This window comes from Phoenix dactylifera, unplaced genomic scaffold (assembly GCF_009389715.1).
Source record: "Phoenix dactylifera cultivar Barhee BC4 unplaced genomic scaffold, palm_55x_up_171113_PBpolish2nd_filt_p 000233F, whole genome shotgun sequence".
Classification (NCBI taxonomy): domain Eukaryota; kingdom Viridiplantae; phylum Streptophyta; class Magnoliopsida; order Arecales; family Arecaceae; genus Phoenix; species Phoenix dactylifera.
Window position 1 is genome coordinate 434,918 of NW_024067734.1, and position 55,138 is coordinate 490,055.

General features: G+C 37.6%; 1 long non-coding RNA gene and 1 other non-coding gene across 2 annotated transcripts; both read left to right on the top strand.

Annotated features, from left to right (window-relative positions):
* Positions 1–18,487: 18,487 nt before the first annotated feature.
* LOC103718371 lies at positions 18,488–30,722 on the top strand. The gene is made up of 2 exons (XR_003387754.2): positions 18,488–19,515; positions 30,249–30,722. It is a non-coding gene; the product is annotated as an uncharacterized LOC103718371 (transcript).
* A 1,021-nt stretch (positions 30,723–31,743) lies between these two features.
* Positions 31,744–32,906, top strand: LOC120105212. The gene is made up of 2 exons (XR_005507577.1): positions 31,744–32,274; positions 32,422–32,906. It is a non-coding gene; the product is annotated as an uncharacterized LOC120105212 (long non-coding RNA).
* Positions 32,907–55,138: the final 22,232 nt, after the last annotated feature.

The following is a 55,138-nucleotide window of genomic DNA, read 5'->3' on the forward strand; positions in this document are numbered from 1 at the left end:
AATTAATTGATCAAATCTAATTAAGTAGTAACTAGATTAGGTCAAGAAAATTCTCGGTCAATTTACAATAGTTGTAGATGGATCAAGTTCATGTCTTTGATTAGACTAAGATAGAACTTGATTTAGGCTCAGAGGTGTAGCCTGAGTCATTTGAGTAATCAAACTGAAATTGATTAACCAGTTGGTGTTTAAGGTAAGTTTGGCAGTTTTGACCAGTGGTTTTTAATTGGAAGCTACTCGCACTGATTCGTCTTTGTTGAGTTAATGGCATATCCCTTCCATCGATCTCACTTACCTGGCCGACATGGTCAATCACATTTTGATTGGATCACTTAATGATTCGAGTTAGCTCATGCCTATAAGGAAAATCAGTTTGACTGATTTAGGTACCTCCTTAACCGGTTTGAGTCTAATCTGATTTGGTGAAGTTAGTGGAAGAAATTAGACTAATCGGACCCTCTAATCTATCCTAATTATGAAATTCTCTAAAATTATTAGGTCCTTAAAATGAAATGGTTATGGGGATAACTAGGTTATAGCCTCCCATTAAGTTGGGTGATAATGGGTCCAATGTTTTGATAATTATTGGAGGCGTGACACGCCTGGTACTTATCAAGCATTGGAATTGTTATTCAATATATGATGAGTTAAGTGTACCTTCAATAGACGGTCAGGTAAACCGAGCCACACTCAGGCTTGGTCGTCTATTAGTTGATTAGACTTAACCCTATCATTTAATAGTTGGACGTGACTAGGGTATTCGGTGGAGGCGCCACATGCCTGCCGAAGAACCTAGGGCAAAATCATCACTAGAAGTTGCTTGGTGAAGCAATTGGTTAAGAACCTACCAATATGTGCATATGGGTTGGCCGAGCCACATTCGGGCCTATATGCGATCTATTGGATTCTAGTGCCTACTAAAGAATTAAGAGTAATTTTTTCGAATTAGAGGTAGAGGCTACCAATTTGTATAAAATAATATGAGTACCTTTAGACTAAAGTCCAAGTCTATTGAGTTTAGTCAATTCATATACTAATAGCCAAATTTTCTTTTTATGTAGAAATGGCCACTAATTTGTCACTTCGCTCATTGTTGGACAATGACAAGTTGATTGGTCCAAATTTCAATAATTGGCATAGGAAACTGAAAATAGTGCTAGAGCATGAGAGGATCCTTTATGTGATAACGGATTCAGCACCTAAGCAGCCCGCTGCTAATGCATCAAGATCGGCCAGAGACACTTATCAGAAGTGGCTCAGTGACCGAATCACTGTTTGATGCATCATATTGGCAGCAATGAGTGATGAGTTTAGTAGGCATTTTGAGAATATGCAGCTGAAAGATATCATTCAAGTGTTGAATGAATCATTCGGCGTTCCAGACGATGTTGAGAGGCACAAAACTAGTTGTGCCATCTTCAGCGCCCGAATGAAAGATGGGACCTCGGTAACTGATCATGTACTGTACATGATTGAGTTAATCGAGAGTCTAAGCTCCCTTGGCTTTCCCCTTCATGATCAATTATGAAAGGATGCCATACTAATCTCATTACCTGAATCATACCGTCCTTTTCTCACTCATTTTCGTATGACGAAACCTGTAGTGAATTATCACCAATTGTTGAGGTTACTACAGATGTTTGAGAATGATCACCAACTTCTTAAGAAGACGGTGAACTTAGTGGGAGGTTCATCCAAGGGTCGCCCCTTTAAGAAATGGAAAAAGAAAAATAAAATTCAAAAGAAACATGTGCACCATGCTCAGCCTAGTCAGAAAAAGAATAAAAAGGCTGATCAGAGCAAGGCAGAGTGCTTCTTCTGCAAGAAGCAAGGATATTGGAAGAGAAACTGTTCTCTTTACATTGCATCCCTCGATCCAAACCGGCCTAAGAAAAGTGGGCAATCAGTTGCCAATCAAGGTACTTATATGATAACACCTTGCAATTTTTCTATTTATGATAATTCGACTTGGGTATTGGATACCGGTAGTCCTTTTAATATTTGCAATTCATTACAGGGGCTACAAGTCAGTGAGAGGTTTGAAGAAGGAGAAAGGTTTCTGAATGTTAGAGATGGAAGATCAGTTACAGTTCTAGTTTTAGAAATTCTTAATCTTAAATTCAGCTCTCATGTAAATGTCCTTAGTGATTGTCACTATTGTCCAAGTTTTTTATTAAATGTCATTTCTGTAGGCCTTTTGGCCAAAAATGGTTATGAAATATCAATAAAAAAGGATTATTGCAATGTCATTTGGAATGGTGTTGTTGTAATGAATGGAATTATGAGTAATGATATTTACATTTTGTCACAGCCTGTTCATGTAATGTATAAATCCAATAAGCGTCCTAGAATAGATAATGTCACGGATATCTACCTTTGGCATCATAGGCTAGGTCATATTAACAAAAACAGGATGAACAGGTTAAGTAAAGAGGGAATCTTCAATGTAAGTAATTGTGAATCATTGTCAATCTGTGAGTCATGTCTTCTTGGAAAATGACAAAGTCATCTTTTACAGTTAAAGATGAATGAGCCAGTGACTTATTGACCCTTGTACATTCTGATGTATGTGGGCCAATGAGCACAGATGCTAGAGGTGGGTATTCATATTTCATTACGTTTACAGACGACCTTTCAAGGTATGGTTATGTCTATTTAATGAGACATAAATCTGAAGCATTTGAAATATTCAAATTATATCGTAATGAAGTAGAAAAACAAACTGAAAAGTGTATTAGAGCTCTTCGATCAGATCGAGGAGGTGAATACCTCACCAGTGAGTTTTTGACATATCTAGGAGAGAATGAGATTATCTCCCAATGGACTCCTCTTGGTACACCACAGTATAATGGTGTATCAGAAAGAAGAAATCAAACTCTGTTAGACATGGTTCGATCCATGATGGGGTTTGCTGATCTGCCCATATTCTTTTGTGGATATGCTCTTGAGTCAGCCTGCTACATTCTAAATAAGGTTCCAAGTAAGTCTGTAAATAAAACACTACATGAGATGTGGACTGGACGTAAGCCGATGCTCTCTCACCTTAGGATTTGGGGGTGTCCGACGTACGTCAAACGTTTGAAGACAGACAAACTTGAACCCAAGTCTGACAAATGTTTCTTTGTTGGTTATCCTAAAGAAACTAAAGGATATTACTTCTACTTTGCTGAAGAACAAAAGTTGTTCGTAAGCAATAGAGCTGTTTTCCTAGAGAAAGAATTCCTTAGTGAAGGAACTAAAAGCTCTAATATTGAGCTTAGGAAAGTTCAACATATAGAAGATCCGACATCATCCACTGAACCAGTTGAGTCGGATTTGATTAAATCAGATTTAGAACCCATCTTAGATGCACCATTAAGGCAATCAGGTAGAGTACCACATCAGCCGGACAGATACTACGGTTTCTTGGTCCGGGATGGGGATCCTATCGAACTTACTGAAAACGATGAGGATCCGATCACATATATGGATGCAATGCAGAGGTATGACTCTGATAAATAGCTTGGAGCCATGCAATCCGAAATGGAATCCATGAAGGTCAATGATGTATGGACATTAGTTGACCCACCCGAAGGGATTAAACCCATGGGGTGTAAGTGGATATTCAAAAGAAAACGTGTTGCAGACGGAAAGGTAGAGACCTATAAAGCCCATCTGGTTGCCAAGGAATATCGTCAACGTTATGGTATTGACTATGACGAGACGTTTTCTCCTGTGGCAATACTCAAGTCCATTCGGATTGTGCTTGCGATAGCAGCACATTTAGACTATGAAATCTAGCAAATGGATGTAAAGACCGCATTTCTAAATGGAGATTTAGAAGAGGAAGTATATATGATACAACCTGAAGGTTTTACATCTGCAGATGAGTCTAAAGTGTGCAAGCTTCAAATATCTATTTATGGATTAAAGCAAGCTTCTCGGAGTTGGAACATACGCTTTGATAAGGTAATCAAAACGTATGGCTCATTAAAAGAAAAAAAACCCTGCATTTATAAATGGGTCAATGGTTCAGTAATCATATTTCTAGTTTTGTATGTGAATGACATTCTTTTAATCGAAAATGACATTCCTGCATTACAAGGAATAAAGATTTGCCTATCATCTCAATTTGTCATGAAGGATTTGGAAGAAGCATCTTACATCCTAGGGATGAAGATCTAAAGAGGTAGATCTAGAAAATTGCTTTCATTATCCCAATCTACATACATTGATACTATACTAAAGAGGTTCAGTATGATTAATTCTAAGAAAGGCTATCTTCTGATGGGCCATGGAATTAACCTCTCTAGGAATGATTGTCCGACAACCCCTCAAGAAAGAGAGAGTATGGATAGAATTCCATATGCTTCGGCAGTGGGATCTATAATGTATGCCATGACATGTACTAGATCAGACGTGGCATACTCACTAGGAGTAGTGAGCAGATACCAGTCTGATCCAGGTAGCAACCACTGGAAGGTTGTGAAAACTATTCTTAAGTATTTGAGAAATACTAAAGACCAGTGGCTTGTCTATGGTGATTCTGACTTTAAACTTGAGGGATATACCGATTCAAATTTTCAGTCAGATCAAGATGATAGCAAGAGCGTGTCGGGATATATCTTTACTCTTAAGGGTGGGTTCATCTACTGGAAGAGTTTCAAGCAGCATACAGTGGCAGCTTTTATATGTGAAGCAGAATACATTGCAACATCTGATGCAGCCAAGGAAGCTGTATGGTTGCGCAAGTTCATCATCGAGCTGGGGGAAGGAAAGATTTGTTTGATCAATCGCCTGAACCTGCCTTTCTTTCTTTGCTAGGAGGGGTGGCCCAATCACTAATAGATCTCTTAATGAGAGCACCTTCTATTGATGGTCCAGTTCCTATATTTTGTGATAACACTGGAGCCATAGCTCAAGCAAAGGAACCTAAAGCATATCAGCGAACCAAGCATATTCTGCGACGCTATCACCTGGTTCGAGAGATTATAGAACGAGATAATATTGATCTTCAGAAGATTGACACAAAAGAAAATATGGCTGACCCATTTACCAAAGTCCTCGGCATCAAAGAGTTCAACGAACACAAGTCGAAGATGGGTATTAGATACTGTGCCGATTTGCTTTAGGCTAAGTGGGAGTTGTTGGAAATTGTATCCTAAATGACAATCGTCAGTATGTTGATGATTGAATATTGTAAATGAATTGACAAATCAATAAAGTATTTTTTGGCATTATTCATCATTTTACATCTTTAAATGAACTCTTATATGATGAAGTCCTTAAAGCTTATTAATGATAAAGGAGGATTTATCTTCGAGTTCTTAAACTAGTTTGCGACCAAATGATATATTGTTACAAGGACGACAACATTATCAAGATTAGGTCGTTGTGTGACATATACGTTGGTTGTCCTCTCAACCAAGGAGTGTGGAGAGACTGGTATGCCACATAGGTGAAGTGTAGGAGTAAATTTCACTAAACATGACCAATTTCGAAATGCTCTACTGTCAAGAGATGTTCCGAGCGAATATGGGTATAAGTTTAGCCTTATGACCTAACACCGCAATTTGTGACTAGCAAGCAACTCATTGTACTTTGGTACCGGACTACCTGAATTTCTAATTCAGTGACGGAAGGTCACTGGGTGCAGTCAAGTACTTGCGTAGTCAGTTGTGAGTCGAGATAGAATTGACCCCTCCTGAAAACAGGAGATAATGTCTTGTGATTAATTTAGCAAAACCTTAGCCAGGGTAATCCCAGTGAGGAGTCACGGGATATCTAAAGTTAATCACATAATGGATGTACTAATTATAGGGTTGACAGTGAGCTCTAAGTCATCCTGGCATTAGGAGTCAAAGAGATTGAATTATACAGTAGCCATAGTCCAGGGTTTCAGAATATTTGCTTCGCATATATTTAGCCTATCCGGACGTCGGATACCATTGCTAGATGGTCACATCGATTAGTGTAGGAAGTCGTTCCTATACTATCGGCTTAGGTTCGAACCTATGAGGTCACACACATAGAAGATTCCTGATTGATCAAGAAAACTGATGAATGATTAAGAATCATTCAGGGATAATTTGGTCAATTTGATTGGCAAATTATCCTATAAAATAATTAAAGTAATTATTGGAGGATTAATTAGTAATTGGATTACTAATAAACTCAATTTGATTGAGTAAATGGATTTAGTATGAGCCAAATTAAATTGGATTCAATCAGAGTTTTTGACCTGATTGGAGTCGACTCTAGTTTCCTAGGAGTCGACTCGAGAAGAGGGGTCGACTCTCTCAGAGAATTCAGAGACGACCTCTTCTATTTTTCCAAGGTGGAGTCGACTCGAGTTTTCTTGGGGTCGACTCGAGGCGACTTGGAGTCGACTTGAGCTATGATGGGGTCGACTCGCTGGGCGTTTCAGAGAAAATGTTCTCTGTCAAAGTCGACCCGTGAAGCTTTAGAGTCGACTCGAGGGGGAAGGAGTTGACTCGAGGCGACTTGGAGTCGACTCGAAGATCGGGAAGGTCGACTCCTTCCAGAAAATCTGGAGCTCACGGACATTTTGAACTTTCAGGATTCGATCCAGAAGTTGTTTTTCAACGAAATCTGATGGGATTTGGGTCGTGGAACATGTGGAAAAATGGCTAGATGATGATGGAAGATCATCACCATCCATTTCGATTCTATCTCACCCGCGTGAACCAAATATTGTTTGGATTTTGAATTCAAACAAAGATAAGATCTATCTTGTTGCAACTATCCCCTTCATGCGCTAACAAATACCAGATTTGCATTTGAATTTGGAATTCAAATGATCAGATGGCGTGCCTATAAAAAGGGGTCAAGATGGGCGCCGGTGAGAGTATCCAATGCAGCCTACTTCCTCACACGCCTCCTCTTTCTCTTCTTCTCCATTTTAGCTAGGTTTTTCAGGATGGATATCTAGAAGATTCAAGATTAGATCTGAGTCCTCTACTTTTCTTACAAACTTCATCTCCATCTGCTTCAAGACGATTGATTAAGAGTTGATTGAACCCCTAAGAGCAGATTTCAGCCTTCAAAGTGTTCTGCAGCTGCTAGCACTATTGCAGAAGAAGATCCTTCAGAACTTCGCGTGTACTTCTCATAGAGGCCATTCGTGTGTGTGGCTGCGAAGTCAAGGATTAGATTTGTTCGTCCGATTCCTGTTTACCTAAAAATATGCTAAACAGATCGTTGTTAGAACCGACAAACAAAGTTTAATTTAATTTTACTCTTACCTTTCCTACTCAAAGAATAGCGGTTGTAAGAGGTCGATGCACAGGGAGGCGATTGGAGTTGCTTAAAAATAAAAACGTTCACTCGGATTCAAAAGCGATTTTTGAATAACAAAAGAAAAACATTATGTCGGGGGATGTTGATATGATTTTCTAATTGAAACTAACTAAAAGAAAGGTACTCAGATTCGAAAAGCATTTATTTAATTAATCAAAGAAGAGTTTTGGCATGGATGAAAACAGTGTTTAGGAAGATTGAAACTTGGAACATAGATTGCAAAAAAAATAAATTTATGGATTGCATAAAAAAAATAGAAATTAAACTGAACCTAAAACAAGGATTGCATGAAAGAGAATTGATGGATTTCATAAAAAGAAAAACTGATTACAAATAAAATGGAGATTAGAGGCCTAATACTCCTTCTATTTTGCAAATAAAATAAAGAAAAGAAAACAAAAACAAATTACTTCTCTTTTCCCTCTCTCTCCCACAGTGGAAGTTCAACATAAAATACTATATCTCTTTTTTTTATTCCTTTCTTCTTCCAAAGAACATAGCAATGCTCTGTTTTTCTTCTCAACCGAGCTCACCTCCTCCTCCTTGGACCCACCAGCCACCACCACTGCCCAGCTCCCCCTGGTTTCTTTGGCCAAACCGACAGCACTCTCCTCTGTTTCTTGGCCTCCACCGAGCACACCATTGCCTGCCTTCTTCCCCTCTTCTTATAGCCCTTGGAGACGCGGTGACTATGGAAGGTTTTTACCGCGTGAAGAATGCGATTGCTGGGACGAGGAGGAGAACGCGGAGGACGCCATTCACAGACGCGGTGCTAGCACGGAAGCGGAAGGTGGGGACGCGCAAGAGGCGGACGGGCGCGGGATTCCCTCTTCTCCCCTGTTCTTCGCACGGGGTGACTTGGAGGGCGCCGTGGAAGATGGATACGGGGCGCTGGGATCACGGAGGAGGGGCTGGCCGCTGGGATTTTGATCGCATAAGGAAGGAGATCACGGCTTGATGGGCGTTGGGAGATCGCTGGAACGTGAAGAGGGCAGACGCGCATGGGATCACGGACGGTGAGCAGCTGGGGCACTGCGGATTGGGAAGAGTGGAACGCATGCAGAAGGTGGGGACGCGGATCCGGGCGCTGGGAGGAGCCGATCACGGATGCGTTGCTCGGGGGTTGTTGAAAATCCGCTGCTGTGGCCGGAAGAGGGGGAGATGGGGATGCTGCTTGGATCACGGCTTGCATCACGGGAAGCTTGGATTTCGGGAGATGGATTCGGATGCTGGGATTCCGGGAGAGGCTGATCTGGATGCTTTGTGCTGTGATTCCGCTGAGGACGGACGGCTGCAAGGCGGGGATGATGCGGACGGCTGGCTGGACACGCTGGGATGAAGCTTGGAAAGATGTGGCCGCGGGATGGTGCTCTGATTGCTGAGATGGGGGAAACGTGCCATGCATGACATGCTGGCTGGCACGGGGATGACGCTGGCTTGTGCCATGCATGGGTTAAGTTGGTGCCACACCAGAATCAATGATATACTGATGCGCGCGATTGGGAGCTGGAATCAAACTTGGGCTGAGACAACAGTGGGATGGCAACCGGTAGTGACTCGACTCCATCAGGGTGATGGCCATGGGAATTAAGAGAAGTCGGATGTAGTTGGGCTCGGTTGAACCTGGACATGGAATATGGGATGCTTGCACAAATAAAACATTAATTAGTTAATTTTATTTTAAAGGATTAGCTAAAATACTAATTAAAATGGCCTGACGATTGCACTTTTGTGCTCTCATCAAGATTCACAATTTTCATCCATCGTAAAAGATATTAATCTAGCATTAATCATTTATTATGATGTCAAGGTCTAGATCCGATTCTGGAGGGTTTACCCTCTTTTGGGGCTCCTCACGGAGATATTTTCAGAATCCATTCAATGGATATTCGAAAATTAATTGGAATAGAGTTTTTAAGTTTCAGATCTGATAGCTAATCATGCATAAAAGTTTTAGCATAATGGTTTAAACGATTCTGGTATAATCTTATGTGTTCTTACAGTGCTGATTTCTAGATTTGATCTTATAAGCATGCACGAATTAAAATTGTTTGATTCTATTTTTTGCTGTATTTTTAAAACTTAAAAGAACTACGTGTGGCTTGATCCCCCTTGTGAAGGGGTACGTAGGCAATCCGATCAGGTTCAGCAATGGTTTTCAAAAAAAAAAATCAGTATGCTTAACACCAAAGAACATAGGATACACTTTTAGGTATAACATAGCTCAAGGAAAGACCAGATAAGATAGAATACACGATCAAATGAGAGCTAGCTAAAGCATCTCACTAAAGATTCAATATCGTAATGGTTGAATGAAGGTTGTTGTGGAGTAGGCCGAATGGAGATATGGCAAAAAATTTGGCCGATCAAATGTTGTTATCAGTATAATAGTTGGTGCAGAATGACCATACAAAGGATATACTTAGTGGATTACAACTAGCAATAGTCACCAGAACTGCCAGTCATGGAAACAAATATACAACCATCAAGAGTAGACACTTACTATGTACTAGTATAAATATTATACTATGTGAAAGGATCCTTTGACAATCAATCCTATTATTTTACTTTTATCTTTATATTTACCTTATTTTTTTATCCGAGAAGTAGGTGTAATTTAGATTATCTACTATAGCCCAGCACTACACTCATTTACCATAACCCAATGTTACACCCTTCTACAGTAGTCTAGTCCTATATTTCCATCCATTTCCATCTGCTTTGAACGGTGGTGTGATGATGGCGAAAGTTCTTGAAAATCAAGGCACCTGGACCCACACTACTCTTTATCCTCCATTCGATCTATATCTTTTTAGCTAGCCCGACATTGGCGGCATGCCCGCGCATGCATTTAGGATTCACCCAACCAAGCTTAGTGGCGCGCCCTCTATCTCTGACCAGCTGAGTTTCTTGGGGATCACGAGTTTCCTGGCTTGCTTGAAGCCGAATGAAAAGAGCGACAATAGACAACAATAAGTGTGGGTTAAGCAATATTGCCCAAAATTTTGCTTGCTAATTTATTCTTTCACAAGCAACCCCTTGTTTTCCTATCATTTATTTGAACGAATTCTATTATGATCAACTTTTGATTATCGACCCCGAGTTGGTGGATCTAATCAATTACTTTTATTGTTAATCCTAGTTCAACTATACCTTCATTCCTTTTACACCCATGCTTGCCATGACCAAAGACTTTATGTGTTGGTGGGACTAATACATATCAAGGGTTTGGTTCAAGTCGGCAATTTCCATTAGGCTTGGACACATGAATCCGAGCCTGAAAGTGAACCATCCTCCTTCACCATTAATCCTTCTGATGATTCTGCTATCTCCTAGCATGTAGGTGTAGTAGCTTTGGTCTTCCCCAAGGGCAAAGGTATACTTGGGTTCTTATGAAAGAGATTAAAACGTATGAAAAGTTTTATAAGATCAAGCTTGTTGGGCCTTTAAAATATGTTAATAGAGAATGAATGAGAGTGGCCAAGCAAGAGATGAGAGTTGAATTTAAAGTAAAATATGTGACCAGGAGATGGTAGTTAGGTCAGCATGTTACTAGTTAGCCTGCGCTAAATAATTCCATGCCTGGTTGGATAGATGTCAACCTGATTATTCCTTAGCCAAATCCGGGATTGGTGACTTAGTAGCTTCTATTGCCTCTACTACGAATGGCTCTGTCACTCTGATCGGGCTATATTATTTTGATTGGGAATGGCCAACTTTTAAGCCACCAATTTTTTTTATTCATTTCTTTACTAACTTGACTCTTTTTCTTCACTCTATAGCTACTCTCTTGGCACTGCCCATTCAGCCTACCCAACCTAAGGTCGAACCTTCATCTTCTCAACACGACCCTCTGGCCTAAAAGCGAAAAAAAATGCTGGCAAACAAATCTTTTGCTTCTCAAAAGCTAAGGTTGTCTACTCTATCTACGCCCAAACAGATGCATATAGGTAGCTCAAGTGGCAAGACACCTTCTGATCCTCTAGTGATTCGAAAGGATGAAGAATTGAAGAGGATACCAATTGATGAATCTCCTATTGCCAATGACCTTGCTAGCATTGATGTCACCTCCATTCAGGCTAGTTTTTCTCTCCAAGATGAATGGACAGCTTCATAAAGTTTGGCCAAACTTTTGGAAGAACCATTGCCCTTGAAGACCTTCTTAATCAACCTCCTCATGACCCTGCCAATCCGCTAGACCAACTTGAGCCCATTGTCCCTCTTAGTTAGCCAACATAGAAAAAGCCTCTATATGATGCTCGGCTAGATCTAAAACTCTTGGTTTGAATGTGATGGCTAGAAACCATGACGCTAGCTAGGCAAATCTCCTATGATTGGTCTATTTCACACCAACCCTAGAGTTCTCTCATCCGAGATCTTCCATGGCTTGTCAAGAAGTGATTGTATGTAACCTTTTTGGTCCTCCTGTTACTTAGTCTTAATTTGATGAGAGACTTTCTTTTTGCAGGTTGGTGGAGATAGTAGTTGTTCAATTCTTAATTTGCTCGCTCAGGTGAAAGCCAAGCAAGCTGCACATACTATCACATCCCCAACAACTCGATCCTCATCGAGTCCTTTAACTTATATCATGCAAGCAAACAAGATCATTTTAGGTGTTACTGGACTAATCCTAATGATTTAGCCAATCCCGAGAAGATGGTGGAGCTTTGAGGTTCAATCGATACCTTGTTGCAGATTGATATACATGTCAGTTGGACAGCAAATCTGACCGATTTGACAAGCTAGCTTTCAAATTTTTTCTAGATACACCATGCTATAGTTACATGAGCCAAAGAATTGGATAGGCTACATCTCATAAATAAAAGTTTGAAATCGACATAGCTATGCTGGAGGACCAAGATATCCTACAGAAAAGCTTTTGTGATCAATTGGAGTCCGAAGTTGCTTTAAGTGAATAGTTGATCACTTTCTTAGAGACTTAACTAATAGATGCTCATACAAGGCTGACAGGATTGAACGTGAATCTTGATAAGGAGAAGATAGCCCATGAAGAAAATTTATAAGCTCTGACCAAAACACATGCTAGACTCTAAGACTGCATGTTCTGATTTCCCACTCTCATGGCGAACATGGCTAAAGCAGGCAATTGCAACATGAATGGGAGCATGTCAAGGATATTGCTAGAACCTTTTAAATCTTTTTTACATTGCAACTTTTCACATAATGATGTACTTGACTTTTAGATAAGAGTAGGGCATTACTTTTCTGTATCGACCTCTTGGTTGAAATTTAGTGGAATGTACTCTCATGATATATCCATATATGTAACATATAATACTATTTTTATCTCTACTTTTAGACCGAATTTATCACTTCTTCAATCCTCTAGCAGATCTTTGTAGAACAATAAGATCCATATTATCCATAATACATATGGGGATCCTTGATCATTCGAATAATCATGCTCTATATTTTGAAAGATCTTTATACAAAAATAAGATGATAATAACCCATGGTATGAAACTTCCATGTGCATGATCTCTAAGTGGGGCTTAACTCTTTTCTTCGATGTGGTTGTCCCTATCCTTTATGACCACAAGACCGTCGTGCTACCATCCATCTACAAAAGGATGGCTGGTTCACTTGACTGAAGCATTTATCTTGGTCCAACGCATTTTTTTTGATGTGATTCCTCTCTAGCTCTTGAAATTGTAAGGCCACCATGCTACCATCTCTCTTCGAGGGGACGACTGATCTTCCTGACCAAAGCATGTATCTTGGTCTACCGCGACCTCTTACACATAGTCTTTTTACCTTAGCTAAGACTTTTAGTGACGCTATATAACTCCTGGCCATGCTTCCTTAGCTAGTTGAGATTAAGTTGTTAGGATTCTCAACATTCTGCTCCAATGCTAGATAGGCCAATTCACCACCTTCGGTTACTTAATCGATCAAGTGTGTCATAGTTTGCATCATAGCATGCTGTGGTTCGGGACTCCAATCTTCCATAATAGAATCAAGTTTGTACACTTGCTTCATTATGAACTCCAAAGTCCTCCTATTCCATTCTTCAAATGGCTTCAACATGACATCCACTTGACTCGAGAGTATCTCAACAAGCTGCGCCTGCGTACCTTTAGATAGATCTGAAGTTGTATGGCAACTTTATGAAGAAGATTTACTAGTAGAGGAGTCATCATCCAGCAAGATTTTATTGTCTCCTTAATGATATGATGAAGCTACATAGTTGTCACACTGGATATGCCAAAAAGCTTGTTGCCATCCTTTCCATCCTATTCTAAGAAACTTAGGCCCTATTTGGGGGAGCTGTTGGCAGTAGAGCTGTTGGAAGTAGAGCTGTTGGAAGTAGAGCTATCTGAAGTAGAGCTGTTATAAAAAGCTGTTTGTTGTTTGGTAACTATATTTTTAAAGTGCTGTGGCACTTTAACATATGTTTGGTAAACAAACTGAGAAAGTACTTTTATATGATAAAATTACCATAAAGGACATTGCATAGTATTATACAATAGAGCATGATAAAACATAACATATATTAATACATAATATACGATATAGTATAATATTACTGTAATATAAAATATTATTATTATAATATAGTAATATGATATTGCATAGCATAGCATAATGGTAATATAATTATTAGTATTAATTAATTTCTCATAATATAACATAATATTAAATTATTTAAAATAACATATTAATGTATTATGATATAAGGTAATATAATATAATATGTATAGTAATACAATAATAAAGGTATAAAATAATATATTATTAGTATAAATTAATTTTTCATAATATAACATAATATTAAATTATTTAACATTACATATTAATGTATTATGATATAATGTAATATAATAATATATTTATAGTATAATACAACAATAAATAACTATTTATCTGTTTAATAGATTATCTTTTTACTTAACTATTTGCAATGGTGACAAATTCACCGTACTTATCAATATCATAAGGATCAGATTATTTGCCACTCACTCATTATTTTTCTTTATATTTATTTATTTATACGTTCATTCGTATATATATTTTTATTTATGCATTTATTTATTTATTATTTTATCCATTGAAATATATTTATTTATTATCTTATTTATTTATTCATTCATTCATTCATTTATATAAATATTTATTTATGCATTTATTTATTTATTTATTTATTCTTTTCTTTTCTTTTCTTTTCTTTTATTTTATTTCCTTTTCTTCTTTTTTTTCCTTTTCTTTTTTTCTTCTCTTCTTCTCCTTCCTTCCTCTGCCCCCTTCTCCGTTCTTCTCCTCCCGCGCACCCGGCAGCACCGGAAGGGGGCCAGGCCACGGCGGCCGCGGGAGGGGGCCGGGCCGTGGCCGGCGGCAGTCTCGGTGGCCGACGGCGCCGGAGGGGGTGCGGCCCTACGGCGGCGGGGGAGAGGGACGGGGTGCAGCGGCGGGGGAGAGGGAGGGGGTGCGGCGGCGGGGGAGAGGGAGGGGGTGCGGCACTGCAGCGGGGAGACACTGCAGCGGCGGGGGAGAGGGAGGGGGTGCGGCGGCGGCGGGGGAGAGGGAGAGGGAGGGGGTGCGGCGGCGGGGCACTGCAGCGGCGGGGGAGAGGGACGGGGTGCGGCGGCGGGGGAGAGGGAGGCACAGCAGCGGCAGCGGCGGCGGTGATGCGGGGGGGAGGGGTGGGGGTGCGGGTGGGTTGGGAGGTGGTTTGGGAGAGGAACAGGGCCGGGGGGAGGGGGGGCGGGTCGGTTGGGAGAGGAACAGGCGGTGAGGAACCTTTTTTGGGGAGGAATTTTTTTTTTTACCTGGGGGTATTTTGGTCAAAAATACAGCTTTCCGAAAAAGCTGAAAACAGCATTTTCGGAAAGCTCCAAATTGGAGCTTCCTTCCAAAAGCTGTTTTCAGCTTCCCGCAAAAGCTGAAATAGCTTTTCAAAAAATTTACCAAACACCATTTTTTAGCTAAAAGTACTTTTGGAGGGCCAGAAAGTACTTTTTGGCCCTCCAAAAGCTCCCCCAAACAGGGCCTTAGTTGGTTGGTGGAGGGTATGCCACAAAGCTTGTTTGGGAAAGAAAGTAGATGCGTGCGTGGGCATGCCATCGGTGTTGAACTAGCTGCAAAGATGTTAATTGAAGGAAGGATAAAGAGTAGCATAGGTTTAGATATATTAACTTTCAAGAACTTTCGCCTCTGTTATACCACCATTTGAAGAAGATGAAATTAGATAAGGATGTAGCATTGGGCTATAGTAGAAAGGTATAGCATTGGGATACGATAAGGGTGTAGCATTGGATTATGGTAGAAAATCTATATTATACCTACTCTTATGATAAAAGATTAAGATAAAGATATAGTAATGCAATTGGATTTGTCAAAGGATCCTCATACAACATAAAAGTCTAATATTTATACTAGTACATAGTAACTGCCCACTCTTAATGGTTGTAATCATATCTACTTCCACATCTGGTGGTTCTCATAACTGTTTCTAGTTGTCTTCATTAAACATTTTCTTTAGCACGATCATTCTACACCAATGATCAGACATATAACAACGTTTGATTGACCAAATTTTTTATTATATCTCTATTTGATCTACTTTACATCAACATTCTTTTAGCCATTCTCACATATTCTGTCTCTAGTGAGATGGTTTTAGTCAACTCCCATCTAGTCGTGCATTTGGTTTTGTCTTTTAGGATCTTTTTCTAAGATGTGTTGTAACCATTCTCTTCTCACTATGTGGCCACTTTGACACATGTCTCCCACATGTCCATCTAAGCTAAGATATGGTGTAAACACTTGCGTAATGCATGAGGTATGATATTTTTTTCTAATTATTCTTGAAATGCAATATAGCGATATTACAAATTATAATAAATAGAAGGTTTCAATAATAAAAAATTATATTACATGTTAAGTAATAACCTTGAATAATAGCTCACATTAACATCAACAACGTTAATTATGACATCCATATGGCAAATAAAAAGCCCTGTACAAGCCAAGCCTTAATTTTAGATAAATACAAGGATAACCTATGCAATACACGCGGTACAATTTTTTTCTTTTTTCAGCTATTCATTAAATATAATATAGAAATATAATAAATAGTAATAAATAAAATACTTCAATAATCAATTTTTTGTTGCACATTACGTAATTAACTTAATGACGACTAAGTAAAAACTTCTATCATTAATACCGACTCTATAAAGTGAATGGAGAACTCTACACAAGCTAAGCCTTCATAAAAAGCTTCCAACATTAATACCAACATCACTAATACTAACCCAGCACGATGTGTAGGATATGGTTTTTTTTTCTTTTAGTCCAATTGTTTTTGAAATGCTTTATAACAACGTAGCAAATTATAATAAATAGAATATTTCAATAGCCAAAATTTGGTAACAAATAAACTTTAACAATGCCAGAGAGGAAACTCTCCTCAAGTATCTAAATTGATATAGTACTCTGAGTTTAGATAAGTATGATACTTATATATTTTAGCTAGTTAATATTCTCAAGTTATACTTATATCACTTATATAAGTATCATTGATGCTTAATATTGAATATAATAAGATATTCTATTATCTATCACTTATTCTCATTTATCATTAAAGAAATAGATAATATAATACTCACTTAGAACATTATCTATTGATAAATAATCATCAAAGGCATATCTTTTTCTTATATCAATTATAAGAGCTCTTCTTATTAACCAAATAAAGAATCGTGTTAGTGACATTATTAATACGAGCATCCATATAGCGAGTTGAGAGCTCAACTTAGTAAATTTTTATTTTGCCTTGCTAAATATTAGGAACTCTCATTCATATTTTTTTCTTTTCTTTCTTAACATGTTTCTCTCACATAGACATAATGATGATAATTTATTTACTAATTTACAAATCTCTAAACCCATAGAATAATTTTTTTTGGGTGACTAAAAATTGTTGATCTTCATATGGATATAGATTGTTTCGATTCAAATGCTCTTTTCTGATGAGAGTACATGCCCTAAAAGCTAGTTGTTTAAGCTAATTTATGTCCATGAAGACTTATAAAACAAAATATACAATATAACTGAAAACTTGTTTAATTCATGTATTATAAATGTGTTAGAATATCAGCCCCACACGATGTGCACGATACAATTTTTTCTCATTTTTTCAACTATTCTTGAAATGCAATATAATAACATAATAAATTATAATATTGATAATAGTAAGATCACTTATATTCACTTATCATTAAGGGAATAAATAATACATACTTACTTATAATATATATATATAAAGTGATCATTGTAGCCCTATCTTCCTTTTGTATCTACTATAAGAGTAAAAAACGACTACTATTTGCTAAAAATTATATTATTTTATAAATTTATTATTTTTTGCTTGTCTAAAAATAAAAAGAACATCTAATAGAGTCTTGATGTCCCAATGGTTGGGTGCATTTAACTACTGTAGATTGGTACCATATTTTGTGGCAAGTTTTCAATATCCCATTGCTCTTTCACCACTTTTTTTTTTCTTTTTGGTTCTGATATGAGGGAGGGGAGGCTTAAGTTATATATTGTTATTATTGTTGTTACAACTTAACAATAATATGTTATATACCGTTATCCATAAGGTAACTTCAATACATGGTCAATGAATCTATAATAGATAGAGTTTAATTATTTGTTCTTTAAAAATAATTTTAGAAATAAATAACCTATTAGTTCATAATATGACTGAGGTGTTTCTTACTTAGCCCCTAATCTCTTTACAATTGCCATTTGTCCCTTGGCTACCAAATATATTTCCTCTTGTTGACTTTTAAACCGATTGCTGCCATCTTCGGACAAGTGTCCTTATGAATATTCTTGGCATCTTAAAGCACCAAGAGTCGGACATTTTTTTGATGAGGTGGGGGCACAGTGAAAACTGCTACATGAGGATGGGCTTGTCCCTTGCTGCCCTTTTTTTTTTTTTGTCAAAATAAAAAAAGAAAAAAGAAAATAAAAGAAGAAGCACCAAGAGACCCTTGCGACCTGTCGATTTGGAAAAGCGGCCATGCATGAGAGGACACACAACATGACGTATGCAGCTTCCTAAATTCCCTCCCTATTCAAGTAATTAATAATAATAATAATAATAAAAAGTATATGAGATTATCTCACCATCCATCTTACCCAATCAAGCTATCAGCATCTCTAGTCTTGTTAGACTTGGAATATATTCTTAACCCAATATCCAAAATATCTGGCAGGGATTCGGGCGTTTCCTGTTTTTGAGATTGGCGGCAAGGCAAGAAAGCTCCTAATATTTGTTGTCGGATTCCTTATTCTCTTCTTTCTTTGTTGAAACCTTCCATTTCCTTTCAACTGTTTCCTTACTATTTCCTTTTTTGGGTGGCATGAAGTTATCCCATCTGAAGCCAAAATCCAGTCATTTGCTTCTCTCTTTGCCAAAATTTGGAATTCTAGGACGGAAAAAGGTTCGTCTAGTGCATTTTGTGCGGTAAAATCCAATCTTTTTTTATTTTTGCCCCGGAAATTTGGGACTCTAGTTCTCGTTTCTAAAGGAAAGACTGCCCCTTTTCGTTCATCTCAGCCGTTACACCATTCAGGCAAAATCAAATCTTTTCCTTTTTTTTCCTGGAATTTTGGCTTTTGGGTTTTCATTTTCTGACGGAAGGTTGCCCCTTTCGGTGAATGCACTGGATTTGAACTGTTTCTGATAAGCGTTTCGCAGCGCTTTGGGAGTTTTTGGTTGAAGAGATTGATGAGGGTTGGGTTGAATTAAAGAGGTTTCCTTCTTTCTATTTAGAGGAGGTTGCTTCTCTTATGTTGCTCTTTTCTGGGTCAGACTTATCTCTTATCTGTTAATCCTCAAGAAATTTTGATGAGGGTTTGCTCCTGCAACTGCCGTTGCCCATTCATCTGCTTCTTTAAGCCATCACAACCTCGCCATTGCTTGACTAGCCCTCCGAAATCGGATGATGCAGGGCATGCTTCCTCGATCCCAATACCGATTTCTGCGGTTTTGGAGGAGAAGTCATTCGATGCGAAGGTTGAGGATGAGCAGACTAGAGAGGATGAGGGAAAAGTTGAGGTCTTTCTCAAGAGCAGTCTAAAGAAGCCGGCGGCTTCTGGTTCGAACAAAGTTGAAAAGGGGAATGTAAAGTGGATGGATCTCTTGGGGAAAGAACTTGACGAGATAAGGGAATTCGAACCTAAGTTGGTTTCTCTTCCTTCTAATTGTTTGTTTGCAGTGTTTATAGATTTCTTTTGGTCCGGTTTTGTTCTTGAAATTTGTTTATGTAAGTAGATAACTAGTGTTTACCATCTTTGCTTTAATGCTCATTGATTTATATAGGCAAGCCAAATTTCCAGGATTTGTGTCGTAGTTGAAATTCTGAAACTAAAGTGCCTCATCTGCATGCAGAATTGCCCCTCAGCCTGTGCTTTTCTTTTATTTTTTATTTTTACGCATCAATATAAGCAGAGGAGGATGCTACAATATGAGAGCCTCGTATTCTTCAAAAAATTCTTGATAACCTTTGAAGTTCAGCATGTTAGGATGTTTTAAATATGATTCTGTATGTTATGTGTTGCCAACCTTCCATTTAGAAAATGCTTGCACAAATTACTCCTTTGCCACTTCTTTTGAGGTGCACCACTCCAAGGGTGATGATATCTCATCGAGTCACTGAGATTGCTGTATCCATTAATATATGCTTGCTGATGTGCTTTTACTTTTACTTCTGCAATTTGCTGGCCACCTGGTCAAAATGAGAGACATGCGCTTATTTTCCTTTTGGAAATACTTTGTAAGTCCTTGCCAATGACCTATTGATGGATGCTTTATAGTTTATTCATGCATATATGCTGAATTTTGGAGACTGACCTTGTTGTTTCATGAAAGATAATGAAGGTTCTCTTTAATCACTTTCACATGTCACAAGAACTTGGGGAGAAATTCAATGCGATAACCGAGTTGTGAATTCTCTTTATTTACTTAAAGAATACTAACACATGCATATCTGTTAATTGAAGTTCCTCGGGGATGGGGCACATGGTTTGAACCCCTTTCTTAACCCTAAGGGTAGAAATTCCCTATTAATACTAATTTGGTTGAGAATTGAGGTAATGACCACTAAGGGCATTTGTTAAGAAGATGAAGTATTCCTGTTGTCATGTTTTGTTGGAAATATAATAATATGGCTAACTGAATTGCTTACGTTGATTTTAGTTTGGCTTAAATGAAAAGTAGATGCAGGGCCATGTTATCTAGACTAAATATCTTAAGTTGCATCCACTTCTATTGATTTTAGCTCATGAAGAATAGAAACACCTTTAGCATGCAGAGTATATTATTTATATACACATAAAATCTAAGTATATTTATAATTTCTTGATTCTTATTAAGGTTCTAAATATTGAAGTAGGAACCCATACTGGTCATGGGCCAGGGCGTGTGTATACATGCATACACACATACATTTGGGCTAGATATGCTAGAATGCTTTTGATAGCATTTGAGCTCAAATTTGTCCCAATGAAAATCAAGGATAGAAAAATCTATACCATTGGTCATGATCTACTTTGTGTAAAATGCCCGAAGAAAAAAAAAGCATTTTTGAAGTAACTTTCCTGTGCATCAGATGGATATAAAATCAATGATTTTAAGGGTGTGATACCACATTTTGGTTTGATCTATAGTATAAAAGCATCCAACTCAGCTGAAAATTAATATGTACATGTTTGAAAGTAATTAGATCAAGATCAATGGTTTGGATTTGTAAATTATACAACCTACGATATATTTTTGCTTATTAGGTATATATGTGTTTGTCTATATAAAAATGTACCAAGCATTGTGCGGTCAATACGCCTTGATAAAATGCAATATTGGGCGGTTTATGCCAATTTGCTAATTATTGAGGCATCCAAGAGTCTGCCAAACCAGTACCTATCTGGTATAATATCGAACAATTGGTTCGGGGCTAGTACACTCGAGCCTTAATACAAATATAATTAAATATTAGTAGGTCACTTGAGCTGGAAATTTGATAATTTCATCTTGAATTTTTCTGGGAAACAAAATAAGTACTTCTTGTGGTATAAAAGGCCAAAATGAGGATGCATGCAAGCACAAAGTTTCTAGGTAGGTAAACATTGTTCATTTGGTGAGGGGTAATCTATCTCCCTCTGCTTGATCTTCATGTTAGATGAAAATAAAGAGATGACTTTATTTGGTACACAGCAAAAGTACTAATGATGGTTGCTTAAGATTGTGATGTAGTCTCAGGACTCCATCATAGTTTATGTTTTTTGTTGTTTTTGTGTCTTCTATCCAAAACAATGTTTAGGCTTGGATTTTCAGTCGAGTCATGTACTAGTACTGCCAAGCAAAAAGGGTCCACCTAGTTGTGATAGAAAATAAAACCTAACTCCAAACCACTACATTTAATTGCTTGAGTCTTAGTCTTTCTTCAATGCCCACAGTCATCACTCATCTTTAGGAACAGAGAAGGATGGATGATAGTCTTAAAAATAGAATTGTGCATGTATGGAAGGAGGAAAGTTAGAAAAGAGAAAAAAATACGCAGAAATCTGCAGAAAACAACACACACAAAAAATATTGTTCACGAAACAGTAACCCGACGCATTACCGTTCATGGAACAGTAACCCGACCCGGTTACTATTCACAGAACAGTAACTCGGCATATAAAAAGAGAGGACAACAGCCAAAAAAAAAGAAGAAGAAACTCTAAAAAGGTGAGTGCCACGATAGGCGAAGCCCTGAGAGACTCTTTTCCTTCCACTTTCATCCTGCTTTTACCAATTTTTTCTTGGAGCCACCTTCTTGACCCCGTCATCCTTCATCTCGATACCTTGGTGGAGCGCAGCCTGAAGATTCTCAATGGATTGGAGGGACCAAACCCGCAGAGGTAATTATTCGACTAGTTCTATCACCATCTTTTGCCCAGCCCTCGTTTCTTAGTCCATCAATCATTATCTCCATCCATCATCATTACAATCGTTGCCATCTATCACATCCTTAGAATCTGAGTCTATTGGTAATATTTTTTTTATTATTCTGTTATGGTTATTTTCAATTTGCTGCAATAATTATATTTCATTGATTAGACTTCATTAATAAGATATCTATCATGTTTTGTTTTGCGTTCATATATCTCTATGATGTTCTTTTGGAATGATGAGTATTTGCTGAAGTGTCTAATCAATTGCACCATAATTGATTATTATGAAATCAATCTGTGCCTGTAGTAATCGATTATAGGTTGCACCAGATTGTTTGTGTGATATGCATGAATGAGTGGTAGATTAACCTTATAATGATGGTTAATAGCTATCACATTTTGGTATCACATTATCTGTTTATTTGGGTTATTGATGTTATCTTGCAAGAAAATTTAGTTGTTCTTAATGTATAGAGATACGGGTGCAAATGGGTTGGGTCGGACTGGGTCATGAATAACACCAACCTAACCCGATTTTTTGTTCGAGTCCTAATGTTGGACACAGACCCAATCTAATAGAAGATTAGGTTTGGTCCATGGCTAAAATTTTTGATCCAATGGGTCATTCAGGTCAGGTCAAGTCCATATACAATCCGATCCCAACCCAAAAAATTCGGATCCGGGTCGGATCCCTGTATTTGTCATTCCCTGTGCTTGGTTTATTTTGTAATGAGCGAAAATTACAGAAAGCAGGATATGCAGGACCATATAAGTGAAAGTGCCTAAGAATCCAGGATTGATGCCATTACAAACTAGCCTAATAATGATAGGCTTAATCTTGTTAGCTACAAAAAAATATTCTGATCATGTATGCAATATTTTTTTTTGAGTAGAAAAGAATTGCATCTATGCTAATTCTTTTTACTTAGCAGTGTATTTTCTGAATTTATTAGAATGCACCTACTACTATTTTTTCTAAACATACTACTAGAAAAGCATACATAGGCCAAGATGAGGAATATAATTTTGATAATGACACATAGCAAAGTTCAACAGCTGCAAATGACTCATCATGAACCCATCTTTTTCCACATAGCAAAATTATACTCTATTTTCCTTTCATTAGTTAGAACTTCCTTCTTAAGAGAATAATGGCAAAATAGTTTCTTCCATTCCTCTCCTCAAACATAAGAAGAGATTAGAGAAATAGAGAGTGAGAGCCCCTTAAGCACCCTTGCGGGCCCTAACGGTGTACCAGGTTCAAGTTGGGTTGGGTTTGGCTAGGTCATAGGGTAGGAAACCCAAAATTGCCCCAAAAATTAAACAGGTCGGTTCGGGTCCAGTCGGGTTGGGTCATAATTTAGTAAACCCAGATCCGACCTGAAAAATAAAATAGGTCTAATTTTAGAACCCGACCCGGTCTCATAGGTGCTTTAAATCGGGTCTACACGGATCGGGCCGGGCCGGGTCATGGGTCAACCCGACCCATTTGCAGCCTTATATAGAGAATGCTCGTATTTTGTTACTAAAGATGGACATTGTCACTAGAAGTAGTTCCTATGGAATTTGTGAGGGGAAAATGAAAATGATTGAGCTGTGCTCCCTAAGTCTCATGTCAAATCCATCTTGTTTTGAATTAGAGTAAGGTAGTTCAGGTGGAGAGGTGCTTTTGTGATGTTCAGTAACAGATATGCACCTTGGCAACTTAAGGGAACATTTTATGAATAAGGCATATAAAATTTAAGGGTTAGATTATTGGCACTTGGCCTGAGTGAACAAAATGAACATTGCAGAAATGAAAATATTGATGCAGATGTGTTATATGTAGTATAATTGTTATACTTAGAATGATGAACAAGTATGTTAGTTCACAAATTCTGTACTAAATGATGTATATCTGCTGGTGAATTAGGAAGTACTTGAAGGCATTCAAATCTGTAGTGATCTGAATTATCTTTTAATCTTCCATCTTCTTTTCTCTGCAACTACTGTAAACAGTGTAATTCTGAATGAGGAGTTGTTGGATAAGAAGCAATGCAGCAAAACAAGACCAGATCTAATTTCTGATCTGGTAATCAGAAATAATCCTGCTGTATAAAGCATATTACAATGAAAGAAGAAGAAAATGAGAGGAGAAAAAGAGAATAAGAAGAAAGGAAAAGGAGGCTTATGGCCTTTCCTTTATTAAACTTCCTGCTTAAAATGCTTCGATCGACAATCCCTTTACTGTCTGCTACAAATGCTTATAATTTGCTTCAGCTAGGCCCTAATCCTGCTTCTATAAGGGCTCACAAAATACAAAATAAAACTGAATTTAGAAGCCACTTGGTTGACTTCTATGAGGACTACTAAAATAAGCAATACATTAACTAGTGACAGCAGAGTGAATCCCAATAAATATGGACTGAGCAGGCATCAATTTGGCTGCCAAAACAACTCCAAAAGTCCCTAGAAAAATAACCCAAAAAAATAATATGAAAATTGCTCGAAAGTTAAACAAAAACAATCATAAAGCTTAAAATGGGCCCGGTCATCTGAGTGTCTAAAATTCGGATGGCATCACGAAATGATGGATAAACCTATTGAGATGGTATGCACATTTACTTGGACTATTGGAGATTTAATAGGCCCTGTTCAGGAGAGGTCTTTAAATCTATGTTGAGGGTTTCCTAAAGAGGAGGGAAGACTTAAGCTAGCTTGGAAGGAATTATATGGATTTGGAAACTTGTTGGTAACATTGGAGGTAGCTCTTAAAATGAACCATTGCTGAACAAGGATTTATAAAGCTGACCTTAAATAGTTGGTTATAGATGATAGTTATGGTTATATTTATCATTTTTTAAATAAAACCAAATAATATCTTGGTGACTAAAAGTAACAAAAAACTAAACCATTTAATCCTATTGTTATGAGTTGCGTAAATAAAGATATAATCATGGATGAGCTAACTTATCTTTTGGCATTGTTTATTTAAGTTGGTGATAGCCGCAAATTAGGTGAGGTGCCTGTTTGATATTGTTGTACCTCTTGGGCTGATAGATTATTATGTAACAGAACCTGCTTTAGAGTTGTTCCACAATGCTTTATATGATGGTTTAGTACATCAATTGCGGTTTGAAGTAAAACCATCTCTTAGCTAGAGGTCGTAGGTTCTTTCTATAAAATCTACCTTCTGTTGCCTTCAAAGTTAGAGGAGCTCATGTTGTCATGTAAACTAGAGCCCTTCGCCCCTCTGTTTTGGTGGGTGGGGTTGAGGAGTTTCATCACATTTCTCTCCATGCATCCTAACATGTCTTGCAATCAATTATAAGGGCTGTGAATGCTTTTACTCAGAGTGAGGTTTGTGAAGATTATGTAGAATATATGAAGTATTTATAATGTTAAATATGTATTTAATGGTCATTTTTCAGCAAAAAAGCTATTCAAAATGGGCTATGTTAGGAACTGTGTCCTTACCATAACTTTGTGCACCTTCTTAAGCATTCTCTGATAGGTTGCATATCATTCTTTGTTGGTCAGTGCCAAGTATTGGCATTATATGTGTATTGTTTCTAGTATTAATAGATAAGTGCTTGATACATGGTACATAATATTGGAGAATTGAAAATAAAGGATATATTCATGCTTAGGAGAGTTATCTTGGTTGCTATTTACATGCTACAAAAACTATTTCATACCTAACTTAGAAGTTTATATGGTGCGTTTGTATAATTAAGAAGGTAGAACAATTTGATACTTTAAGTACATAAAAAACAATTGAATGTTTGTGTTGTAAAGAGTTTTCTTCCTTTGAACAAAAATATTATAGATATTAAAATTGTATACATAGTGTTTAATTATTATTGATCAAACTAGGCCATGTACATTATTCATAACATTTGACAAAAAATACAAATAGAGAATGCACCATTTGGGCTAGTGGAAATAATAGTTTATTATTTCATATATAAAATTTTTAATATTGCATATCAAATTCTAGAGTTATGTGGATGGTGCATTTATGTGGATGTTTCAATGAGTAAAGTAGAATGATTCCTTCTCCAACAAAGAAAAGAATATTGTATCAAAATAAAGTTTATGTGCTATTAATGAGATTTAGTTGTGTAATATCAGGAATGTATTGAAAGTTCATGGTCTAGGAAGCAGCATTACTCTATTTGTGAAGATGACAAGATTGAGAAACTTATGGTCAAGTAGCAAACATAATGTGCGTGCTTGAGTGTCTAGTCAGCTACCTAAGGTGGAAAACCTTATAAGCCTTAAACTATGCATACCTTTAGTGATATACATAAAGGGGAGAATAGAAAAGTGAAGCTATGACCAGATATAGAATAAAAAGAAAAAATAATGAGAAAAATGTAGAAGGGTTGAGAAGGTAATAGATAAAAGAAGACCAGCTGCCATATGAAGAAGAAGATGAAAGAATAAGGAAAAGAAAAATAACTATCTAACAGTTTAGTTATACCTATATCATTATATCTATATCATTAATTATATTAGTTATATCTAATAATTGAAAGAGAGGGGTGCCTTTGGGAATGCGGACACGTGGTGCATGGCTGTCATCAACTCGTGCTGCTAGCTACTATACTGGTTTCCACCAGCCATTGCTTCTAGTTGATCTCATGGTGACCTTCATTTATTGGCTGTTGTCAACACATATCCTTCCCACTTCTTCACCCTCCACCCTTTTCCCCAATCCCGCAATATGACTTTTATGTGACTTAATTATGGAAAGAAATGGAGGAGGAAAAGAGCCCTTAAAGCATAAGGATTTAAGTGCATGGGTAAAGCCAAGATTTTAATGCAAGGGAGGTGAAGTGTTAAGACTTAAGACTTTGTCACATTCATCACATCTTAAATAGAAAAGTAATATCAAAACTTAACTGAAGAAAAGTAGACACGACATCTCATTAAAAAATAAAGAAAATAGATACGTTAACTATAATTGCCTGTGACGAGTCTCCTTATTTTCAGAGTGTCGCATAATCTTCTCCTTGTCAATGCTATTAAAAATGTCTTGATTAAACAATCATTGATCCATCAGTTCCCATTTAATTATGCAACTGGATGTTTACCACAATCATTGTTGAAAAAGTCCTCACAATTGTGGTTGTTGCAACAAGGTCAGAGGTAGCTTTATGAGCTCAAAATCTAATGGACGTAAAATGTGCTTCTCAATCATCTTTTCATCAAGACTTCCTATACCTCTGAATCATGAAAAGTTCATGTCCGAGTTCATACCAAGAATGCAAGTCAAACTGATTTTCAAGTGCTATGACTTCATGTCATGCCCCAAGATCTGGACTTTTTTTGAAACCTGAGGTGTGACCATTATAACTGATCAAAATATCAGAGAAATTTGTTCTGAAAAGAAACCATAAATTCGAACATAGCATCCAAAAAGTTGATCACAGTCCATAACTCTTAGATCGAAATCCACACTCAAACTACAGTCATATCCTTTTATAAACAATACTATATCTTCAAAGACAAGCAACTAATCACAAACTGAGACATCGCTAACACCGCTTAAATGACCACTAGATCCAAATGTCAACCACAAATATCAAGTTCACTTCTTCAAATAAGTACACTAGAGCTCTTGCTAATTACTCCGGATAATCGTATAATAAACAAAATGAGCTACAAAGCTCACTAACTCTACCATGATCAAAGAACTTGAGGATCCTAAAGAAACAAACGATTTTGAAATGAAACACATCATTAAATTATCACTGGCCAGTAGGTACATACAATACCAAGACAAGGTATCAGCCAGTACCCAAGACATTTCTTTTTTTAAATAAGGTCTAAAAACGCTGTAATCTTGATACAATGTGGTACCAAGTAGTGCAGGATCAATTTGGGATTGGTATAGGACAGTTTGGGTCAGTTTGGGCTACTTCACCAAAGCAACCATCCTAAGGGTGCCAGGTTCCCAGCTGCTATGGGCTGGTATGCTTGACATCTGAAACCTTTGTATGGTTCATACTATTTACATTTGTATAGGAAGTATACTTTCAACATATTTCTACATATGATTCATATAGCTTTCATCATCTTTTATGTGGCCAACATAGAAAATTGATATTCTTGTTTAATTATTTATGATTTAAATTCTACTCCATTGGCATTTATCGGCTACACTCTTACACTTATCATCCAGTCTCATGCTATATTTTCAAAGGAGGGAAGTCCCAAAAGAGGAGACATGAAAGAGTAACAGGAGTTATTTTGTGCACATATTTTCTCTTTTCCTGCATGTGTTAATTCACGTATATGTAGTTTCCTTTAGCAACCATGGAAGCAAATGGATCAAATGTACATGCATTTTGCATTTATTCAAATTCCCCATATATTTCAAATATTCAATCAAGTATATTTTTCTCATGCAGATTAGTAATTAAAATTGTTTGCTTAATAACCTCTGTTTTTATAGTACATGTCTGATGTTCAATTAATTCCTACGTGGGTTAAATCTTTGAGTTTTCTCCTTTCTTTCTGCTAAAAAAATGTGTTATTTAACTTGTATACCTTGATGAATCCAAACCATTCTATCAAGGAATTTCCATAAACCAGAATAAAAAATTTGATATTAATGATGCAAATGAGTTTAGAAGGTTAAATTTCTCTGATCCCATCCTAAGTTAATCAATTCATCATGGAAAAGTGAATTACTAATTATGAATACAAACTCGAAACCATGCAAGCCAGTTGTCTAGGTATAGATTACTTGTAACAATAGGCTACCTGATTTGTGGCCGTGTCAAGTATAAATATTTATTCGATGGTCTGGGTCATTCTAGTTAATGCGGTTCTCCAAATGAGCCTTTCTTCAGGTTACTAAACAAGGAAATAATTATAGAATTTGGAATCCTCAAGTTGAAGGATGAACAAGTACCAAAATTGATTTATTTTGAAAATTTAGATTCTTCTAGTGCAGAGAGAAAAGCCTTTTTACATGACATTAAGTCTTAGAGGACTTTGTTTTGGCCATTTCTGATCAAAGATCTGCAGAACTTTTCTAATATAAAAAGCTAGACTGCTGTTCGAATTCTTAATTTCGAAATTTGATGGATACCACTAGTACAAATTGTCACATGTGAAATCTCCAATTATTTTCTTCGTGATCAATCACAATTGTAGTAATTCCTGAGCCTATTTCTGCATTCTCATAGTTGTGATATGCTCAATCATTTGTCGCATGCTTCTTCCTTAACTATGTCTATTTGATTGCTTGCTTAATTTAAATGATTATAATACTTATGAAAATATCATACGAGTAATGACCATATGCTTGGTGGATCAAAGTACTAAGATTTAAACTTGTTGGAGACAATTCCATGTATCTAACATTGGTGCTAGGAAGCTCTCTACAGTACAATTGCAATGGTATCAATGAATTTTGGGTAACTTGAGTTTGATGGACCTATATTTTGGTAGGTCAAGGAATGAGTTATCTTCTTGCTTATGACCACAGATGAATGTATATTTATATCTTGAAGAAATTGTTAGATCTCAATTAAGCCACTCTATGTTTCATGGTGAAAGGAAAAGATGAAGGTAGCTTTATATCCAGGCAGTATTCTACTGCAGCTCTAAAGGAGTATTATTTGATGCCCTTCCAGAGTGACTATATCCCAATTGCTTGCCTCAGGAATCCCCTGAATTGCCTGGTTATATTTATACTATTCTTCTATGATTATAAATAAATATTGATTGGTCACTGTGGTCTAGCCTCCTTTTCAGGTGTTCAGCTGTCAGTAATGTCAATGTTTAGGAAAATGCTGTACACTTTCTTCCACAAATGAACCTTGAACTTGAAGGCCTCATCTGAACATTTTGGTTGATCTTATGATTGATGCTTATGTGATTTTGTACGCTTAAATTCTTCTCTTAAACAATCTTAAATTCTACTCTTAAACAGAGAACCTTATTTTTGTTTGGTGATTTTTAACAATTTACCATTTTATATACAGTGAATCAGGAGAAGAGGATAGTGATAGCAAACCAGCTTATACCTGTGCTATTCAATGAGCCAATGAATTGGAAATTCTTTGGGGAAAAGGCCAAGGAGCCACTCCTATTCAGCAGCTAAGGTGAAAAGAGGAAAAGAGGCCTCAAAAACTTTTAACTTTGTTTGGGGAATCTCCATGTACAGCTCCAACTGAAACTTGTTAAGCTATCGAGCAGCATGTGCCTTTTGTGCTGTGAAATGCTCTGCCTGTCTCAAGTAGATTCCAATGCCATTCTAGCACTTGCTATTGATCACTTGGATATCCAGCTCCAGTTGGGAATCATAAACATTTCATATGTGAAAGTTAGACTATTTAGTTTGGGATTTCTTGCTGATTTTTGCATTAATGATGCTTGTTCTGTCGATTGATTGTGCCATAAGGTTTATTCAATTCTGTACATTATGTTTACATTTATTTGTTTTTTTTATCCCTCTCTCCTTGCTTTATCCAATTCGATACATGGAATCTTTGTCCAAGCCACTTAATCTAATAAGGTGGCAGTTGCAGACTTTTCGAGGTAGAGAAATTCCACTAGTCAATATTGCTCTTGTTCTATTGGTTATTATAGGTAAATTATGATTCATAGGTTAATATGACTTTGAATCACCTAGTAATGAGAGATGCATTATATATTAATTTGGCAATGATTTGTAGTAGGAGCAGCGAATAAACCAGCATGTAGTTGCATCAGTGGATCTTTTCTAGAATTTCTTTAAGCATATATGCTCAGTTTAAGTAATTATTTACAGTATCATATATCTATTGCAACAATCAGGCTTGTGGGGAAGAAGATGGTCGTAGTGATCAGCTCTAGTTTGTTTTGTTATTACCAAATGTAAGTAGTCTCAGAGAATGTCATGAACATCACTATTCTTTGCTATCCCATTTTGCCTGTTTAAGCACAGATTTGGGCAAACTTTTGCTCATTTGAGGTACGGTCGCAGGATTTTGATGCTCCCATTTGATGGTATAGCCATATTTCTGCTTAGAATCTCCTTCTCATAGAGCTTCACCACCATTAAAGAATCTCCAAGTATGGAGTCCTATAAGTTTAGCTGAATCACATGTTGTACTTCATGTAATTTGTGTTTGCATATCACAACTAATCATTCTGTTGGAGAGGTTTAGAGTGAATCTTGATCAACCTAAAATTCCGGTCAAGCTAATGGTTTCAGGTTGAGCTTGGCCGAGCTAAATCTTAAGCGAAGCCTAATTTCGAGCCAGGCAAAACATGAACCTATTAAAAATAGCTCGTTTCCTGGCTGGACATGAGTTCCAACTTGTTTCGAGCTGGAGCTTTAGCTTTAAAGCTTTGTTTAAGTAATGCTAAACCATATGTCATCAATCAAAAGGAATTAAACTCTATACTTATGCAACCCATTTTATTAAACATTATTAACACGTGCAGTGCACATTTTTAACATAATAATAAGTAATTAAATATGAAGATATGTAATGAGTAATTAAATTGTATTAGATTATATATATATATATATATATATATATATATAATAATTTTATTAAGAATTTGGTAATGGAGAAAGACTCTCTTCTTCCAACTTCATCACATTCATACTCGATACACTGAACCAATCAATAAAAGCTCGCTATCTAACCGTGGGTTGATCATTCAAAGCTTGCCACAAAACCTAACCAAAGAACGTGTGGAGAGTCTTATGTATCTCAAACTCTCTTCATAGTTGGCAACAAGTTGGCCGTATTACTAACTATTTCCTAATAAATACAGTATCCGAGCAAATTCCGCTATCAAGATATATTGTTTGTTGCCTTATCAACCAATATATAGCCTCAAACTATTTAGCTAGGAGTTTCAGCCCTCGCCTATATATTGTATTTTCAGGGAGCTTCTAGATAAATTCTCTTTTGACTCTCTTACATTATCTTTCTACTCTTTTCAGGTCTCTTTCTATTCATTGAGAGTTGTGTTTGATTTAGACATCGAAGACCCGCTGCCTGACATATTCAGGTAGATGAACTTTTAGTTTTTGCTCTTTTAGTTTAAAGCCAGCGTCGGAGTGTCATCCAAAGCCGTTTCTCTGCCATTTAACTCAACCAGAGACTCGTCGTGGAGGCATGCCGCGATTCTATCTAATTTCTCTAATCCAAATAGCAGACGAGCTGGAATCTCCAAGGACCACCGCTAACTCGGTGTGTGTGGGTCGGATGGGTTCCCAGCAGCAGCGATACTTATCTCAAAGCAGGAGATGGGCGAGATGCAACGGTTGCCTGCACGAAAGAACATTAGACAAGGCATGCGGTACGGTACTCGGCGGAGCGCGGAAACTATCAGATCAGGGGTCGGCGCCTGAACGCTCCTCCTTGCCGTAATGCTCAGGTTCTTGACAGAGCCAGACCTCAACCTCGTGCGATAGGGCGCATCGCCGCCGTTGGAGCAACATCTTGACGGGTCTGACAAGGGATACGAGAAGTGATATAAGAGCGTGGCTACGGTGAGCATTCACTCGAACTTCTTCGTGTACAGAGCACTACCAGGGCGATGAGGAGGAGTTGAGAAGGATGAGTGATGCATGTAGCTCAGAATTTTCTATGTATTTATTTGGATGTTTATGAAACTTTTGTTCATGCTTACGTTTTTAACGTTTTGGATGCTTATTTACAAATTTTGTTTGAATGCTAAATAAAATTCTTGGCTGCAAGGCTTTTAAGCACTTTCAGGGAATTGCAGCATCGGGAAAACTCACGTACATAATTTGTTTGATAAAATGCCCAGGAGAGGAGGAAGATGACGCGACCTCCAAAGTTATCCAAAATTAGTCGAGAGCCCTCACAAAATCTCACGTGCCTCGTTGATTGCTTTGGCATTCAGCTCCCATGTCGGTCTTTCTCATGGTGAGAGGCTCTTGTTGAGAGATCTTGGAATGCTTAATTAAGTGGAACTTCCACAAGCCAAAGTCGATATGGCTTTGGGATCCCAATCACAATATTTTTCATTTCAGGGACGTTGAGATCACGCCAACCCCTAAAGAGTTCACGGGATCCTAGAGCTTCTTCACCTTGATGTCGTTTTGGACTTTATTTCATGCAACGGGAAGGCCACCGAAAGTCCATGGAGGAGTTCCGCAGGGCTTTGGAAGAGGCTGACTCCTACCAGGCTACGTACGTATATCGGGAGGCGAACAGTGCTACAGATTGGGTTGCTTCCTTCGCGGCTCATCACTCGGAAGGCTTTTTTCTGTATTGACCATGGGGCTATGCCTATGCTTCTGCGCAGCATTTTATTTTTTGATTTTGTTGGCCATCTTCACACTCGTCAGGTGTGAGTCGCCGATGTACCCAAAAAAAAAGTCAATGGGGGAGTTGTTTGGCCTCCAGGGGACTGAGGGCTATGTGTCGGGGTCACACTTCTTCAATTTCACCTACCAAAACCTCAAGCAATCCTAGACCTTCCAATATCGGATCAATGGCTTCACTTTGTGCTTTATGAAGATGGCAAACTTATGTGGGATGACAGAGACTAACAAAACCAAGAGGTTGGTTGTTGCATATAAACTCCTCATGAAGAACATAGGCATTGTTGACATCTAACTGGCCAATTCTTGGAGATAGCAATAGACAGGACAACTCGAATTGTGGTTAGTTTTATAGGGTAATTGTTATTGCTTATGGACCCGAACCTAGGTGATCTATCCATGACCAGAATGAAGCTTGGATGAAACTAAGTGAAGGTCTGAACCGATTGATGTTGAAGAATCAGCAGATAAGTTGTGGTTAGGTGTGAAATGCCACTCGAATCCAGAGCTAGCCGGTTCTCCTCGAAATGCGGCAGGTTTGACCATTGGACTAAAAATTTCAGTGAAGTCCCCACCAAGTTGTTAATTAAAACCAAGATGAGCTTTGTAGCGTTCAATGGTTCCATCACTACGTTTCCTGATGCGAAAGTCCCATTTACACCTGACAACATTCATGTTAGAATGCGAAGGAACAAACGTCCAGGTCTTATTTTGGAGTAGGACATTGTACTCATCAGACATAGCAGACATCCTTGGGGTGTTTGGTAGCTTGACAAGAGGTGGTTGGTCAAGATGATAAAGAGTCATTGAGAGTGGAAAGAAAGGCCGTCGGGAAAGAATTTCGAGTGGAGAAAAGAACTTTAGATTTACAAGTACCATCACGGGAACGGGTGATCATGGGATGTCATTATGTCAAGACATGGATGAAGTATTAGATGGTGGAAGAGAAGTAATCTTAGTGAGAGGTGCTTTATTGTCGATGAACGAGACATTGGTAAAGATGCACCGGAAGATGATGTATGAGAGTTAATATCATCTCTGTACAATAGATGTAGGAAGATATTTTCACTGAAAGTTTTAGAGCGACAGAAGCAAAAAAGTGCATCAGATTTTATTTTGATGGATAAACTAAGTATAATGACTGAAATCATCCAAAAAAAATTGATCGATAACCTCTAACGGATGCAACAGGAGAGAGTCTCCAAATATCACAATAAATTAAATATAAATATACTGGAGAAATCTGAGAAGAAAAAGGAAAGGGTAACTCATCGCTTTTAGCCATTTGACACGATTCACAAATTGCACTAGTGTTCAGGGAATCACTAAAGAGAAGCTTCTCATCAGACTTCGAAGACACAAACATGGAGAAGAGAGATACCCCAAACATCTATGCCAGATGGTAGCAGATGCCCTCCCTAAATCCAACAAAAGCAAGTTGGTTGGTATGTGTTGGATCATTTCAAACTAAAAGGAAATAGAGACTACCATTGAAAGTACTGTCTCCATGTGAAGATCCTTGACAATCAACCCCATGAAAAAAATTCAACAGAATAGTTATTATCATGAGTAAGTTTAGAAATGGAGAGAAAATTGTGTCTGAGGAGCAACAAGAACATCATTAAGAGAAAATTGAGAATTAGGGGTAGACAACGAAAGATTACTAGTATGTATGATAGGCAAAAATTGTTACTATCGCCAACCATGACTTGATCGGGGCTGGTATAGGATTGAGACTACTCAAGTACATTGGGATCATTGGTCATATTGGTAGAAGCACCAGAATCTAGGGTCAGAAGCGGCTCAATACATTTAGGAGCCTAAGGCGATCTCAAAAGCCCTAACATAAATGCATTTGGGGGCCTCAATGCATAAATAAGAAAAAAGATAATAAATTTTTTTAGGTAAGAGATACGTCCCAAAATAAATGCATTTGGAGGCCTCAATGCATTTATAGCTATAAAGATATGTAGCATTTGAGGCCCCCAAATGCATTGGCGGTCTCAATGCATTTGGACGCTTATCTTAGAAGTCACTATAATGAATGCATTTAGAGGTCGGGGCATTAGACGACCGTCTCAGTCGCCTAAGGGTTGAGCCGGTCCTATCTGGGGTCCAAGAGGCAGCAGGACTAAATTGCAGTAGAGGTAATGGAGAAGATACTTGAGGTGTGATGTGTAAACTGGCAAAGGCTGGTGGAAGATTGCTAATATGTCTAGTAGTATAGTGTTACACATATTTGTCTACTTTGTGCTAACAAATTTGGCAACGAGAAGAAGAGCACGGGGATGTATATGCACTTTTTGGTACTCGAGGGATATATATCTGAGTTGGAAATTGAGATGATAAAGTTATGAATGGAAATGAAGATTCTGGCACATACTTCCCATCATACATAGTAGATCAAGATTCTGGTACATGATTCTCGTCCATATCTCCTCCTATCTCTTTAGATAATCTCGTACATTATTCTGGATAAGTCATACATGGAAGATGAAGATTTTGGCACAAAATTCTCGTGCATATCTCTTCATATCTGTTCGCATGGTTCCCATGCATAACTCTTCATAATTCTTGAATAGGTCATACATAACAATGATTCCTAGATTGATCATATACATAATTGATTCACTTACCATAACTTCGTATTTTATGAGATTACTTTTGCACCTTTACAATATACTTAAAAATACGAACGATTTGAAGTTGCTATAGCAGATAGGATTTGCGAGCAACAGATTGTTGTTGGTATAATTACGCAAGTGAATCCCATATATCCTTCAAGGATGATTGACCAAGTATTTGTACAACTAGTCCCTATGATGATATAGCTTTTGACAAATCGATCCTGTTTGTGCCAAGCAGCATACTCTAGGTTTGACCCAATTGTTCCATCCTTGGTCTTGATGATGACCGGTGGTGTTGGTGTTGGTGTTGGTGTTGGTGTTGGTGTGGTCCCTCCTTTAGGTGGGATCCACATCATTTGAAAATTAAAAAAAAAGATAAGATAATGTGGCAGTGTTTCTGTTTTCCAAAATAGCTTGACCTAGTAGTATAGTAACCATAGGAAACTGAGTAATGTGGACCGCGGAAAATAGAAAAGAAAACAAGAAGAAAATGAAGAAAAAGAAAAAGAAAAGAGTGCTACTTTATCGGATTATTAGATAGTTAATTTTATTCAGATTTGGCTAAAAATTCAGTATGTTATTTCTGACATTGAGACTTACAGATTGAATAGTTTGGATCTTTGATTCAACTAATATTGAGCAGGGTATCAGGCGTAGGCTGGAGGAATGCCAGATGGAGGCTCTATCTATATGGGCAGGGTCACTTTGGTTTGGTCGGTGCTAAGCTTGATACCAGTGTACATGTTAGCGAACACTACTATGCCATTGTCACTACTAAGGTCTCTGGAGCAGCTGTTCATGAACTTTATCTAGGGCAGACGAGATGGCAGGGGTGGTATTCACCTGGTGGCATGGGAGGTGGTCTGCTAGACATCCAGATAGGGTGGTTTGCCAGACAGCTAGATAGGGTGGTCTGGGGATTCACTCCCTAGTGGCAGGCGGGAGGTACTCGCTGCGAGATGCATTGCCAGATTATCTTGGAGCCGGACAGCTTGTGGAGCGCCTTACTGAGGGCCAATTATAGAGCGCACACGACGTTGGCTAACTTCCAACCAGTGTGGCACTGCTCTTTCATATGGAGGAAGATCTGCTCACATGCATCGTCTGTGCTGGCGCAGATCAGGTGGGCCATTGGTGATGGTCAGTCCATTGATCTGCTCGAGGACAAATGGGTGGCGGAGCATCTGCTGAGCCGGCTAACGATGACGGTTGATTCAGCGAGGTTGGTGGGGCTCACAGTTAGTAATCTCGTCATCTCCGGTGATGGTAGGTGGGACGAGGTGCTGAACAGAGAGGCTTTCAGAGAACAGCTGACCGAGAGGATCCTTGTTATCCCGCTACCTCATGAGGCCATGATGGACAGGTTGGTTTAGTTGGCCACCGAGAGGGTCAGGGTTCGCTCAACTAATCTGCAAGTGGTGATGGGTGGTAAGGGCTCTAGGCGACTTGATGATGGTTGGATATGGAGGATGCGGGTCCACCCTCGGGTTGCCCTGTTTGTCTAGAAGGTGGCCTAGGGACGCCTACCAACCAGGAGTGTGTTGGCTAGGAGAGGGGTTGAGATTTTTCCATCATGTGTGGATTGCCCAGAGGCAGTAAAGATTGTCAGCCATGCCTTATTACAGTACCCACGGGCCGCACAGATCTAGAGGAGGGCATCATTTTCTCTGTCGAGGTCCACTGAGTTTGTAGAGGATTTACTTCGGCAAATGAGCTTAGCCATGTGGTCTCCGAGTTCTATTGGTTCGGATGTTGTTGGTGCCTATCTGGATTATCACATTTGGTTGGATAGAAATGACAGGATCTTCGAGAATAGAAGAGTTCCCCTGAGGTTTTTGTGGATAGAGCTATCCATCAGGCCGCTGAAGTCACTGAGGTTATTATGGTTGTTTCATCTAGGATGGCTAGGAACATTTGAGTCTCCCCCTCTGCTACTATAATGCCCAGGTATGTCTTTGCATATTGGGAGGCCCCACATTCTAGTCACCTAAAGGTGAACTTTGATGATAGTTGCCAATTGGCGGAGGCTGCACTGGAGTTGCATTTGTGATCAGGGACCATGATTTTAGGCTGATTGCTGAACGAGGGCAGCGTACCTTCGAGGCATCAGTTTCTGTGGCAGAACTGAAGGTTGTGTGGGAGGGAATCTCCTATGCAAGGCGAGTGTTAGAGGCCGGAAGTATCATCCTTGAGGGGGACTCATCAAAGGTGATTGAGCAGATTCTATAGGAGGGGCCAGGGGAGACAGATCACCTGCTTCTAGTTGACATTCAGAGGTTGTTGAGGGAGTGTGGTGCCTTCCAGATTACGCATGTGTTCCAAAAGACGAACAGATCTACTAATTAGGTCGCCTCCTTTGCTGCTCACCAATCTAGAGAGATCCTCTGGACTAGTGTTGTGTCAGTTCCTCCACCTTTGTGTTGTATGCTTTTTCTTGACTCAGATGGCAATGCTCTCGCGAGGTTAGTGTAAGCAACTAATGTACCTACAAAAAAAAAAAAAAAAGCTTTCTCCATTGATTATTTCAAGCATCAACACTTAGTAAGATCCATTCTCTATTTTGTTGTTTATTGTTGAAATCCGTCTTATTGGTGATGAATATTCTTATTGTGGAGGCCAAGATTAAATCTTATTGATGTTTGTACATCTTCTAGTTGAATTAGAAAGAATCTATTATAATTCCATTATTCTAAGTAGTAAAGGTTTTTGGCTGAACTAGGTTCCATAATTTTTCTCTTCACATCGAAGAATTTTCTATGTTAAAAAATTATGTTAGATTATTTTTCTTGTTAATTGCTTGAGTAGATGGTAGAGATTATTGTTGCTTGGCGAGTGATGTCTTATTTAATTACGCAAAGAGGGAAAAGAAGTTTGCGGCATCATTATTTCTTGATTATATTTTTCCAACAGGTGAGATATGCTATCAATAAATCTTAGTAGATCTATACTTATGAGAATTGACTCAAATTGATCACGTCAAACAAGGTAATTGGATCTATTTAACTTCATATAAATAAAGTTTTGTATGTTGGTGATGGGCAAGGTTGTTTCAGTGAGTATTTTTTTGGTGGTTGAAGATGAAGTTTTTGTTATATGTGTTGGTGTTTCGAGGTTGTATGTAGATAGGTGGTGGTCAACCTAGGATATGGAGGAAGAGGAGGAGGGCTAAGGAGTTGGGGTAGAAAGTAAAGGGGGCAACAAAGGGTGGCTTTGATACCATAAAGGAAATAAGATACTAGGGTTCGAGTGTAATGTTGTGATGTACTTGAACTGGGTCATCGCTCAAATTTTATAGTAAGGGTTCAAAGGTAATCTCATCAAATACAAAGTGATGGTATGTGAATCAATCATGTATGATCAATCTAGGAATCACTACTATGTACGACCTATCCAAGAATCATGTGTAGGATTATATGAAGAGATATAAAGATACATATACAAGAATCACATGCTAAAATCTTCATCTATCTTGTATGACTTATCCAAGAATCGTAAACAAGATTATCTGAAGAGATATGCAAGAGAATCATGTGTTAGAATCTTTCCATTCATAACTTTATTAGAAAATAATATTTGGTGTAAAAAAATATTAATATTTTTATATTATACTTTTATTCTAAATATTTTTTAAAAATTTAATATTTTCATAAAACAAAATTAGACCAGTGTCTTGGACCCTTAACTAGATCAATCTTCATGGAGCTTAATAACCAGCCCATAGATCCCTAGTTATCTATATATCGCATGTGATTTATATAAAAAATTCTATTCCTATCATTCTTGTGTTAGGAATTGTATCCTAAGAGTCAATCGTCAGTGTGCTGATGATTAAATTTTGTAAATGAATTGACAAATTAATAAAATATTATTTGGCATTGTTCATCATTTCATTGTACATCTTCAAATGAACTCTTATATGATGAAGTCCATAGGACTTGTTTTATGATAAAGGAGGATTTATCTTCAAGTTCTTAAAACTATTCGCGATCAAATGATATGTTGTTACTAGGACGACAGCATTATCGAGATTAAGTTGTTGTGTGACATATACATTGGTTGTCCTCTTAATCAAGGAGTGTGGAGACACTGATATGTCACACAGGTAAAGTATAGGAGTACATTTCACTGAACGTGACCAATTTCGGAACGCTCTACTGTCAAGAGATGTTCCGAGTGGATATGGATATAAGTTTGGCCCTCTGACTTGAGACCGCAACCTGTGACTAGCAAGGAACTCACTGTACTTTGGTACCGGACTATCTGAATTTCTAATTCAGTGACGGAAGATCACTGGGTATAGTCAAGTACTTGCGTAGTCAGTTGTGAGTCAAGATGAAATTGACCCCTCCTGGAAATAGGAGATAATGCCTTGTGTTCAATTTAGCAAAAGCTTGGCTAGGATAATCCTTGTGAGAAGTCACAGGATTTCTAAAGTTGAATCACATCATGGATGCACTTATTACAGAGTTGACAGCACTCTGAAGTCATCCTGGCATTTAGGAGTCATAGGGATAAATTATACAGTATCCATAGTCCAAGGGTTCTTGAATGTACCATTCGGCCTATCCGGACGTCAGGTACCATTGCTAGATGGTCATTTCGATTAGTACAAGAAGTTGTTATTGTGCTACCGGCTTAGGTTCGAACCTATGGGGTCATACGCATAGAAGTTTATAGGTTGATCAAATGGCTGATTAATGATTAAGAATCATTCAGGAGTAATTTGGTCAATTCGATTGACAAATTATCCTAAGCAAAAGTTGCATTAAAATAATTATTGAATTATTAGAGGGTTAATTAGTAATTGGATTACTAATAAATTCAATTTGATTGAATTATTGGACTTTAATTAAGCCAAATTGAATTAGATTCAATTTGGGCTAAATTAAGGTTTGACTTAATTCAATCGGGTTCGACCCGACCCGATTGGGCATACCTAATTGATCGGACTTGACCCAATTGGATTGGGATTGACTCTAGTCAATTAAGAGTCATTATTATGAAGAATTAAGTGGAATTAATTGCAATTGGATTGCAATTGGGCTGATTTAATGAGCCAAATCAAATTAGGTTCTACCCAAATTAATTTGGGTTCATGATTAGGTCAATTTGATTAAATCAAGGTTTGTGCGGATTTTAAAGACCACATGTCGTCGTAGGATGAATATGACTTAAGTCATGTTCACACTATGCGAACTTTAAAGTCCACATGGCGTCGTAGGATGCATGCTCCCAAATCAATTAATTCTCCTAATGAGATTAGGAATCCTAATGTGATTAGAAAATTAATCAATTGATTAAATGGACACATGTCATGCATCTATGAGCACAAGGATTGGACACTTGGCATTAATCCAAGGGTGGGTTATAGTTCCATACTCCTAATAAGATTAGAAGCCCTAAACCCAATCTATAAAAGGGTAGCAAGAGAGACATTATAAATGAATTCTCTCCTCTTCCTCTCCACGCCAAGGGTTTAGTGATTATGATTTTTTTTAAGAACTTAGAGTTCTGAAAAATCCAGAAAAGGGTCACTTCATTACTTCTCCTCTTCTCCTTCTTCATCTTCTTCCTTCATCTCATAAGATCAATCAAAGGTTGATTGATTTTAGGAAGAACAAAATCAGCCACAGCAGGGTTCCGCGCAAGCTAGCACTTCCGCGGGATCAAATCAACCCAGAGCTTCGCGTGGATCATCCGTAGAGGCCAGACATGTGTGTGGCTACGAGGCTCGACTTTCAGATCTTCAAATCCAACCTCTTCATCATAAGGTATGAGATTTATTTTATCTTAGTTATGTTTAGAACTTAACAAGGATTGCTGATTTTCTAATTCTATGATTAATTATGCTTATAGTTATTTTTACATAAATAGTTTAAACATTCCTGTAATTTATTTTTGAGATATGATCTTCCTTGCATGCTTGGAATTAAAGAGTTTAATTCTATCTTTCCGCTGCATTTTTTTGAAAATTTTTAAAATTACATGCATGCAAAAATCGACTTTTTTTTTCAATTGGTATCAGAGCCAGGTTGAATGTTTAAACAACTTATGCTTAAAATAATTGTAATTAAATCTGAGATTTATAAATATATTTAGATCAGATCTAAAGAAGATTTATGATTGATTTAATTACTATTTTTGCATGATTAACTAGATCTGAAATTTGGATGTATGTGATGCATGTTTTATGATTAATATATGTGATATATTGAACATGTAAAATTTGAAATCTTAAACTTATTTGGATTAGATCTAAATGCAATTTATGATCCTTTTAATCTCTGATTTTGTAAGACATATAAGATCTGAAAATAAATGCTTATGATGCATGTTATTTAAGTTAATTCATGTTAGTTTATATATGTGATATATGAACATAAATCATTAATGATTTAAACATGAATTAAATATGAAATCAGAATGTTTAATTCATAAATTTAGATCTGATTTTAAGAACTAAAAATTTGTAATTAACATCTAATTTAAGACTTATACAATGATCTAAAATTTTTTTTCATAAAACTACACTTAATTGAGAATTAAGTGATCTAGAATTGTAAATTGAATTTCAATGACAAATTGCATAAATCTTGGAGGTTTGGGTTAGCTCAAGTCAAGTTCTCTAATTGGGTTAGACCTAAGGTTAGAATCAAATTATGGAATGATTGAGTTAACTGATTAAATCTAACTAAGTAGTAATTAGATCAAATCAAGATAACTCAATTCAATTTACAATAGTTATAGATTGATCGGTTCCATGTCTTTGATCAGACCAAGATAGAACTTGATTTAGGTTCCGTGGTTGAGCCCGAGTCATTAGGATGGTCAAAATCCAAATTGATTAACCAGTCGGTGTCTAAGGTAAGTTTGGCAGACTCGATCAGTGGTTTTTAATTGGGAGCTACTCGCACTGATGCGTCTTTGTCGAGTTAATGGCATATCCCTTCCACCGATCTCACTTACCTGCCCGATTTGGTCAGTTATTTTTTGATTGGATCATTTAATGATTCAAGTTAACCCATGTCTGTAAGGAAAATCAGTTTGACTGATTTAGGTGCCTCCTTAACCGGTTTGAATCTAATTCTTTATAATCTGACTTGGTGAATTCAGTGGAAGAATTTAGGTAAACCGGATCTTCTTATCTATCCTAATTTAATTCTCTAAAATTATTAGGTCCTTAAAATGAAATAGTTATGGGGATAACTAAGTCATAGCCTCCCATTAAGTTAGATGATAATGAGTTCAATGTTTCGATAATCATTGGAGGCGCCACACGCCTGGTGCTTATCGGGCATTGAAATTGTCATTTGATATATGATGAGTCGAGTGTACTTTCAATAGGTGGTCAGGTGGGCCGAGCTACACTCGGGCTTGGTAATCTATTAGTTGATTATACGGAATCCTATCATTTAATGGTTGGACCTAACCAAAATCTTCGGTGGAGGCGCCACACGCCTGCCAAAGAGACTAGGGCAAAATTATCACTAGAAATTGTTTGATGAAACAATTGGTTCAGAACCTACCAATAGGTACATATGGGTTGGCCGAGCCACACTCGGGCCCATATGCGATCAATTGGGTTCTAGTGCTCACTAAAGATTTAAGTGTAATTCTTCGAATTTGAGGTAGAGGCTATAAATTTATATAAAATGGTGGGAGGATCTTTAGACTAAAGTCCAAGTCTTTAGGGTATTGTCAATTCATATACTGATAGCCGATTTTCTTTTTATGCAGAAATGGCCACTAATTTGTCACTTCGTTCATTGTTGGATAATAACAAGTTGACTGGACCCAATTTCAATAACTGGCTTAAAAAACTTAAGATTGTGCTAGAGCATGAAAGGATCCTTTATGTGATAACGGATCCAGCACCTGAGCAGCTTACTGCTAATGCACGGGGTGCGGTCAGAGAAACTTATCAGAAGTAGCTCAGTGACCGTATCACTGTCCGATGCATTATGTTTGCTGCAATGAGCAACGAGTGCAGTCGCCGGTTCGAGAACGCCCAACCCGAAGAAATCGTTCAAATGTTGAACGAATCTTTTGGCACTCCCGACGATGTTAAAAGACACAAGACTAGTTGTGCTATTTTCAGCGCATGGATGAAGGATGGGGCATCGGTGACTGATCATGTATTGTAAATGATTGAGTTGATCGAGCGCCTGAGCACTCTCAGTTTTTTCCTTCATGATCAATTGGGGAAAGATGCTATACTGAACTCTCTTTCTGGTTCGTACCGCCCATTTCTCACCAACTTTCGTATGACAAAATCGGTAGTAAATTATCACCAATTGTTGGGTTTACTACAAACTTTTGAGAAGGATCACCAACTCATAAAAGGGTTGGTGAATTTAGTGTGAGGTTCGTCCAAGGGTCGTGGTCCTTTTAAGAAAGGGAAGAAGAAAAACAAAAATCAAAAGAAAAAGATGCATCGTGCAGAGCAAAGTCGGACTAAGAATAAGAAGGCTGATCATAGTAAGACAGAGTGCTTCTACTGTAAGAAGCAAGGGCATTGGAAGAGAAACTGTCATCAGTACATTGTCTCTCTTGACCCGAACAGGCCAAAGAAAAAGATGCAATCAGTTGCAGATCAAGGTACTTATATGATAACACCTTGTAATTTTTCAATATGTGATAATTCGATCTGAGTATTGGATACTGGAATTCCTTTTAATATTTGTAATTCGTTGCAGGGACTACAGGTCAGTGAGAGATTTGAAGAAAGTGAAAAGTTCCTAAATGTTGGAGATGGAAGATCAGTTCCAGTTCTAGCTTTAGGGATTCTGAAACTTGTATTTAATTCTCAAATAATAGTCTTAAGTGACTGTCACTTTTGTCCTTCTTTCTTATTGAATGTAATTTCTGTAGGTCTTTTGGCCATGAACGGTTATGAGATTTCAATAAAAAGAAATTACTGTGATATCGTTATGAATGGTGTTACTATAATGCATGGACAATTAAGTAATGGGATTTACATATTATCACAGCCTGTTCATGTAATGTACAAGTCCAATAAGCGCCCTAGAATAGATAATGTTACGGATGTCTACCTTTGGCATCATAGGCTAGGTCATATTAACAAGAATAGGATGAATAGGTTAAATAAAGAGGGAATCCTCAATATTAATGATTGTGAATCATTAACAACTTGTGAATCATGCCTTTTTGGTAAGATGACCAAGTCACCTTTTACTGAAAAAGGTGAACGAGCCAATGACTTATTGACCCTAGTACATTCTGATGTATGTGGGCCAATGAGCACAAATGCTAGAGGTGGATATGCATATTTTATTACTTTCACAGATGACCTTTCGAGGTATGGTTATGTCTATTTAATAAGACATAAATCTGAAGTATTTGAAATGTTCAAATTGTATCGTAATGAAGTAAAAAATAAACTGGAAAGAGTATTAAAACTCTTCGATCAGATCGAGGGGGTGAATACCTTTCCAATGAGTTTTTGGCATATCTGGAAGAGAATGGAATTCTTTCCCAATGGACTCCTTCTGGTACACCGCAGTATAACAGCGTGTCAGAAAGGAGAAATCGAACTCTATTAGATATGGTTCGATCCATGATGGGGTTTGCTGATTTGCCCATATCCTTTTGGGGATATACACTTGAGTCAGCCTGTTATATACTTAATAAGGTTCCAAGTAATCTGTGAATAAAACACCACATGAGATGTGGACGGGACGGAAACCGGTACTCTCTCACCTTAGGGTTTGGAGGTGTCTAGTGTACGTCAAACGTTTGAAGACAGACAAACTTGAACCCAAGTCTGACAAATGTTTCTTTGTCGGTTACCCTAAAGAAACTAACGTATATTATTTCTACCTTGCTGAAGAACAAAAGTTGTTCGTAAGCAATAGAGCTGTTTTCTTAGAGAAAGAATTTCTTAGTGAAGGAACTAATAGCTCTAATATTGAACTTAGGAAAGTTCAACATGTAGAAGATCCGACACCATCCACTAAACTAATTGAGTCGGATTTGATTAGATCAGATCCAGAACCCATCTTAGATGCACCATTAAGGCGATCAGGTAGAGTACCATGTCAGCCGGACAGATACTATGGTTTTTTTGTCCGGGACGGGGATCCTGTCGAACTTGATAAAAACGATGAGGATCCGATCACCTACATGGATGCAATGCAGAGGTATGACTTTGGTGCATGGCTTGGAGCCATGCAATCCGAAATGGAATCCATGAAGGTCAATGATGTATGGACATTAGTTGACCCACCCGAAGAGATTAAACCCATAGGGTGTAAATGGATTTTCAAAAGGAAACGGGGCACAGACGGAAAGGTAGAAACCTATAAAGTCCGTCTGGTTGCCAAAGGATATCGTCAGCGTTATGGTATTGACTATGACGAGATGTTTTCTCTTGTGACAATGCTCAAATTCATTCGGATTATGCTTGCGATAGCAGCACACTTAGATTATGAAATCTGGCAAATGGATATAAAGACCGCTTTTTTAAATGGAGATTTAGAAGAGGAGGTGTATATGATGCAACCTGAAGGTTTTATATCTACAAATGAGTCTAAGGTGTGCAAGCTTCAAAAATTCATTTATGAATTAAAGCAAGCTTCACGGAGTTGGAACATACGATTTGATAAGGTGATCAAATCGTATGGCTTCATTAAGAATGAAGAGGAACCATGCATATATAAATGGGCAAATAGTTCAGTTATTATATTTCTTGTTTTGTATGTGGATGATATGCTTCTAATCGAAAATGACATTCCTGCATTACAAGGAATAAAGGTTTGGCTATCATCTCAATTTGCCATGAAGAATTTGGGAGAAGCATCTTACATCCTAGGGATGAAGATTTATAGAGATAGATCTAGAAGATTGCTTGGATTATCCCAATCCACATACATTGATACTATACTGGAGAGGTTCAGTATGATTAATTCCAAGAAATGCTATCTTCCGATGGACTATGGAATTAACCTCTCTAAGAGGGATTGTCTGATAACCCCTAAAGAAAGAGAGAGTCTGGATAGAATTCCATATGCTTCGGCAGTGGGATGTATAATGTATGCCATGACATGTACTAGACCAGACGTGGCATACTCACTAGGAGTAGTGAGCAGATACCAGTCTGATCCAGGTAGCAACCACTAGAAGGTTGTAAAAACCATCCTTAAATATTTGAGAAATACTAAAGACCAGTGGCTTGTCTACGATGATTCTGACTTAAAACTTGAGGGATATACCGATTCAAGTTTTCAGTCAGATCAAGATGATAGCAAGAGCGTGTCAGGATATATCTTTACTCTTAAGGGTGGGGCCATCTGCTGGAAGAGTTCCAAGCAACATACAGTGGCAGATTCTACATGTGAAGCAGAATACATCGCAGCATCTGATGCCGCCAAGAAAGCTGTATGGTTGCGGAAGTTCATCACTGAGCTTGGAGTGACATCCTCCATTGATGATCCAGTGCCTGTATTTTGTGACAACACTGGAGCTATAGCTCAAGCAAGAGAATCCAAAGTACATCAGCAGACCAAGCATATTCTACGTCGCTACCACCTGGTTCGAGAGATCGTCGAACGAGGTAATATTGATCTTCAGAAGATTGGCACAAAAGAAAATCTGGCTGACCCATTTACCAAAGTCCTCGGCATTAAAGAGTTCAACGAACACAAGTCGAAGATGGGTATTAGATACTGTGCCGATTGGCTTTAGGCTAAGTGGGAGTTGTTGGAATTGTATCCTAAGAGTCAATCGTCAGTGCGCTGATAATTAAATTTTGTAAATGAATTGATAAATTAATAAAATATTATTTGGCATTGTTCATCATTTTATTGTACATCTTCAAATGAACTCTTATATGATGAAGTCCATGAACTTGTTTTATGATAAAGGAGGATTTATCTTCAAGTCCTTAAAACTGTTCGCGATCAAATGATATGTTGTTACTAGTACGACAGCATTATCGAGATTAGGTCGTTGTGTGACATATACGTTGGTTGTCCTCTTAATCAAGGAGTGTGGAGACACTGATATGTCACACAGGTGAAGTGTAGGAGTATATTTCACTGAACGTGACCAATTTCGGAACGCTCTACTGTCAAGAGATGTTCCGAGTGGATATGGGTATAAGTTTGACCCTCTGACCTGAGACTGCAACCTGTGACTAGCAAGTAACTCACTGTACTTTGGTACCGGACTATCTGAATTTCTAATTCAGTGACGGAGGGTCATTGGGTATAGTCAAGTACTTGCGTAGTCAGTTGTGAGTCAAGACGGAATTGACCCCTCTTGGAAATAGGAGATAATGCCTTGTGTTCAATTTAGCAAAATCTTGGCCAGGATAATCCTTGTGAGAAGTCACAGGATTTCTAAAATTGAATCACATCATGGATGCACTTATTATAGAGTTGACAGAACTCTGAAGTCATCCTGGCATTTAGGAGTCATAGGGATAAATTATACGGTAACCATAGTCCAAGGGTTCTTGAATATTGCTTTGCGATCATTCGGCCTATCTGGACGTCGGGTACCATTGCTAGATGGTCATTTCGATTAGTACAAGAAGTTGTTCTTGTGCTACCGGCTTAGGTTCGAACCTATGGGGTCACAAGCATAGAAGTTTCTAGGTTGATCAAATGACTGATTAATAATTAAGAATCATTCAGGGATAATTTGGTCAATTCGATTGACATATTATCCTAAGCAAAAGTTGCATTAAAATAATTATTGAATTATTGGAGGGTTAATTAGTAATTGGATTACTAATAAATTCAATTTGATTGAATTAATGGACTTTAATTAAGCCAAATTGAATTAGTTCAATTTGGGCTAAATTAGGGTTTGACTTAATTCGATCGAGTTCGACCCAAGCCGATTGGGCATAACCTAATTGATCGGACTTGACCCAATTTGATTGGGATTGACTCTAGTCAATTAAGAGTCATTATTATGAAGAATTAAGTGGAATTAATTGCAATTGGGCTGATTTAATGAGCCAAATCAAATTGGGTTCGACCCAAATTAATTTGGGTTCATGATTGGGTCAATTTGATTAAACCAAGATTTGTGCGGATTTTAAAGACCACATGTCGTTGTAGGATGAATATGACTTAAGTCATGTTCGTATTATGCGGACTTTAAAGTCCACATGGCGTCGTAGGATGCATGCTCCCAAATCAATTAATTCTCCTAATGAGATTAGGAATCCTAATGTGATTAGAAAATTAATCAATTGATTAAGTGGACACATGTCATGCATCTATGAGCACAAGGATTGGATACTTGGCATTAATCCAAGGGTGGGTTATAGTCCCATACTCCTAATAAGATTAGGAGAAGCCCTAAACCCAATCTATAAAAGGGTAGCAAGAGAGACATTATAAATGAATTCTCTCCTCTTCCTCTCCACGCCAAAGGTTTAGTGATTATGATTTTTTTTAAGAACTTAGAGTTCTGAAAAATTCAGAAAATGGTCACTTCATTACTTCTCCTCTTCTCCTTCTTCATCTTCTTCCTTCATCTCATAAAATCAATCAAAGGTTGATTGATTTTAGGAAGAACAAAATCAGCCACAGCAGGGTTCCGCGCAAGCTAGCACTTCTGCGGGATCAGATCAACCCGGAGCTTCGCGTGGATCATCCGTAGAGGCCAGATACGTGTGTGGCTATGAGGCTCGACTTTCAGATCTTCAAATTCAACCTCTTCATCATAAGGTATGAGATTTATTTTATCTTAGTTAGATTCAGAACTTAATAAGGATTGCTGATTTTCTAATTCTATGATTAATCATACTTATAGTTATTTTTACATAAATAGTTTAAACGTTCCTGTAATTTATTTTTGAGATATGATCTCCCTTGCATGCTTGGAATTAAAGAGTTTAATTCTATCTTTTGCTGCATTTTTCTGAAAATTTTTAAAATTACATGCATGCAAAAACCGGCTTTTTTCTTTCATCCTGATGTATAACTAAGGTTAGTTTTCATTACTAAATTTTGCTGAACATTCGATTTATATCTGAATAAAATTTGACTTGTTTCTATATTTTGATAGAAAATTATGGATATAACTAATATCCAACATATATATATATATATATATATATATATATATATATATATATATATATATATATATATATATCCATTCAGAATAAATATGAATATACTTAATATCTAATTTGTATCTATATTCATTTTAGTAGAAATATGGATACTAATTTTGGTATTCATTTAATATCCATATCTATTTTATATTTTTTTTTAAATATGGATATAAATACATCAATATCCGATTCATTTTTTGTTTTAGTCGAGGATGTTGACATCCTTTCACTATCTTTTTTTTCTTAATGTTTCTTTAGTGGGAGCATGTATTGGGCTTTGGGCCCATCTTTATCTGGGTGTTTCATGAGTTGTTTAGTTGTATATATTTTCTGATTGATCTCGGTCTGTTACAAAGTTTTCAACTGACCATACAATAGTATAATACTCCATGTACCAAGAAATACTGAGAGTATACCATACTTTACTGCGATGCAGTATTTCAAAATTAGGATAAATAATGAGTAGATACGAGGACATACCATGATACACATTGCACTAAGATGTGCCTGGTATGCTTGTACTATAGTATTTCAAACGTTGGTCTGTTGGACCTGCCATCTAACTTCTCAGCCTTCTAAGGTTGAGGCAAGGAGGATGACCAATCATTTGATATACCTCATGGCATCTGTGGCTAGGGATGGAACCAGACCCATCCATGCCCATATCTGGGCCTAGCCTAAAGTATTGTCTTCAAGCTAGGCTTAGGCTCAAATTTTTTTTCAAAATACAGGCTCAAGCCCGACCCTAGCCCATGTTCGAGCCTAGCTTGAAGCCGAATAGGGTTGACCCTGCTTAAGCTCGTTTAGGCAAAAAGCTGGGGTTGACCCAACCTAGGTTCCCTCTTTTCCCCCAAATCCTCGATCCTCTCCCACCAAATCATCCAAATCTCACTTATTCGATGCCAGAATTAGGGCCTTTGTTCTTGAATTCAATGGGAGAGTGGAGAAATTGGGAATTGGCATGCTAACAATCACCCTCTATGCAAGCTCCTTGAGCGACATCTACCTGATTCTCTATTACTCCTACCAAATCCTCTCCTCTCACGGCCCCTCTCACTTCAACCTCAACCTTTGCTCGTAATCCTCCTTTGCAACCCCCTCCTCCGCCTATGGCTAGAAGCTAATTTTCAGTGGCCTCTCCTGCCTCTTCTCCTCCCCATCTATCCACCATGCAGCCTCCTCCTCAGCCTCCTCGAGCTTCTCCATCTGCTCTTTGTGCCTATGCTTCATCGACATACCCAATGGCTTTGCGCAAGATTTTGGTTTCTTTAGTAGCTCTCAGGGCCCAAACCTTTCTACCATCATCGATGGGCTCAATTAGTTTAGAAGAAGGGTTGGGCTTCCTATCAATATCAGTTCTCGTTTACACATTGCTCCTAGGGCGAACATCTCTCTTTTCACCGAGTGCCCTTATTGTCATGAGCTATGGTAGCTCGGCATGGAGGTAGGGACTGCTACACTACCTAGCATGCCAATACTTGCAAATCTCCAACACTCTATTGGATACCATTGTTGTATTAGAAACCATCAAGGATGGTACAAGATAGTGGTAAATTATCTTACTTTTATCTTTCTATGGGGCCTAGGGTTTCCATCAAGAAAGATTCTAAAAAATAGACATAAATTGGGGGAAAAAAGGGTAGACTCAGTATAAATCCTAGCCTAATATTGGAATCGTTTGGCGGCCATGGGCTCCAAGAGAGGAGGAGAAGGAGGATCAATGGGGCGGTGGGGGGTAAGAAGGGTGCTTGGTGATAAGGTATCAAAACTAGGGTTAGACCACTTTAACCTATAAAAAGGTTGGGCCTTAGTCCTAATTTGGACCTAACTTCGGGCTCAGTTTTTGAGCGCAATCTTGGCTCAGTCTTAGGCCGGGCTGAGGCTCGGACAAGTATCTACCCAAACCCAACTTGCAATATCTATGGGCCTCACTTTCAAGCCCAACCACGATCCAAATTTTCTTGGGTCTAGCTTGTAACCGGGCTTGAAGTTGGCCCAGCCCAATGGGCCTCGAGCTGGCCTAGGCCTACTTCTAGCCCTATCTATCTATACACATACAAATGCATGCGCACACACATAAACATACATATATGAATATAGACATGTACACACACACACACACATATATATATATATATATGAATATAATATTTCTTCATCTTAATAACACAATTAGACAAAGTTAATATTTCTCTCCAAAATTCTAATGAGGATTTGAAAGTTGATATAATTTAGACATCTTCTTGTTGTGAATGCTCAATATTCCTATTCAATGATGATAGAGCATTATACATTTATTATGTGCAAGTTTTAGGGCTAGAAATAGGCTGATCTGAAATCCTATTGGGCAAGCCCGAATTAACCGTTTGCATCAAAAGCATGCCATAAAAGCAAATATGAGCTTATCTATAGAGACCACCAATTTCTGTGGCATCGAGTGGTTGGAAAACCCGGTGGGGCTTCCATATTTACATGCTCCATCTCCATTCACCAATTTTGCATCCGCTTCCTGTCCACAAACTATTTTAGAATCACGACCAAATTGGCAAAAAAGTGATATAGCATGAGCTTTTCCTATTTCATCATCTACCCTTCTAAAAACACCATCATGGCAATCCATGCAGCTTCTCAAGCTCAAGGCATGGTTTGAAATAGTTTTGGAACTATTTCCCATATCAACCCAACCCATGCTATGGATTCTACTTCGCTCATAAGATTCACTCAACTGACTAAACCCACAGGAGCTTGCAAAGAAGGGATGCTTAGTTGAAGTTATCGAAGCACGATTGCTCCGAAGAGTTTGGAATTGACAAGAGAACTATCGCAAAGCTTCTCTCTTCAACATCACTTTGCACACATTCCAGTAGAATCAAAACGCTCCAACATCGACAATAGACCAAATCCCCAAAATAGAAATTCTTCAACTAAAATCAGTCAAAATTTATCAAAAAGTCAATAAAATCTTGCAAAAAAAATATAAAACAACCAAAGCACTAAGAATCCAGAAGGAAGAGAAATGATGTATGAGTCAAAAATGGTGGTTTGATAGGGAAAAGGACTACCTGCTAACTTCTCAAAAATTAACAATTTGTGTCCAAAGAAACCATCTTTTCGACTCAAAACAAAAGGAAATCATTCCACAACCAGAATCGAATCAATATTGCCTCATATGAACTGAAAATTGAAAAAAAATCGACAACCAATTGTAAAATTAAAAAAAAAACCTCCTGCGGTCCAAATATGAAAGGAAAGAGGACAGCTGGTGTTGTAAAAAGGCCAAAAACTGGGCCCATCCAAAGCAGCCCGGCGAACCTAGTGAGCCCAGACACCGAACGCACAGATCGGGTTGGCTACAAGCTTGACTCCAGGCTTGGTCCTCAGGCCTGGTTTAGGCTTAGGCCCATCCTGAGCCTAAGCCAGACCAAATAACAACCAGAGCTCGGCCCCAAATGTATACGTGCCTGTTCTTTAAAACGCTCATCCGACCCAAAAGACTTGGGCCTAGCTTGTAGCCTAGCCTGAGCCCACATCCAGTTGTACCATTTTGTGTACACATATATATATATATATATATATATATATATAAATATACATATGTTTGCTATTTTCTCAAAAAAAAGTGATTATGGCTCAAAGGCATCAAGAAGGAGTTTAGTTTCTATCATGCCCCGCAAAATCACGAGCCGAGGATCACGGCAATCGCCGCACACTCATAGAGTACTCTCCCACGAGCATGCAAGGATCTCATCATGATATTAAAATCGGACAGCAAAAATAATTTAACTAATAATATATAATTTTTATTTTATTAACTAACTCAATTTATAATGTTTCACAATTGTAACATTAGTTTAACATAATACATTAATTTAAATAAACTCTAATATAAGATAACTTGTGCTATAGTTTTTCTAATCGCTCTTCTATATTGTAAAACCACGAATCGAGCTAATTCTTCGAATATGTAAAAATAATAAGAAATCGTATAATGAGCTAGACAGCCCAATAAATGATGAATACCTTAACCAGACAATTCATATAATAACATAAAATATAAATACAAAATTATCCTGAACTACATAAAGACATAATCAATTTCATTTCAAAACACAAATCCATTGAAATCCGTATCTTTCAAATATCCGTATACATAATCCTAAATTTGATTTGAAACAAATCACATTCAACTCAACAGTCTTTAACTACGACCATACTTACTAGGCTAGAAACAAAACTGCACTTATACCCTATGGAGTAAACCGAAATACCATACTTATACCATACAGAGTGGGCCATAATACCTCACTTATACCCTACGAAGTGGGCCAGAATTGCCAATGCATAACCCTCAATTAGTAGGATCCAGAGTATAGTGAGGCTGAAAGTTCCAAATTTGATGCACATCAAAGTTCTTCTTTTTTCAAAAAATTAGATATATTATAATCCTATCAAAATATGCATATACGATATAAGAATAGTAAATATAATAATGGTCTGAAAAATATTGCTACAATTTTACATATCTATTTTACATTCAAATCATTATCTCGTGAAATTCATAAATCACATATAAATCCATTAACAATTTATTCGATGCAACAATAATATTATATAAATGAAGAATCTAGAAAAGGCAAATCAGTACTTACTTTGCAAATGCAATCCAACTAATAGATTCAATTAATTCCAAAAATTCTTCTCAGAGCCTAATATTCCAAATTATACTATTCATCAAAATTTCATAATGATTTTAAAAATAAAAATTCTAAATTCCAAATCCTAATAGAGTTGACTAAGTAGGAGTGCCTGACATCCGGATCGGTCTGATCAAGGTGATTTCATTGAATCATGCTCAGA